At 43.2% G+C, this 62,246-nt stretch overlaps 2 protein-coding genes across 4 annotated transcripts in view; one reads left to right on the top strand and one right to left on the bottom strand.

Annotated features, from left to right (window-relative positions):
• Positions 1-20,227, top strand: part of TAOK3 (TAO kinase 3) — a 186,541-nt gene extending 166,314 nt beyond the window's left edge. For all 3 annotated transcript variants that reach the window (XM_049619876.1, XM_049619878.1, XM_049619877.1), the window contains exons 17-21: positions 2,660-2,863; positions 10,382-10,621; positions 12,089-12,301; positions 18,192-18,374; positions 19,420-20,227. In XM_049619876.1, coding sequence (XP_049475833.1) covers positions 2,660-2,863; positions 10,382-10,621; positions 12,089-12,301; positions 18,192-18,374; positions 19,420-19,581 — 1,002 coding nt within the window. In that variant the 3' untranslated portion in view covers positions 19,582-20,227. The remainder of the gene's footprint in view (positions 1-2,659; positions 2,864-10,381; positions 10,622-12,088; positions 12,302-18,191; positions 18,375-19,419) is intronic.
• Positions 20,228-32,330: 12,103 nt separating this feature from the next.
• Positions 32,331-37,319, bottom strand: PEBP1 (phosphatidylethanolamine binding protein 1). The gene is made up of 4 exons (XM_049619893.1): positions 37,055-37,319; positions 35,772-35,881; positions 34,994-35,094; positions 32,331-33,336 (listed from the first exon to the last, which is right to left on the bottom strand). Exons 1-4 carry the CDS (start codon positions 37,316-37,318, stop codon positions 33,119-33,121), a joined length of 693 nt encoding a protein of 230 aa, XP_049475850.1. The 5' UTR covers position 37,319; the 3' UTR covers positions 32,331-33,118.
• Between the last annotated feature and the right edge of the window lie 24,927 nt (positions 37,320-62,246).

Below are 62,246 nucleotides of genomic sequence, written 5' to 3' on the forward strand. Positions count from 1 at the left end.
CTTTCTGTGCAAGGCTAATCCCCCTTATGAAGTAAAGCTTAGTTCTATGTAAGGTGGCACGTATATTTAGATATTGATATATTAAAGGTATTGCCCTTGGAGTGACAGAACAATCTCCATTATCCTCACTGTTTGATAGATGACAGGGGTGTGAGCGATACAGGATGACAGATGGTCCAGAAATAATTTATTCTTTTTTTTTTTTGATAAACAATAACATTTTATAATAACAGTTTCTAGTATTTGTAAAATACTAGAAATTTGTAAACTTTTTATGTTGAGACAATTATAGATTCACATGCAGTTGCAAGAAACAATGCAGAGAGATCCAGTATACCGATTACCCAGTTTCCCCCGCTGTAATATCTTGCTCAAGTGTAATGCAATATCACAAACAAGACATTGACATTGATAGTCAAGACACAGAACATTTCCATCACCACAGGGATCCCTCATGTTGTATGTTAAAGCCACACTCACTTCCCTACAGAAAGAATTTATTCTTGATTTTAGAGTGAGGTTTGTTTGTTTTTGTTTTTTGTTTTTTTGTTTTGTTTTTGTTTTTGAAAGAGAGAGAGAGAGTGCTCGAGTGAGCAAAAAAGCAAGCCCAAGCGAGGGAGGGGCAGAGGGAGAGGGAGAGAATTCCAAGCTGGCTCCACACTCAGCACACAGACTGACGCAGGACTCAATCCCGCAGTTGTGACATGATGACCTGAGCCAAACTCAAGAGTCGGACGCCCAACCGACTGAGCCACGCAAGTGCCCCAGGAGTGTGTTTTCACGGTCACATTTGGATTTGGGTGTGCAATGTAGTGGTTAATGCCAAACCTAGTAGTGAAGTCATGGCATCAGGAGACGAGTCACCCAGCCTCGCTGATGTGATCCCAGTTTACTCCATGCTCCATGCAGCCTGCTCTCTTGTTGACTCTGCTGTTTCACTCAAGACTTCACTAGAACAGGAAAGTTGAAAATTGATTTACAAGGACTTCTTGTTTAAGGGCAAGCATACTGTAAATAGTGTTGATGTCCATATCACAAAACATCAGGTAAAATAGATATTAGCATTTGAAGGAGATTTTCGCTAAGCAGTCAGCCAAATCTTATAGATCAAGCTGTTGGTATGAACAATATGAACAAAAAAGAGTGCACTGTGCTTTCTCTAAAAATGGTCTTCTTGCTTCCTCCATAGAGTAAAGTAACATCTTAAGGGTTCCAATTCCCCACTTTCTTCTCTTTACCCTTATGGTCTAGAGTAGTTATGAATTTTGTCCTTTTGGAAATGGTTCATTTACCCACTCATACCAAGTAAAGGATACTTTTTTCCTGGGGCACCCGGGAGGCTCAGTCGGTTAAGCATCTGACTTTGGCTCAGATCATGATCTCACAGTTCGTGGGTTCAAGCCCTGCATTGGGCTCTGCGCTGACAGTGCAGAGCCTGCTTGGGATTCTCTCGCTCTCTTTCTCTCTGCCCCTCCCCCGTGCATGTGTGCATTCTCTCTCTTTCTCTCAAAATAAACAAACAAACAAACTTAACAAAAAAAGGAATGCTTTCTGAAATTCACACTAGAGACATTTGCAGAGTTACCTCCTGCCTGTGAAATCTGCCTGCTTCTCCCAGCCTTGTCTTCTTTACTCTTACTCCACATGGCAGCAGGTTATCTTTTAGAGATGCATCTCATCCTGTCACTCCCACATGTATAAAATCCTTTTCTCCTGTGCTACAGATCAGTGTCCTTAACTTGGCCTATGAGGCCTCTGAGGATCCTGCTTCATCTCATGTCACACTGCACCCACCACCCTGGGCCTTCTCTCCGCTCCTCAGTTGCACCATGTTTCAAATAACCCACCTGATTTAGCACATGCCGTTTCCTCTGCCCAGAGTTTTCTCCCTTCTCCTCTTTCATTGGTTAGCTCCTACAAGTTTTTCAAATTTCAGCTTAGTTTTTACCGAGATCCAATATATTCTTTAAAAAAAAAATCTTTTAATGTGTGTTCATTTTTTGAGAGACAGAGATGGAGACAGAGTGCGAGCAGAGGGAGAGGGAGACACAGAATCCCAAGCAGGCTCCAGACCCCGAGCTGTCAGCACAGAGCCCGACGCGGGTCTCGAACTCACAAACTGTGAGATCGTGACCTGAACCGAAGTCTGGCGCTTAGCCGACTGAGCCACGCAGGCGCCCCTCAAATAGGTTCTTTTAAATAAACATCCTTGTAGAACCAAGTCCTCCACCTGCACGGCAGCTGTGGCAGTAATTTTCGGTTCATTTCTCTGGTTCTTTGATTAATTACTGATTCCACATTGTGGCGCCCCACGATGGTGGTTATCGTGTTCTTTTGCTTACCGTTGCATCCTTGTGCCTTGCACAGTGCCTGTCACATGATGAGAACTCAGTAAGTGTACGTTGATTGAATGAGGGAGCCGGTTATTTCCGAGGCTGAGAAGCCAGAGACCTGGGAAGTAGCAGGCCTCCCTGGCACTTAAATAATCAGTAAACGCAAGTTGGGAGAGAAGGATTGCAGCACCAAGTATTCCTGTCCTTGTTCTCAGTTGCTTTCCCAGCAATTTCATCTACCATATTGTAAGAAACTATCAGTTCCTTTGCTCGATGAGACCAGCAAGTTTTTTGTTTTGTTTTGTTTTGTTCCTCTTATTGTGAAGGAGATGAATGAGGACCATAGCACACCCAAGAAAGAAAAGCAAGAGCGGATATCCAAGCATAAAGAGAACTTGCAGCACACGCAGGCTGAAGAGGAAGCCCACCTTCTCACCCAGCAGAGACTGTACTACGACAAAAACTGTCGTTTCTTCAAGCGGAAAATAATGATCAAGCGGCACGAGGTGGAGCAGCAGAACATTCGGGAGGTATTTATTACATTCATAACCGCCGTCCCTGACTTACGAGACAGTAGGCTTTGTGAGGATCGTCCCTGTCTGTTTGTCCGGCCTTATATCCTTCACGTTTATAGTCTTTTTTTTTTTTTTTTTTAATGTTTACTTATTTTTGAGAGACAGAAAAACAGAGTGCAAGCTGGGGAGGGGCGGAGAGAGAGAGGGAGACACGGAACCCGAAGCAGGTTCCAGGCTCCGAGCTGTCAGCACAAAGCCTGACATGGGGCTCGAACCCACAAACTGCGAGATCGTGACCTGAGCCGAAGTCGGACGCTCAACCGACTAAGCCACCCAGGCACCCCATGTTTATAGTCTTTATTGACACGCCTGACCCAAAGCAGGTATGCAAAAGTAGTCAGGGAATGAATTCACCACTGAGTAGAAGAAGAAAGCCCATTTACAGAACGAGGAATCAACATTTTCCAAATAAATGTCACAGTTTTATCGAACACCTATTATAAGCTATAGTATGCGGTGGAGAATCAAAGGAAGTAAAATAGAGAATTTCTGCCTTCAGCCTGCGTGTCAAACAGTTGTGTTTTTGTGGCTCCACGTGAAACACAAAGTGACGGTATGATGCTCTACAGTTAAGTCATTCAGGCATCCGGTGCCACCTTAGTGCCAGGCGTTGTGCTGGTGATGCCAGGACTGCGGACTTGTTGTGTATACATCCCGCCTTCCAGCAGCCTAAGTCTGAGGAGAAACAGACATGTGACAGGCTGGTTACAACGTAACAGGTCAGGTACAACAGTGGACCTATAAATGAAGCGTCCTGGGAATACAGTCATGAAAGGGCTGAGAGGGCTCAGGGCCTGATGAGCAGCTGAGTGTTTGGGGTGTACGAAGTGGAATGTCAGAACAAGGGGAGTCAGAAGCAGAATGCAGAGTGCCTTCCTTGTTAAGACATGTTATTTCCATTTTAGCCTGAAGGCAGTTGCATCACCATCCTAGGGGTTGCAGCAGGGGAGTGAAGAGAGTTTTCTTTGAAAGACCTAGTGCACCAGGGTGAGGCTAGGCTACAGCAGGAAGAAGCCAAGTACAGTGAGGTCAGCCAGGACGTTCTTTCTCTAGGTCCACCTGGAAGAGGCATGGGGGGAGATTGGATCTGAGCGACATTTCTGAAGCAGAACTGACAGTAATTCCAACCAAACGGCATAAGAATTTCAGGAGAGAGAGGGGTCAAAAATGGCTTCAAAGTTTCTAATTTGGGAAACTGGATGAATAAGACATTATTCACTGAGATGAGCACAGAATGTGACTCAGTCGCAGATACAAAGTTCAGTAAGAAATCGTTGTGACCTGGAGTAATCAGGGAAACCCTCACAAATGAGCTAGCATGGTAAAAATATCAAAGTCTGCGAAAAACCCAGTGTTCGTCTGCGCGAGGGAAAGAAGCACCAAAGGCTCGTTTATGGAATGAGCATCGGTACATTCTGAGCTCCTTGGGGGGCAGCATTCAACTGGGAGGGAAGAAGGATGGAGCAAACTAAAATTTATCAAATACATGCAATGAGCCAGGCCCAAGCCCTTTGTCTGTGTTGTCTTGTCTCATTGGAAGAGAGACAAACCGCTGCACATTTTTGAGCCAGGCAGTGAGTGATATGCTAATACTGTGCGTTAGAGAGATTAGCCCAGTTTGGTTGATGGCAGTTCACAGATGGATTCTAGCACGCATTCTCAGTGGGGGGGTGGTACTGCCCCCGGGGGAGTAAGCACAGGCTCTTGTGGGAGAGCGGTCTCAGATATTACAATGGCCACAGTACATACAGGGATATACAGTGTATCAGGTAGTGTTCATTCACCTTTTAGGGGAGGGGAAAACCTAGAAAGTTCCTGGTGATGAAAACATAAAAATGATGATAATGGAAAAAGAAAAAAAGAAAAGAAGAAGAAGGTTGAGAAACATTGGGTTGGGGGAAGAAACTACAAGCAAAGTGATCAGGTGGTAGGAAATAGGGCACAGACAAAGATGATGGTGGCACGTGTCCAACAGGCGGAATTGAAACGTATTTTGAATATAAAATAAACAGGATTTAGCACACCGTAGGATATGAGAGGAAAGATGAGGGTAGAATCAAAGTTATTTCTAGGGTTCAAGGCTTGGTTACATGTAAATTTGGTCAGAGACAGAGAAGCTTAGAGAGAGGTGTCAGTAAGAAACTGATTAATTCCATATTAGACATGTTGCCATATTTGTTAGAAGGCGAAAAAGCCCAAATGAAAAAGCCCAGTAGCCATTTGGAAATAAGATGTTTGGGATTCTTTTCATCTGGCAGTTATTTCTATTCTGATAGCACGTATTTGGAAGAAGTGTAAAGCCAAGGGAACGATCAGTGCCAATAAAAGCTGTAGAAGAAAATTATTCCTCAAAAGTTATAGAGAATGTTATTTGTGACTTCACTAGAATCAGGTTCTAATCAACTGAGTGAAGAATGACTCTTATAAGGGTACTTTTTTAAGAGTCTAAGTTTTTATGTACAAAAGTAATGCAAGAACATTAAAACAAAAGACAAACACAGAAAAATACATAGTTGAGTAGTGAAAGTTCTTGATAATCCCACGCCACCCAGTCTCTACCCTGACTACCATTAATTTGGCATCTGTATTTCCAGATTTCTTTTTCCTTGTATGTATGTACTCATACATTCAGCTTATATAAAACTTTAACTTTACAAAAATAAGGTTACATTAGTATCAGTGGGTTTATTTGATTTGCAAGCCATAGAAACAAATTCTGGCTGCATGAGCGTGGAAAGGAATTTATTGGAAGGATATGCGGTAGATAACAGCGGTGAAGAACCAAGCTGGAAAAGATGAAGAATCAAGCTGGAAAAGCAAACTCTGTGACCTAGAGAGCAAGAGCCTAATGGACATTCCTCAGAGCACTGCCATTTGGTTGTATTTCCTCCCACCATATTTAATCTTTGTATCATTTCAGCTTCAGATTCAAATTCCTAGGAGGGCTACTCTCTGATTACAGATAGGGTGGAGGAGTTTCTCAAGCAAAAAGAGGAGCCTGTTAACAAGAGAAGGGAAATGGATACTGAACCTACAAAAATGTCTAGTATACTGTTTTGTAACTCTTCTCTTTCTTTTTCTCATTTACTCTCTAGGACATACAGCCCTATGTGGTTCTTTTTAACCATTAATAGTAAACCCTGGGGGTATGGCTATAAAATTATTTATTTAATGACATACTTCTCAGTGGATATTTTGTTGACGTTTTATAATATTACTAACAGTGCCACAGGGAGCATCTTTGTACACAGATCTTTTTACATATATGCAAATATTTTGTAGGATATATCCTCAGAAGTGGAGTCTCTGGGTCACAGTGTATATATGTAAAATTTTAATAGATATTGCCAAACTGCCCTCTAGGGGTTTTACTCCCACCAAAAAGAGCACTTGTCTTTCTATTTCTTTGCCAAAACTGAGTATGAGCAATCCTTTTAATTAATGGAAACGTTTAAAAGGACCACCATAGACTGGGTTGAGCCTCTTCCTCTGTCATCACAGATGCTCGTATTTTCTAACCAGTTATGAAACCAAGAACTGAAACTAAGAAAGCGTTAAATGTCATAGGCTAACAACATCTCCATTAAAAGTCTGAACTCTAGTTCTTACTCAGCCTCATCAGGCATGAGGACAAAATGTTTTACTTGAGCGAGATCAACTCGCTTTAAAGAAGTCAGTAGCACTTGGATCGTGGCTGGGAAGGGTTTATTATGGGACACGGCCTGGATTCACAGCTTACACAGGACGTAGGGTCTTATATAGTATGGTGATGTGTTCAGGGGCCGTGGTGTATGAAAAGTACATGTGTTTTGACACTAAGCTCTCTCTCAGCTTGGGGAGATGCACACAGCGTGTGACGTGAGCCAAGGGAAAGGGGGCCCTCGTGTCTCTCAGCTTAAACCGCCTCCAGGGCATATAGGCGTGGAGTGCGTTGTGGGCAAAATCACTCGTACATTAAATCTGCTTTTGTTTTTGTTCAGCTCACTTTATTTAATTGGTATGAGCTAAAGGTGTGCACACGGCGCACAGTACATTGTGTCATTTGTACAGATGAAACAACCCCTGCATCGTGTCTAGCCAGAACAGAGGGATTCTTCAGAATATTGTGTCACAGGCTGAAAGACAGCGTAACACAGGAAAACGTAAACCATTCTCTGGGACATCTTTTAATGGGAACTGTTGAAAATCCCCAAACCTGAGCTTTAGCCTTAGTTCTGCTTTATGGAAATTGAATGATCTTATGTTAGTCTCTCAATTCCCAAATGTTTTACTGTCATAGGTAAAAGGGGTAAGTCCTTGCAATCTTAACACCTCATAGGGTTGCAGTGGGCATGGAATGAGATGCAAGAAATCACCTTTAAAAACTGAAAGCACATTACACGTTTTTATGTAGGCACAGCAATAGGCTCATAAAAAGTCAAAATAATAATAATAATAATAATAATAATAATGGCAGCTTATCAACTTATGTCTCAGCAACCCAGATGTATGAATTCATTATCGTGTTTCTCTCACTTTTTAAATCATTTATAAACACTAGATTTGAGATATTATATGCACATTTTCCCTTCTGAATACAGAAAAATAATAATGATACGTTAATATGTTCCAAAGCATGTTCTTATGATCTTTCATTTCTTCACAAAATCATAGTTCATGGTGTAGGTACTGTTATCCTCACTTTACACGTGAGGAAACTAAAACATATATTAAAAGGCTAGCCCAACATCATACATAATGACTGACTCATACACCCTGAATATTTTCCTGTCACTTCTCAAACTTTACAATACATCAGAATTAGCTGGGTGGCATGTTATTAAAACCAGTCACCTGTAGCCCTGGCATTTCGGATGCAGATATCCTGTGGCTAGCATCCTGAAACATCCCGTTAGACGTAAAGGAAACCGTTTGATTTCTTCTGAAAGTGTTGTTTGCTTTGTCTTATATTTTGTCCCCCCCATATGTTTCGGGGTTCTGGGCAGCCCAGACTCAGTTTGGACTTCTCAGTGTAGGAAAACATGTAATGAAATAAGTGTCCAGTATTGGGAGACCTGGTACTCAAAGGTTAAAAATGAAATAGTAATCTAGGAACAGGACCTCTACCAATTTAAAGGGCTTTCCTTGGCTTTTCTCTTGGTCACTGGCCTAGAATAGCTTTAGTCTCTGAGGCCTTGCCATCCTTTGGTGCCACCTAGGGGCCAGTTATTGGTTTTTAAAAGAAGACCATTTGATGGTCCAGGTAGAAGAAAAATAAAACGAGGGAAAGCAAAATGCAGGAGGGAATGGGGAGCAATGCTCTAGGAGATTATCTTTTTCCCTTAAAACAAATACAAATTGCATTTATACTTTAGATATTTCCCCACTAGCAAACATGCTCCCTGAGGGGATGTACTTGTTCATGGCTCTATCCCTAGTGCCTACAGCAGTGCCTGACACATAGGATGTGTGCAACAAATATTTGTTGAATAAACAAATGAGTGATTAGGGACTTTGCTCCAGTAATAGATGCTGTGCTGTTTAAAGGACTTCTCTTCAAATGCATACAAGGCCCAAGTATGCAAGATATTCTCACCAACACCAATATACAAATGTTATTGATATTGTATGAAAATAAATGACTTGCATTTTCTCCCATAGTGGATGCCATCAGAGAAGAGAGGCACTCTTGTTCTAACTGAAAGTCCAACTCACAAGCCTTCTTCTTTCCTTGACCTCCTTAACTAATAGTAATACCAACCTCTGCAGAAATCTTACAGCATAAAGTTTGCCTCTTTTATAGCACTTACCACTTTCAACATTGTTCTTTCTCTTTTTTTTAATTTATACATAAAACCTACTTCCTTGTGTTAATTAAGGTTCTTTTGTCTGTATGTTAGTAAAATTTATTTGAGCTCGTTTAAGCCAAAACCAGGGAATTCATTACAGAAATATAGAAATATTTTGTAAAACCCAATAGCAATAATACAGCTGGTGTACAGGACAGCTTACCAGTTAGGAATACGGGCATCAGCATATTCCCCGCATGTCTGTCTTCTTTTTCATTCTTTATGTTCTGAAGTCCAGCTTTCTCTAACCCTCAGCCCACATAGCAGTGGGTGGCCACCACATATGTAGTTTTTATATGCCCCTCAGTTCCAGCCACACTTAGAGGCTAACTGTCTCTGCATCCCAATTCCAAATTCCCAGGAGAGAAAACAGATTGATTCACTTGGCTGTGAGTTGAGCATATAGCACTTCAACAACTGTGTAGTACACTTCCCTACTAGAGTGTTAGCAAGTTGAGGACAGAATCATGGCTTAGTAAACATTTTTAAGTACCCAGAGCACAGGGTTCAGATCTTGGATATGGTGCCATTTAGGAAATATTCTTGAACTGGTGAGTGAAAAGATATCACCCGACTACCTCTCTCTTTTTTTTTTTTTTCTAGTTTTCTTTCTTTCTTTCCCCCCTTAAAGACAGAAAAACAAACATACAAGGCAGGACAAAAAGTAAAAGAAAAGAAAGACAGACATGAGTAGAACTGGAAAGAACAGAATGATTTGATCCAGAAATCATTAAACAGACTAATGGAAAAAATGGAAGACGAGAGATCTCATCTGTTTTTTCCCAGCCTGCCCTTCCTCTGAGATTTTTTTTTTTTTATGTTTACTTATTTTTGAGAGACAGAGGCAGAGCATGAGCAAGGAAGGGGCAGAGAGAGAGGGAGACACAGAATCCAAAGCAGGCTCCACACTCAGCACAGAGCCCAACATGGGACTCGAACTCACTAGCCGTGAGATCATGACCTGAGTCGAAGTTGGGTGTTTAACCACCTGAGTGACCCAGGCGCCCCTACTCTGAGATTTTAAAAAACAGATCATTGGCCTACTTCTAATACATGCAAAAATGGGGGTTTTTTTTCCAAGAAAACTAAGAGTATTGCAGACATTGCCAGTTTAAGTCTGTGATTTTCAAGTCTGACTACACGTTAGATTCACCTAGAGAACTCTTAAATATAGTGATGTCAGGGTCCCACCCCAGACAGTTATCAGAACTTCAGGTTGTAGGACTGAGGCATCTTAAACTTGCAAAGGTTCTTCACGTGATTTTAATGGGCAGCCCATATTGAGAACCAGTGGTGTAACTGAAGAAAAATGTACTTAGATCTCAGCAGGAGACCTCACCTGAGGAGGGTTCATGGCAGCTCTAGGAGATAAGAAGGGGTCAGGTGGAATTAATCCCACTTTACAGCTGGTGTAGTTGTGATGGCTGCGAAGTTGCCCATCTTGTAAAGTGATGGACCCACAAACAGAACCTAAACCTCCAGGGACAGTTAATCTAATCTCGCTGAGTCGTGCTGCCGAGCGCTAATGGGCTTAATTAAGAGACCGTTAGTAGTGCGATTCCTCGCCATCTCTCGCTTAGTGGTGCATTCCTTCTAATTCACCTCCAGTCACCTCTCGCCATGTATCTTTTGCTCCTGAATGCAGGAACTAAATAAAAAGAGGACCCAGAAGGAGATGGAACATGCCATGCTAATCCGACATGATGAGTCTACGCGAGAGCTGGAGTATAGGCAGCTGCACACGTTACAGAAGCTACGCATGGACCTGATCCGTCTACAGCACCAGACTGAACTGGAAAACCAGCTGGAGTACAATAAGAGGCGAGAAAGGGAACTGCACAGAAAGCATGTCATGGAACTTCGGCAACAGCCAAAAAACTTAAAGGTAAGAGGAAACGGAAGTGGTTCCCTATTTGTGCTCCAGGATACAGTTGTGCTGGATTACGTAGTCCCTGCGCCTGGAGGACTGTCGGATGTGCCTGGGCAACTCCTCAAAATTACGAATTTCTGGGCCCCACACCCACGGAATCAGAATCTCCAGAAGTGAAGCACAGAGGCCGTATATAACAAATGCCTGAGGAGATGCTGCTTTGAAACCATTGTACTGGATGATCTCTCCATGTTTCTTTGTATAATGGCCTGCAGTTTCTCTGACCCCTTCATGTCCTGCCCTCTTTAAAATGGTAAATTGCGGACAAACAGCAGCCCGTGGTTCTGATCCCAGGAGATGAGGAAGTTACCTAGCAGGTGTATGGCAGAGAGATTTCATCTGTCATGCTGGATTATTGGTAGTAACTACATTGAGTGCCTCTATATTGAGAAAGACTAAAGCTACATCCAAGCTTGGTAGGAAAGAGTATGATTGAGTAGTGACATCTGCATGGGAGTGAAGAGTGAATCGACATGTGCCAGACCCTGCACTAGAGATTTGGAATTCCTTTGGGCCTCACTGCCTGCAGATAATTTTAGCTGACTGCTGATTCACAGGCTCTGTGGACTAAGCCATTGCTGTATGTCAAGGGGGTCGCTGTCAGTGTTGACAGAGATACAAGGCCAGCCCCACAGTGGCCATGCTCCTGCCTAACCTGCCAAATCCTAACCTGTCTAATTAGTGATCTCTGTCATCGCAACTCTAAGTGTTCGTGATATGCACGTGTGACCATGAGGCAACCTGATGAACACCTTCGGGACTCAAGTAATACGGCCTACCTCCTCCTTGCCAAAATGCATATTTGATATTGCCACGTGAAAGTCTAACTTCTTCATGGGGGAAGAAATCTAAAATCACTTTTCCCTTTACACTTAGGCTGAAATCCAGTGGCATTGGATTATGATGTGAGGTATTACCCAGATGTTCTTTGTTGATTTGTCAAGGAAATGCAGAGCAGTGACAGCCAGCTTGTACATTGCCACCCCCTTTCTCACCTGGAAATGGGTTGGGTTGGGCGGGGGGAGATGACCAAAAATAATAGGGGGAGAAAACAACAAACAATAGAAGACACTGAAGATTTTGACGAGGAAGCCATTAAAATAATGAGCAGGCTTTCAACAAACTAAGCTTCGTAGTTTAGTTCAGTAGTTCTACAATCTGCTTAGAGTTGTGATCTCCTTGTAGTGGTTCATTTTTTTAAATCCGTTTGTAAATTCAAAATTACTTCTATGTATTTAATATAAGACAGAAAGTACTGGTAGTTAACTCTTATCTGTGTCTGTCATATGTATTATTTTCATCATTACTGACTAGCAATGTGGGTCCCTGCACCAAAAGACAACGGGTCCCAGCACCTGTATTGTATTGTTACAATGGAAGTTTTCTGTACTTACTAACGTATTTGCGTTTTTGTCTGCACAGGCCATGGAAATGCAAATCAAAAAACAGTTTCAGGACACTTGCAAAGTACAGACCAAACAGTATAAAGCACTCAAGAATCACCAGTTGGAAGTTACTCCAAAGAATGAGCACAAAACAATCTTAAAGACACTGAAAGATGAGCAGACACGAAAACTTGCCATTTTGGCAGAGCAGTATGAACAGAGTATAAATGAAATGATGGCTTCTCAAGCGGTAAGTGGTTAGGTTTGGTGCCACACCTTCAAGAGCTTTGGGAATCAAGAAAATTCAAGATCCAGCCTTTTGTTCCCAAGATGATTCTTGCACAAATTTAGGATATTGGCGTTTTTTCTGCCCAAAGAACCGAGGAAGTGACGACGCTGAATAAAGCCAAGCCAATGTGGATACTTGCTGGAGTGTGTCTTGTAAGACAGAGCTCAAGGAATAACATGCTAAATCAGACCCGTGGCACATAGGGACTTTGAGGGCAAGATGGGATAGATACTGCACATAATATCATTTTTTCACTCATCAAAGATTGTGCAACTAGTGTCAGACATGAATGAATAAGACACACTCACACAGACACATTCATTCAATACACTTTTACTAAGCATCTGTGTTCAGCACTCTGCTGGGCTCAGAAAGAGTCATAAGCAACAGTAGGTTGCTTGTCTTCACACTATTTGTTAGTCAAAAAGGTCAGATAATTAAGCGATAATAAAAAAGCATAATAAGTGCTTTACAGTGGGAGGTATGGGGAGCTATGGGAGGATGAGTAAGAACAACTAATGTGGTCTAGGGAAACCTTCCCAGCAAGAGCCAAGGAGCTTAAAGGAATGTACTGAAGGAAACAGGCACCATGGAAAGGGGCCTACGTGGGCAAAGACCCAAAAGATGGAAAGTGTGCATTTGGGGACTGAAAGAACTTCGGTTTGAATACAAAGTTCAAGGAGGATGGTGGGAGCCCAAACTGGAGAGGTCATAAAAGTCTTGGTAACCCAAGGATGGGAGCTTGCCTGTGATTCAGTGAAGTTTTCCCAATGAGATGAGTCTTAAAGAGTAATCGTTTGTCAAACAGGCGGAAAAGGAAAAAGTTATTCCCAGCAGAGGAAACAGTAAATGCAAAGATGCAAAGCCTCAAAGAGGACAGCACGTTTGAAGAACAATGAGTAGTTGTTATGGCAGGAGTATAAAGGGAAGCAGGTGAATAGTTGGGGATCAGACCCTCAAAAGTCAGAAGTTCGGACATCATTCTATTAACAGTGGAGAGCTGCTGAAGGCTATTTTAAGAAGGAAAGTGACAGGATCAGATTTATGGTCTAGAAACATACTGGCAATAATGTGGCAACTGTAGGTATAAAGAGACGGTTAGGAAACCATTATAACCCAGGAACAAAACTATTGAAAGCCTGAACTGAGAACATCCTCCTGGAGATGGTGAGGAGGCAGAAGGATTTGAGAAATATTTAGAAGTTAGAATAGATGGAGCTCAGTGACTAATTTGGGAGGTAGGTTTAATAACAGTGGAATGGGTCATGATTTTAGCAAGATAGAAAAATGGAAGGGTGAGTTTGGATGCTGGGCAGATAATTGACCAAGTTGTGGACGTGTTATCTGAGATAGATGGGTATCCAGGTAGAGAGGTACAGAGATAGAGATCTATAGTTCAAGAGAGTGTTAGTAGGCAAAACAAATAACTAGGCATCCGTGTTATGTTAGACGGGGAAGTTGCAGCTGTTGGGAATACCCTGTCCTTCTAGGGACAGGAGATTTTTATTAGGAAGAGGATCAAGGGAAGAGTTGTGGACACCACCATTTGAGAGCAGAGTAGAAGCAGACCAAAGAAGGTGAACAGTCATTGTGGGAGGGGAACTGGAGAGAGCATGTCATAGACACCAGAACAGAAGCTTCTAGCTGATCATTTCAAATGTGGCAGAGAGACCTAGCAGTGGATTTGTCCAGTGAGTGTCACAGACAATCAGTGGAGGGGTGGGAGTGAAAGACATTATAGTGCATTGAAGAACGTGATTATAAAGTGAGATAGAAACTTATAACGAATGAGATTACTTTTCCCAGCTGCTCATCAGTGAAGGACAGGAGACAGAACTGTAGCTAGAGGAAGAGACAGTTGAAAGAGGACTTCTGTTATTTGGGAAAGGCTTAAACGTGAGGTTGAGGGTAAGAGTCAGTGTATTCATTCATTCATCCATCCGTCCGTCCGTCCATCCATCCAGTAAGTGTTTATTGAGTGCCCTACCATGCCCTAGGCATCCTGGGGTACTGCAGTAAGACAGTCATCAATCATGTCTTCTTGGATTTATGGAGGAGTGAGGAAGCAGGTCGAAAGAGTCCTCTCTGTGTAACGGCAGAGTAAGTGCAATGTGCCAACAATGTAATCAGGAGCATAGGCTCGTCTGGAGAGTCAGGAAAGGCCTCACAGATACAATGAGTATTTAAACTGAGGTGTAGGGAGCACATCTAGGCAAAAGGAACTGTATTTGTAAAGATAGGGGCTTCTGAAGAGCTCAGAGTCCATTATGTTTGGAATATAGAGAACGAGTCAAAGACCAAATGAGAGTAAGACTGGAGGGGTAAATAGGGGCCAGATCACACAGGGGCCTGTAAGTTTTCTTAAGGATTTTGTTCTTTATTCTAAAAGCAATGGGAGGCCATAGAATAGCATTAAGTGGTGGGGGGAGGGAAGGGAGACTGACATCAGATTTGCATTTTTAAACAATCAGTCCAGTGACAGGCAGAGAATGGCCTGGAAGATGGTCAGATGGATCTCAGGGGATGGTGTATATGTAGTTGCTGCTTTTACCTGGGCAGGAGCAAGTGGTGGTTAGACCGGAAGGGGGGATGGGATGGAGAAAGTGATGAAATTTGAGAGAGAAGCAGGAGGTGGAAGTGAAAGCATTTAGTAACAGAGTGGACACAGAGAATGAAGTAGATTAAGGATGACTCCCAGTCTCTAGTTTGAACAAAACAGTAGATGGTGGTGCCACTTATCTCTGTGGTAAAGAGGGAAGTTGAGCAGCTTGGGGAAGAGGGAAGGGAATGATCATTAGCTAATATTAGTCATGCTGAGCTTGAGGGCCTGGGCACCATCCAGGTGAAGATGTCTCTAGCAGACCAGATAAGCTAGTCTGGGCCTCAGGAGAGAAGTCTGAAATAGAGGGGTAGAGGTGGGAGTCATCCACATATAGATGGTAATGTCAGCCTTGGGAATAGACGAGATTCCTTAGGAAGAGAGGTTAGAGGAAGACGTGAGCCCATGTATAATGGCTGGAAGGGAGGGAGTAGCTGGAAAGGAGAGGAGGGAGGGAAAAACCAAGAAGCTGTGGTATCTCAGAAGACAAGAGAGAGATTTCCAGAAGGAAAAGGCAATCCATGGTATTAAATGCTGCTGGGAGTCAGGTAAGATAAAGACCCCTTGCCATAGAAGTAAGGAGCAGGATGAGAAAGTACAGGGAGAGATTCAGGGGTAGGAGAGGGGAGAGAGAATTGCTAGGGACATAAAGGCCAATAGGATTTTCGTCTTGTTCATCTTTGTGTTATTAGCATCTGCAACAATTCCTGGTTGGCATACACCAAGTGCTTGATGAATGATTGTTACAGAGATGGACAGAATGGGCTCCAAGTATATAGGTTCACAGTTGCCCTTGAATAAAAGGAAGGAAATGCCCTTTCTTCTGAGGCAGGGAGGAGATACAAGTAGGCATGATAAATGCTGCTATCCTTTACTGACTCCTTACCATGTGCCAGCCACTATTTTGGATATTTTTAAGTGTTATTTCATTCCTGTGAAACCCCTTTCACCTTTGAAGTAGTTACTGTTTCAACCCCAATTTACCCGCAAGGAAACTGAGGTTTATTGAAGTAAAGCCACTTGCTTAGGGCAAGAGTTGGCAAACTGTTTCTGTAGAGGGGCAGGTAATAAATATTTTAGTCTTTGTGAACCACAGGGTCGCTGTCACAACTACTCAACTCTGCTGTTGTAGTGCAAAAGCAGTCCTGGATGGTACGTAAATGAATGAGGATGTCTGTGTTCCAATAAACCTTATTGACAAAAATAGGCAGCAAGTCAGATTTGGCCCTTGGGCTATAATGTGCCAGCTCCTGGCTTTGGGGCTCACACAGTGGTAGTTAGCTGAGTAGTGATGAAGCTGGGATTTGACCCCATTTCGGGAGGAGTTCGTAAGCCTGGCCATATTACGTTATGAAGCTGCCATCACCTCCTTTCATTCACATTAATCCACTTCAGGAAACAGACATGATATTTACCTACAATTCATTAAAACATTTTAATGGGTTTGATATGTGCAACTTTGGGATGATGAACAGCACATACTGGAATATCCTCTCTGATTTCTAGGCTGGCACTCTTACAGAGCAGAGCTGGTACAGAATAACATAGTTACGGGCATTAATAATAGAACGCCAGAAAGAAGAGAAGATGGAGACGTTCCAATGGTCTAAACTGCCCATAGGACGAACCTCTCACCCACTGGGCCAGGGCTCATAACAATTAACAGAAACAAGTAGAAAAGAACAGACTTTCATTCCCTTTATTGGTGAGGAAACTCCCATATTGAGAGGGAATTGATACATTTTATTGGGAGCCAGTAAACCCTTTGGCATTTATCTGTAAGGCTGCTCCTGCTGCAGACTGTCGTATCTTGTGTCTCTTCTCCTTTCACTTGGGAAAATAAGAAAAGAGGTTTCCTCTTCAGCGGATTTTAGTGAAAGCTGGGTAGGATTAATTACTAGAAAATACCATGGAGATATGATTGTTATTTATTTTATGTTCATGTAATATACTTCTCTAAAGTACTAAAGACGACACTGTGCAGATAACTTCCTAAAACTATTCTAATAACATACCAAAAGTTTCTTAAGATATTGAAATATATTGCTAATTGTCAAAAATTGCACCAATTAGGGAAGGGAGTGTAAAATGGAGAATAAGTGTCTTGGCGAAGTGATCTGTGTAGAAACATGTGGATAAATTCAGTGTTGACAGAACTACCTAATTCAAGGATTCTAATCTCTTAACTTCCCAGCTAAACTGAGAGCCTGATAGATTTAGACAAAACCAAGCCTAAGACAGGAGGATCATCAATCTCAAAACATAGTCCCACTAATAGCCCCAAACCTTCAGTTATGCTCATTGAAAGGTTGGCATTTGTGCTGGCTGACTTGGCCCATTCCCCATACAGGATCAGTAGCGTGGTATAATAATACAAAGTTCAGGAGCTAGAGGGAGCAAGGGGCACTCTATCGGCCTACTTTATAATCTGGGCTTTGCCGTTTCAAACCCAAATGTGCTCCTCGAGATCATCATGGCTATCTTCTGTGGGGAAGAGATTTTGAACCACTAGAGTTTTAGATTGGCTGGCCAGCAGGACAACTTGTATGGCCAGCAGTAGGGACCGCCATCACTTGCTAGGATCATAAGTGTACTGTGGGATAGGCCCCAAGTGTAATGGGGATTTGACTCCTTTTTTTAGAGCTAAGGATATCTCAATGTATGGTGGTTTGAGAGTTAAAGATACATAAGTATGAAAATGGTTAGTCAAAACCAAAATGATAACAGCTACTATTTACTAAGCGCTTGGTATGCATCTAGAACCATGCCTGGGATGTCGTGTGAATTCCTTCATTTAATGTTCATACCAATCTTAGACAGTAGGAACTATTACTGATATTTTCTTGAGAGGAACAAAATGGGACCCGGAGAGGTAACTTCTCAAGGTAACACACCCGAGCGAATCGTGGAGCTGGACCTCAAGCTCGGGAGTCTCCATCCAAAACCCACCGGCTTCATCACTGGGGCACGTAGCCCTCTGACTCCTGCTACTGTGGTTTTAAGAAAACCAGTTTTTCTTAAGAAAAGAATGTGTTTGTTTTCTTAAGAAAGAATGCTTTAGGAATGTGTTTGTAGAACTTTGTAGCCCATGGGGCAGAACGCACTATTTCTGATTTCTAACTCTGAATGTACCCGGGGCCTCTGGTGTTCTGAGGGGGTCTGTTCCACTCTACACAAGGAAGCATCTTCCGGCAGGCAGCAGGCACTGTGAGCCAGGGATGAATTACAGCGTGTGTCTTTTGTGCCCCACAGTTGCGGCTCGATGAGGCGCAAGAAGCTGAGTGCCAGGCCTTGAGGCTACAGCTACAGCAGGAGATGGAGCTGCTCAACGCCTACCAGAGCAAGATCAAGATGCAGACAGAGGCACAGCACGAGCGAGAGCTCCAGAAGCTGGAGCAGAGGGTGTCTCTGCGCAGGGCACATCTTGAGCAGAAGGTACGAAAGCACTACTCTGGGTCGGGCCCTGGCCCAGGGAGCTGCCCTTTGCGGAGCCCGGCCCCTGCACCTAAACCAGGCGCTGTTCACTCATTATCTGCTGTTACACTCCTAGGACCCCTGAGAGGTAGGCCTGATCTCCATCCCACAGGCAGGATACTAAGGCTCCAAATGCTGAAGTTACTCGCATAAGTCTGACCCCACAGCCTAAGTAAGCTCTTTCTATTACCCTGCTAGGAAACCCTCTGCCTTCACAGCCAGGAGAACAACATGGGTCACCCGGTAGTTGATAGGACACATGTGAAAGGCACAATGAGCGGATAGCATGGCTGCTGAATGGTACGAGGAAGCCAGATGCGGATTTGTTTTTTTATTTCCAGCTATTTCTAAACCGAAAGAAATCACCAGCAGGGCTCTTTAAAAGAAATTAAAAGGAAGAGAAGCTGATATTGCCCCGCATAATAAATGTTATCAGAAGTGAAATAGTCATTGCTATAAATATTGCTGAGGAACAGGAAGTAGAAAAGATTTCATAAAGCATCTAAAAGCTGTTAAGCATTTATTTGCTTAACCAGTTATCTGTACCTTCTTCTGATACTTCCCTGAGACCAACGTAAGAGACTATTTTCACAGCTCCTGTTCTAGAACTAAATTGCTAATGACCCAGGGGGCATTTGGCTCTCTACGGGAAAGCAGCACAGTCTAATTGTGCTTGAGTGTCTTTTAGCTTCTCCTGAGCCATCTCCTGCTGAGACAGGACACTGACCCGGATCAGCCAAGCTGCTTGGTCTGCTAGAATGATAGGGCTGGCTCGCCCCAGGCGGGCCCCAAACATTGTTACTCTTGTGAGCAGATTTTAAATATGATGGACTAGATACAAGACGTTTATCCCAGGATTCTCCCAGCCTTCCCCAGTCTAGTTTACGCTTAGTTCCTGGGTGTGCGTTCGTCACACGTGTGCATGTGTGTGGATGTGTGTGTTTGTGAGCGCCTGCAGGGAGACCCCTGCCACTAAGAGCGGCTCCTTGCTTGTGCTTTTTTTCAGATTGAAGAAGAGCTGGCTGCCCTTCAGAAGGAACGCAGCGAGAGAATAAAGTACCTATTGGAAAGGCAAGAGCGAGAGATTGAAACTTTTGACATGGAGAGCCTCAGAATGGGATTTGGGAATTTGGTTACATTAGATTTTCCTAAGGAGGACTATAGATGAGATTAAATTTTTTTGCCATTTACAAAAAAAAAAGAAAAAAAAAGAAAAAAAAAAGAAAACAGAAAAAAATTCAGACCCTGCAAAACCACATTCCCCATTTTAACGGGCGTTGCTCTCACTCTCTCTCTCTCTTACTCTTACTGACATCGTGTCGGACTAGTGCCTGTTTATTCTTACTCCATCAGGGGCCCCTTCCTCCCCCCGTGTCAACTTTCAGTGCTGGCCAAAACCTGGCCATCTCTTCTATTCATAGTACACGTCACAGTATTGATGTGATTCAAAATGTTTCAGTGAAAACTTTGGAGACAGTTCTAACAAAACAATAAACCAACAACAACAAAAAAGTGGGTATATATTGCTTTAAGCAATCACTCATTACCACCAATCTGTGAAAGTAAAGCAAAAAAATAAAAATAAAAATAATAATAATAATAATAAATGCCAAGGGGGAGAGAGACACAATATCCGCAGCCTTACACCTTAACTAGCTGCTGCATTATTTTATTTTATTTTATTTTTTTGGTATTTATTCATCAGGAATAAAAAAAAAACAAAGTTTTATTAAAGATTGAAAATTTGATACATTTTACAGAAACTAATTGTGATGTACATATCAGTGGTGACATATTATTACTTTTTTGGGGACGGGGGGGTGGGCGGGGTGAAGAGATCTTGTGATTTTTAAGAACCTGCTGGCAAGAGTTTAACTTGTCTTCAGCATATTCTGATTGTATCATAATCATTTTCTGCTGTTGCAGAGGATGTGAATACACTTAAGGAGCTCACAGAATCCCAGTAGCACAAATTGGGCTTTGGCAAATCGTGTATTTTGTGTATAGAAGGAATTTAAGGAGAGGTATTACTTATTTTCATATTGTATTTTAACTGTTTCTCTGATCAAATTTTTTTACTTCCTCCTCCTATTCCTCCCCACCTTCCTCCTTTTCCAATTCAGTATTTGGAGTTCAACACTGTCTCTCAATCAGATCATCTTGATCTTTTTCTTTATTTCCCTTCCCCTCCCTGAGTCCCATAACTTGGTCATAAATATTGCATTATTCACACTTTCAAACTGTGTATTTTCTTACAATAAAAAATGATGAAAAAAAAAAGGCTTTACTTCTTTTGCATGCACTTTAAAAAACAAAACAAAACATTTTTCAGGTTCCAAGGAAGAGCATGATAACTGTCAGAGCTTTTAATTATATTTGTAAATAAAAGTGTTCATCACATCGCCTTGCTGTGTTATTGTAGCAGGAAGTTTCCCTTCTAGGTTCACCAGTTTGTAATTCAGAGGGAGACCTGCCCTCCAGAAATCATTCTCTGTAGCCCTGGTTGCTTCTTGAAGAAGAGCCATCCAAGACTTTCAGGTAAAGCTGTATCTTCCAAGTTCTTCTACAGGGATGAAGATAATGTTGCACTGTTTGAAGTGGTCAATTGCTCCTTTTTGCCCTTTAGAAAAAGGCACGTGTGCATGCATGTGCACGCACACACACACACACACACACACACCAATGTGCCAGTCATACTTAGGCACATACACTGCAGAGAAAGAAGCAAGCTATTAAGGAGAGATTATGACCAAATATGTGAAATGATCCCACTGTAATAGTAGATCCCCTCAAATTCTGATTTCATTAGAATAATTTTATGTACATAACAATGAGGTGATAAAATATAGAACTTTTTTTGTAATGCTTATTTATTTTTTGAGAAAAAGAGAGAGACACAGGCAGGGAAGGGGCAGAGAGAGGGAGACACAGAATCCAAAGCAGGCTCCAGGTTCTGAGCTGTCAGCACAGAGCTTGATGTGGGATTTGAACCTACGGACCATGAGATCCTGACCTGAGCTGAAATCAGATGCTTAACCAACTGAGCCACCCAGGCGCCTCTAAAATATACAACTTCTAATATACAGTTTTGGGGTCAAGACATTTTCAGGAAAATCTCTTATTTTTATGGTCCTAAGTCCTGGACGTTGAAAATTTATCTTTAGCATGATGACCTAAAGATCATTCTTGTGTCCTATGGAATGTTCAGTCATCATTAACAAATGTGACCAGTCACGTTCACTCTGACAGACTAAAGCAGAGAAATATACTCAAAAAATTATAAAATAATTATCAACCATAAAACCTTTGATAATTATCACCCAGTTTCCTAGCAGCTTCATTCATTGAAGTTTCTATATTAGGCACCTCAGAAAATAACACTGGAAAGGGCTGGAAAGAATACTCATAATTGTCCATGAAAAACAGATAACCTGTATTGCATGCTTCTGCTTACTATTTGATGGGACACTACATTAAGCATTTTACAGATGAGGAAACAAGCTCAGACCAAGGGAAAGTGGTGGCCGTGGAGTATGAACTGAGACCTGTCTGATTCCAGAACCCACACTCCTAAGCATAGGTCACGCTGCCACTCAGAAGGACATATTATATCATTAGTAAGGCAGAAAAACTTCCCATGGTTTGTTTCATGTCCCTCAGAAGTGGAAAAAAAAAAAAAAAAAGCCATCTAGCTAGCCTGTGAAAGGGCTTATTTCCATGAGATTGTAAGTGCTGATCTTTATAATTATAAAGTTCCTCCTCGGGGCGCCTGGGTGGCTCAGTCGGTTGGGCGGCTGACTTCGGCTCAAGTCATGATCTCACGGTCCGTGGGTTTGAGCCCTGCGTCGGGCTCTGTGCTGAAAGCTCAGAGCCTGGAGCCTGTTTCAGATTCTGTGTCTCCCTCTCTCTGGCCCTCCCCCATTCATGCTCTGTCTCTCTCTGTCTCAAAAATAAATAAATGTCAAAAAAAAAATTTTTTTTTTAAATAAAAAATAAAAATAAAAAATAAAAAAAAGTTCCTCCTCCACAAGTTTGTCGGTGATGTGCCCCAAGGTAGAGTCACCAGAAAGAAGGAATGTGAGTCCCTGCTCCTAACACCTGGAATAGACGGAGTCTTCCACCTCCTAGGACCTACATGAGGAGGCAGTGAGAAGAGACAGGAAGCAGAACGGCAGCAAGAGAACAGGAACAAAAGTGGTGCTAGGGCAGCAGTGGAGAGCCTGGTCCTGTATTCTTCCAGCATATACTAATCTCCCTGGAAAGAAGAAGGTATTGCCGGTTCATCATATGTATGGTAAGGACTGCTTATGTTTGACTTGAAACTATTCATTCAATGAGTACCTTATAGGTCCGGTACAATGCCAGAAAACATAACATCATAGCATCAGTGTCTCTTAAAAAGGCAAAGATGCTTGCCCTCCTGGAGTTTACATTAAGGGGTAGGAGGAAAATGACAACACAATAATTATAATAAATTACCTTACACAGTCATAAGTGCCATAGATAAAGGAAAAGGGGAACGATAAGGGGGTACTAAAGTGCCAAGATCATATTTTGCTCATTCACTCAAGAAATAGTTATCGAACATCTGTGTGCCTGGAGGGTGTGGCAGTAAATAGGTCCCTACTCTGTAGGAGCTCATGGTTTAAATCTCCACTGAAACAAGTAAGTCGAGGGACTAGGTTAATCAATAGTGGACTAAGACAAGCCATGACAATTCAAGTGGTAGGTACCACCAGGAGTTGAACTGAAGCAATTACAGTCATAGGGAATACCAGACAACACTTACCAGTGATGTTGAATTGAGTAAAAAAAAAAAAAAAAAAAAAAAATTTCTTGAATTTGCCACCATCTGTAATTATGTATCTGTTGAAAAAGCATATTCCAGGGGTGCTTGGGTGGCTCAGTCAGTTAAGGGTCTGACTGTCTTGATTTCAGCTCAGGATCTCACAGTTTGTGAGTTGGAGCCATGCTTTGGGATCTATGCTGACAGTGCAGTACAGAGCCTGCTTGGGAATCTCTCTCCTCCCTCTCTCTGCTCCTCCCTGGCTTGCTTTCTCTTTCTCTTAAGAATAAATAAACTTTAAAAATCCTTGGAGTTAAAAAAACAAAAACATATTCTGGGGCAAGTGGAAACATGCCCATGTAAGAACACCACATCCCCCTCCAATTTTAATGGAGTAATGTATTTTGTCAAAGAAAGGATAAGGTATAAAAAATACATTTTTATTCTAGTTTGGCATAGTTTGGCATAGTCGCATGCAAGTCTTTTCCACTGATTACAACTAAAAACTAGACCAAACACAAAAGAAACTATCTGAGGACACTAGGGGGAAAAAAAAAAAGCGTGTGGATTGTGGAAGAGTCACCTAGACAGAGGAATGAAGGTAAAATAAAATCATCCTCAGATGAAGAAAAATTAAGAGAATTTATTGTCAGCAGGCCTACTCTACAAGAAATGCTAAAGGAAGTTCCTCATAGTGAAGGAAAATGATACCAGAAGGAAAAACTTGGATCTCTGGGAACGAAGGAAGAACAACAAATGATAAAAATCTAGATAAATAAAAGACTTTTTCCCATCCTACATTCTTTAAAATATATATATATATATATTTGAAAGCAAAAATTTTAACATCATCTATGGAGGGTTTTGATGTATGTAAATGCAATTCATGTGACAACTATAACAAAATTTGGGGGTCAAGGACCCATATGGTTGCCATGCTTCTACTTATTACATGAAGCTTCTACTTGTTACAAAATGAAGAATTTTGTATTCTTCTTCTAAGCAGATTATGAAAAATTAGATATGTATATTGTAATTCCTGGAGTAACTACCAAAAACAAAAAGAAAACCTAAAGAGGCATAACAGTCCAAATTCCAATAGGTAAAATATTCAAATAATCCAAAAGAAGGCAGGAAAGGGAAAACAGAGGTATAAAAAGAGGAGCAAACAGAAAACATAACAGGGTCAACCTAAATCCCACCATTAGCAGTAATTACATTAAATATTAGCAGTCTACAGGGTGCCTGGGTGGCTCAGTCGGTTAAGCAGCCATCTCTTGATCTCGGCTCAGGTCATGATCTCACGGTTCATGAGCTTGAGCCTCACATTAGGCTCTGCACTGATGGAGTGGAGCTTGCTTGGGATTCTCTATGTCTCCCTCTCTCTCTGTCCCTCCCCTGCTTGTGTGCTCTCTCTCAAAAGAAACTTAAAAATATATATATTAACGGTCTCTAAATAATCCAGTTAAAATTGACAGAGTGAATTTTTAAAAGGACTATATGCTATCTATAAGAGACAAACTAAATATTAAAGACACAGATAAGGTGAAAGTAAATGATTGGGCCCTGGGGTCTTGTTTTTTGGGAGATTTTTGATTACCAATTCGATTTCTTTACTGGTTATGGGTCTGTTCAACTTTTCTATTCTTGTTTCAGTTTTGGTAGTTTAAATGTTTCTAGGAATTTGCCCATTTCTTCCAGATTGTCATTTTATTGGCGTATAATTGCTCATAATATTCTCTTATTATTGTTTGTATTTCTGCTGTGTTGGTTGTGATCTTTCCTCTTTCATTCTTGATTTTATTTATTTGGTTCCTTTCCTTTTTCTTTTTGATCAAACTGGTGAGGGATTTATCAGTTTTGTTAATTCTTTCAAAGAACAAGCTCCTGGTTTCATTGATCTGTTCTACTGGTTTGTTGTTGTTGTTGTTGTTTGGTTGGTTGGTTTCGATTTCTGCTCTACTTTCTGCCTTTATGTTGGCTTTGTGTTTTATTTGCTATTATTTTTCCAGTTCTTTAAGGTGTAAGGTTAGGTTGTGTATCTGAGACCTTTCTTCCTTCTTTAGGAAGGCCTGGATTGCTATATACTTCTCTCTTATGACTGCCTTTGCTGTGTCCCAGAGGCGTTGGGCTGTGGTGTTATCATTTTCATGGGCTTCCATGTACTTTTTAATTTCCTCTAAAAACTGAGAGCTTTCCCCCTAAGCTCAAGAACATGACAGGGATGTTCACTCTCACCAGTTATTCAACATAGTCTTAGCCTCCAGTCAGACAACACAAAGGAATAAAAGGCATCCAAATTGGCAAGGAGGAAGTCAGACTTTCACTCTTTGCAGATGACATGATACTCTATATGGAAAACCCAAAAGATTCCACCAAAAAACTGCTAGAAATGATCCATGATTTCAACAAAGTCGCAGGATATAAAATCAATGCACAGAAATCAGTTGCATTCCTATATACCAATAATGAAGCCACAGAAAGAGAAATCAAGGAATCAATCCCATTTACAATTGCACCAAAAACCATAAAATACCTAGGAATAAACCTAACCAAAGAGATGAAAAATCTGTACACTGAAAACTATAGAAAGCTTATGAAAGAAATTGAAGAAGACACAAAAAAATGGAAAAAGATTCTCTGCTCCTGGACAGGAAGAACAAATACTGTTAAAATTACCCAAAGCAATCTACATATTCAATGCAATCCCTATCAAAATAACACCAGCATTCTTCACAGAGCTAGAACAAACAACCCTAAAATTTGTATGGAACCAGAAAAGACCCCAAATAATTAAAGCAATCCTGAAAAAGAAAAACAAAGCTAGAGGCATCACAATCCCGGACTTCAAGATGTATTACAAAGCTGTAATCATCAAGACAGTATGGTACTGGCACAAGAACAGACACTCAGATCAATGGAACAGAATAGAGAACCCAGAAATGGACCCACAAACATGGCCAACTAACCTTTGACAAAGCAGGAAAGACTATCCAATGGAATAAAGACAGTCTCTTCAGCAAGTGGTGCTGGGAAAACTGGACAGCGGCATGCAGAAGAATGAACCTGGACCACTTCCTTACACCATACACAAAAATAAACTCAAAATGGATGAAAGACCTAAAGGTAAGACAGGAGGCCATCAAAATCCTAGGGGAGAAAGCAGGCAAAAACCTCTTTGACCTCAGCCACAGCAATTTCTTACTCAGCACATCTCTGGAGGAAAGGGAAACAAAAGCAAAAATCAACTATTGGGACCTCATCAAAACAAAAATCTTCTGCACAGCGAAGGAAACAATCAGTGAAACTAAAAGGCAACGGATGGAATGGGACAAGATATTTGCAAATGACATATCAGATAAAGGGTTAGTATCCAAAATCTATAGAGAATTTATGAAACTCAACACCCAAAAAACAAATAATCCAGTGAAGAAATGGGCAAAAGACATGAATAGACAATTCTCCAAAGAAGACATCCAGATGGCTGACAGACACATTAAAAAATGCTCAACATCACTCATCATCAGGGAAATACAAATAAAACCACATGAGATACCACCTCACACCTGTCAGAATGGCTAACATTAACAATTCAGGCAATGACAGATGTTGGTGAGGATGCAGAGAAAGAGGATCTCTTTTGCATTGTTGGTGGGAATGCAAGCTGGTGCAGCCACTCTGGAAAACAGTATGGAGGTTCCTCAAAAAATTAAAAATAGACCTACCCGGGGCGCCTGGGTGGCTCAGTCGGTTAAGCAGCCGACTTCGGCTCAGGTCATGATCTCGCAGTCCATGAGTTCGAGCCCCGCGTCGGGCTCTGTGCTGACCGCTCAGAGCCTGGAGCCTGTTTCAGATTCTGTGTCTCCCTCTCTCTGACCCTCCCCTGTTCATGCTCTGTCTCTCTCTGTCTCAAAAAAATAAATAAACGTTAAAAATAAAAAATAAAAAAATAAAAATAGACCTACCCTATGACCCAGCAGTAGCACTGCTAGGAATTTACCCAAGGGATACAGGAGTACTGATGCATAGGGGCACTTGTACCCCAATGTTTATAGCAGTACTCTCAACAATAGCCAAATTATGGAAAGAGCCTAAATGTCCATCAACTGATGAATGGATAAAGAAATTATGATTTATATACACAATGGAGTACTACATGGCAATGAGAAAGAATGAAATATGGCCCTCCGTAACAACGTGGATGGAACTGGAGAGTGTGATGCTAAGTGAAATAAGCCATACAGAGAAAGACAGATACCGTATGTTTTCACTCTTATGTGGATCCTGAGAAACTTAACAGAAACCCATGGGGGAGGGGAAGGAAAAAAAAAAAAAAAGAGGTTAGAGTGGGAGAGAGACAAAGCATAAGAGACTCTTAAGAACTGAAAACAAACTGAGGGTTGATGGGGGGTGGAAGGGAGGAGAGGGTGAGTGATGGGTATTGAAGAGGGCATCTTTTGGGATGAGCACTGGGTGTTATATGGAAACCAATTTGACAATAAATTTCATATATTAAATAAAAAATAAATAAATAGAGGATAAACAACAAAGGAACCATCCAAGCCAAAAGCTTATTCTTTGAAAAGAGCAACCAAATTGACAAATTCCTGGCTAGACTTACCAAGAAAAAACAAATTGCCAGTATCAGGGGTGAATAGGGGAGTTCTCATCACACATCCTACAGATATGAAAAGGATAATGAGAGAAAACTATGAATAACTTCATAGCAACAAATTTGACAACCTGAATGAAATACACTTATTTCTTAAAAAACCAACTTAACCAAAATTGACACAAGTAGAAATAGAAACTTAATAGCCCTATATCTTTAAAATTTTTTAATTTGTCATAAAAAGTTTCTTCAAGAAAAAACTTCAATTCCAGACAGTTTCACTAGTGAATTCTATCAACATTCAAGGAAGAAGTAACACAAACCTTACACAATTTTTTTCAAGACATAAAGAAGACAGGATCACTACCCAACTTGTTGTGTGTATATGTAATATCAAAACCTGACAAAGAAGGGGAGAGGGACAGACAAAATAGGTGAAGGGGATTAAAAGGTACAAACTTCCAGTTATAAGTAAGTCATGGAGATGAAAAGTACAGCATAGGAAACACAACAGATGGTGACTACACTTGTGGTAAGCACTGAGTAATGTATAGAATCGTAGAATCACGTACACCTAAACCTAATATGACATTGTATATCAACTATACTTCAATAATAAAAAATCTGGAAAGACTTTATCAAAAAAAAAAGCAAAATATAAATGAATGTACCTTATAAATATGGATATAAGATTGCTTAATAAAATATTAGCAGATGGAAACTAGCAATATTTTAAAAGATTTGTATTACAGGACGCCTGGGTGGCTCAGTCAGTTGAGATTCTGACTCTTGGTTTCGGCTCAGGTCATGATCTCATGGTTCATGGGTTTGAACCCTGCGTAGGGCTCTGTGCTGACAGTGCAGAGCCTGCTTTGTATTCTCTCCCCCTCTCTCTGTCCCTCCCCCACTCACGTGCTCTCTCTTCCTCTCTCTCTCAAAAATAAACATTAAAAAAAAAGGTTGGTAGTACACAATGAACAAGAAAGGTTTATCTCACAAATACAAAGTTGATTTAACACTTGAAAATCAATGTAATCACTATATTAACAAAATAAGTGGGAAACTCATGAAATCATTTCAGTAGAAGCAGAAAAAGCATTTGGAAAAAGTTCTACATCCATTCATTAAAAAGATAAAAACCAAGAACTCCTAGCAAATTAAGAATAGCAGGAGGGGCGCCTGGGTGTCTCAGTCAGTTGAGTTTCCGACTTCAGCTCAGGTCATGCTCACTGGTCCATGATTTAGAGCCCCACATCAGGCTCTGTGCTGACAGCTCAGAGCCTGGAGTCTGCTTCAGAATCTGTGTCTCCCTCTCTCTCTGCCCCTCCCCTGCTCATGCTCTATCTCACTCTCTGTCTCTTTCAAAATAAATAAATATTAAAAACAGACTGAGGGAGGCTACCCCCTATTTCTAAGGTTATAATATCTTTTCCGATGTATTCTTTTCATGCGATCTTCTTGCGCATACACTTGACCTTCTTTGGTTGGGTTGTTGACCTTTTTCTGAATCATTTTTGAGTCTATACCTGTCCTAGACCAGGAAACTAACATACTACCATAATTCCTCATTGATTTTTCAGTCTCTATGAGTGAGAAAGTACTGTGGTTAGCAGAGAAGTCTCAAAGAAAACAGGAGTTTAGAGAGAAAAGAGTAAATTATTAAAACAAAATTTTTTAAACACTTATTTATTTTTGCGAGACTGAGAGAGACAGAGCATGAGCAGGGGAGGGGCCCAGAGAGAGGAAGACACAGAATGTGAAGCAGGCTCCAGGTTCCAAGCTGTCAGCTCAGAGTCTGACATGGGGCTTGAGCCCTCAAACCGTGAAATCATGACCTGATCCGAAGTCAGACGCTTAACAGACTGAGCCACCCAGGCTCCCCTCATCTTAAATACACATAAATACCAAATTATTAAAATGTTTAAAGTTTGAGAAAATCAGTTAAGGGCACGGGGAGAAAAAGGTACTTTCATGTACCATTGACGTTGAGTATAAGCATGACATTTTTGGAGGGTGGTTTGTCAGGATCAGGACTAAAAATGTATATACCCTTTGACCTGACTATTTCAATGATAGAAATTTACTAAATTACTTGCAAAAGCATTTATACATCTAGAAAAATGTTTGTGGACGCACCGTTTATAATAGCAAACTACCAGAAATAATCTAATCACAGTAGGGGAACTAGACTGGTTCTTTACGGAACTCCCATAACAATAGAATATTTGTTCAAAATATAGATGTGAATTGTAGGCACCTTTTAACTAAAGATATACTGCACAGGGGTGCATTAGTTGGGGAAGAAACAGTGCCTAATAATGTATGCTAACATGGGTAGAAAGACCCTAATTTTTAAAGAGGAGATATGTAGATATATGGCTGACCTGGAGATTTAGGTTTCTGAAGAAAGCACAAACTGCTAACTGCTCCTGAAGAACCAGGAAGGTGGAAGGCACTTCTTCCCACGCTATGTTCCTCGTCTAACCATGGGTGTGCGTTATTTTGCATATTTATTTTTAAGGTCAACAGGATAGTTGTTTTCTTTATAGGAATTTTTGTTTTGCAAATTATTTATTTATATATCTTTTAATTTTTTAAATGTTTATTTTTGAGAGAGAGTTTGGGAGCATGAGTGGGGGAGGGGCAGAGAGAGGGAGACACAAATCTGAAGCGGGCTCCAGGTTCTGAGCCATCAGCACAGAGACCAACCCAGGGCTCAAACCAATGAACCCTAAGATCATGACCTGAGTCTAAGTTGGATGCTTAACCGACAGCCACCCAGGTGCCCCTTATTTATTTATATATTTTTAAAAGCTTATTTATTTTGAGAGACGGGGGTTGTGGAAGGACAGAGAGAGAGGGAGACTGAGAATCTCAAGCAGGCTCCACACTATCAAGCGCAGAGACTGCTGCGGGGCTCGAACCTACGAACCGTGAGATCATGACCTGAGCCGAAACCAAGAGTTGGACACTTAATCGACTGAGCCACCCAGGTGCCCGTTTTGCAATTTAAAAATTGAATTTTAAAACCCTGAAGTTAGAAAATAATTACCCTCTTCCTTCCCCCACCCCTCCAGAGAGGACACAAAGCAGCGTTTCCAAGTTTTTTCAGAGAAGGAACTGCAGCAAAAGGTGGGGGCAAGACCCAGCCTCGCTTAGCACATGCCAGGCCCAATCACGACCCCTTCTCCATCACAAACCAGGTCAGTGATGTGGACCTTCAAATATCTCCTTTCCTTTCTTTTTGGTACATTAAGTGGTGTCCAAGTACAGGTGACCCTTGAACAAATGGGTTTCAAAACTGCATGGGTCCACTTACGTGTGGACTTTTTTCAAGATGGTATGGTACCGTAAATCTATTTTCTCTTCCTTATAATTTTCTTAAGGACATTCTTTTCTCTAGCTTCGTTCATTGTTTTTTTTGTTGTTGTTGTTTTTTTTTTTTTTTTTTTAATTTTTTTTTCAACGTTTTTTAATTTATTTTTGGGACAGAGAGAGACATAGCATGAACGGGGGAGGGGCAGAGAGAGAGGGAGACACAGAATCGGAAACAGGCTCCAGGCTCCGAGCCATCAGCCCAGAGCCTGACACGGGGCTCGAACTCACGGACCGTGAGATCGTGACCTGGCTGAAGTCGGACGCTTAACCGACTGCGCCACCCAGGCGCCCCTCTAGCTTCGTTCATTGTAAGAATATGGTATATAGTGCATAGAAGACACAAAATGTGTTAAGCAATTATTTATGTTATTGGTAAGGCTTCCAGTCAACAGCGGACTATTAATAGTTAAGGTTATGGAGACTGAAAAGTTATACACAGATTTTTAACGCACGGGGCGGGGAGGGGTGCCGCAAACCCTGAAGTTGTTCAAGGGTCAACTGTAACCTCCCCCCAACCCACCCTCCCACCTTTTGGGTACAGATTCCGTATGGATCACAAGTCAGAACAGTGAGAGGTGTAGCCTATTTTTTGGTCATTGTTCCTGTGCCCAACAATACCAAGGGAGAAGGTGTGCCACTGGTTTCACTCAGGTGGAGAGAAGCCCTTTTGAAAAACAAAGGTACTTTTTGGGCAACAGTTGGCCTAAAGCTTTGTGATTTATTTTTTTAAAAACCCTCAAGTTGGAATGGTTACTTTTTTTTTTTTAATGTTTATTTATTTTTGAGAGGAAGAGACAGTGTGAGCAGGGGAGGGGCAGAGAGAGGGGGAAGACACAGAATCCGAAGCAGGCTCCAGGCTCTGAGCTGTCAGCACAGAGCCCGATGTGGGGCTCGAACTCACAAACCATGAGATCATGACCTGAGCCAAAGTTCGACACTTAACCAACTGAGCCACCCAGGAGCCCATGCCCATGGAATGGTTACTTCTGCTGTCTGATGGCACATATACAAGCGTGGATTCTCTGTATGGTCCCTGAATCAAGTCCTGGTCATCAATGCTGGTCAGGGAAAGGGGCTGTCTCTTGACTTCCCACATTTATGAAACCCCATACCCAAAAGGGCAAAATATCTAGAGACCTGATTCATCCACACAATGTTTTTACTTTTATTCAACTATAAGCAAACAGCATAATTAACACAATAGTCCGCAACCCCAGATCGGCTTTTCTTACACAGACGAAGAGTGACCAGTTCAACAGGTAGACAACTTAGGGATTTTTGACAAACTCACTCAGCCCTGTAGTTCATCTAAATGGCAGTGCCTTAATCGCAAAGCAACTCTCCCTATTGCTTTTTCCAATACTGCTATTTCAAGGAGGCAGAGCAGGACACTTACTCCTAGTAAATAGTCTGAGATGTTGGGGGTTAGTGGACACACCAGCCTCTGGCTTTCTTGGTGAGAGACATGGCCGTGGAAACATGACCCAGAAGTGCCATCATGCACAATTCCAGACTCAGCTCACAAAGGCAGAGGCAACGAATCTTTTTTTTTTTTTTTAAACCTCCCTTCAAGAGTCTTTGATGCTCTGCTCTATTACTAGAAGACCTGGTCTTTTTACCTGAATTTTTTCTTTCTTAAATTCTGGGTTGCTACTCTCATATTAACAATGTGATGACCCCATCCTGGTACCAATATATCCATCACAAAGGAGTTAGGAGTTCAAATTTGATCAAAACATAAACTGGGATGTGACTCTCTGAAATTATAAAAGGACAGGCAGAAGGAAAAGTCACTCTAAACCACTATCTGATTGCTCAGGCCTCACCTGTGAGGATGGGACACGGGAAAGCAGAGAAATCTACATGCAACACTCAACTTGAGAACACTGCTCCAGACCTCCAGGATGCTTTCTGTCTCCTAGCATTTCCCTACTTCCCAGACAGCTGCTCATAGAGTTTGGGCACATAGTCATCCCATTCAGCTTGGTAACATGTACCGGCCACCGGGGGCCCAAGCTCGTACTTTTTGCGGAAAGATGCCACTTTGAATTTGCCACGGTTGTCTCCAGATCGGTTGCTGAGAATGGGCTCGTCACACTTCAGCGGCCCGTTCTGCTCGTAAACCAGCCAGACGTAGCGGTGAAGGCCTGGAGGGAACATGCATACACAGCTAGGCATCAAGGATGTAGAGGTCACCCATGTTCATGTTCAACGTGCCAAGTGGGAGGGACCCAGCCACCCCACTGACAAGAGGGACACTGAGGACCCGCAGAGGTAGGAGTCAGGACACTCACCTGCTGAAAACCCACTGCAATTGGCATGAAGTCCACAGCTGGCAGCAGGGCCTGGGCCTGGCCCTTGCTCACCCCTCCTACCACCTCTGCCCCCCATTCATCTCATTCTGGGCTCCCAGCCCATCTCCACTGGGACCCGATTGCAAGTCATCTTCCACCACCCCCATCTGAACACCCACTTCACTTCTGCCGTAGTAACACTCCTCTAAGAGTCTTACTTTTCAGTTTAGTCTCCTCACTAGAAAGCTCCATAAAGCTATGCTGTTTGTCTAGTTGACCGTCTTCACTGCAGGACCTACCCTAGTGCCTGGTAAAACTCACTGCAACCAACTAAGTAGCAAAGATGCTGAAAAACAACTTGTGTTCAAAGGTGCTTACGGGGTCACCTTCATCTGTCAGTCAATATTCATGGACTAAAACAACTATGGTCTAGGCATTTTTTACTATGCATGTTGTACTTTACTAAAAGAATATTTTTTAAAAAGCAAAAGGGAAAAAAAGTCAGTCACTGAAGCTTTTTTTGCTAATGAGAACACAGCTCCTACTCAAGAGAATTGCTTTATTCTCCAGTGTGTACTTCCCATAATTAAACTGCCTAATTATATAACTGCCCTAGAGAACTTAATCGATCCCTGGAAAAGATGTACCTTTACTTGCCTCTTACGAATACATGAGAGGGCCTGAAGCCATCTGAAGCTTCAGGGTCTACAGATAAAGCATGAGCCTATGGCCAACTGTTCTTGTCGGGAACCTTCCTGTACCTCTTCAGACTAACACAGCTGGACAGTGTTTCCAACCACCTGACTTCCTTATTCCAGCAAATGAAAGCACCCTGTAATGCACAACAGGTGTAACATCTGACTTGGGGAAGTTTCAGTATAGTATTCTCCCTCTCTTTGTAACACAGCACATGTAATCTGTAACATAACACCACACAACATGTGTGTGTATCTTTAGTATACTTCTTGCTTCCAAGTCTTTTCAAGAGGATACCACCCTACACTTGCAACAGAAAGGAGCTATAAAGAGATAAAGAAGCCAGTTCTTTATAACGAATTTGGAAACTATGATAACTTCTGAGGTCTTCCATGGGAACAGGCGAAGGCTGAATGTAGAACTCAGATGGGTTAACTGTGTTCCATCCACGTGCAGCAGCATGGCACTGCCACCCCCACCGCCCACCCCTGGAAACTGTTCCAAGCTTTCTGCAACACTGCTTCCTCGGAATGCTTTCACCGACTTCCCTGCATATGATGGCCTAGTGGCTGAGAGGCAATCATTAACAGAGGTGCCATCTGACCAGAACCCAAGGTTCTAGCCACCTGACATCACTGCAGGTCTCAATGTCTCTGGCAGGCAACTGCCTTGGAGGTTGAACTGCACTGCCTGAAAGCCCCACTAGGCTAAGGGATCTCTGAGAACCAAACTAAAACTTGCAGCCCTTTGGGCCACTCCTAATGTGCACCCACTACCCCCACCTGCCTCACCCCCCAAAGCAGCTTTTACTGACCTGTGCCCTTGGGAGGCCCAGAGCCGACATAATCAGAGAGGACTGTGCCGCTGCTAATGTCGTTGCCCTTCATGTTGACCACCAGAAAATGGTGCCATTCCCTATAATGAGGAACACAGGACAGTCAACACACAGGAAATTAGTACACTCACTGCACAGTCAGCAAGTGTGCACGAAGCACAGGCTCTGGGCCAGGATGCAGCGATGACACAGACAGTCCTGCTTTCTTGGCCAGCACAAACCTCACCACTCTGCAGAAGAGAGGGCCCAATACCTCCCTCTGAGATTTTCTAGGCAGTATCTGCAAACACTTTCTGGAAAGGGCCAGACAGTAAATGTTTTAGGCTTTGCCGTTCATACTGTCTCTGTCACTATCCAATTCTGTGGCGATAGTGTGAAAGCTGCCATTAACAAGACATAAATAAGTTATCGTGGCCGTGTCCCAACAAAACGTAATATATGAACACTGAAATTTGAATTTCTTGTAGCTTTCACATGCTACAAAGCATTATTCTTTCAATTTCAATCACTTAAAAATGTAAAAACCATTCTTGGCTCATGGGGCTATACAAAAATAGGTATCAGACAGATGTGGCTCTGGGCTAGTTTCTAGACTGCTGCACTAGGGACTGAGAGGTAGGAAATGCACACTCTGGCTTAAGCATGGGTGTGGACATCCCAAACTGGGTCTATTCTCCTGGCACAGCATGCCAGAAAGCACTAGGTCGTATTTGGATGACCTGGTGTTCCTGGTGTTCCCCGTCTTTCCCCAACTTGCCTGTATTTGGGGTCCTTCCTGCTGGGAGCATCTGGATCTGTCATGACCAAGGTGTAGAGTTTACCTGGATCAAGGCCATCCCATGCAATACTGGTGGGCCGATTTTTAACCTGTAGGAAGGAAGCAGTGTGGAGTTAAAAAGTCGGAAATGCAGAAGCCGAAACTCTTTGATTTCAGGTTCCTCAAAGGTAACACACAGTAGATTATTAATAAAAGCTAAAGTTTATTGACTCTGCTGAGAGCCAGGAGCTTACTAATATACATTATTTTTTTTAGTCCCAACCACACTACAGGGCTGTTACCCTAGCATGTTATTAACAGAAAGAGGTGGGGTCCGAATTTAAACCTTGCCACTGACTGAGTCCTCTAAACTGCAACCTCACATGGTCTGGAATTACAGGCCCTCTAGATTTTGTGACCAGGAGCTTAGCTGGGGCTTGCTAAAGTGCAATCTGAATTAACTGGACACTTAAAAGTGCACAGAAAATGAGAAAGTCCAGGTGGCCCAACTGCATAGTGAGTCTGGGAAAACGTGGGCTGCAGAGAGGCACTTTATTTAAAACAATAAGCTCTGTAAACATCCAACACAGTCCGCTGTCAAAACAGTTTATTCACACCATTGCCCCGGAGCTTCATGACCGATAACTAGCAAGTGTCTGGCACTCGTTTCTCCGCTTGCAGCAGCCAGGGCCTGGTCTGGTCTCAGGCCGGGGCGTTGGAGGCCAAACGGTAGAACACTGCAGGCTGTTGCCCTCGAGCATTGCAGATGCAGAACGAACTTAGAACTTACCTTCGGGTGGCTTCTTGCTCTTGCCCGCTAAGACAAACGGAGGAATCCGGGGGCGATACCGGTCACCGGTTACATAATGCGTCACATGGCCTCGGGTGGGGCCTCTGCCACCCAAACTGTGGCCTAAAATTCTGGGACCCGAGGGGAGGCTCTGGGGCAGCCGGGGCGACCTCGGCCATCACTTCCCGGGCACCGCCCCCTCCCCGCCCCTGCCCCCAAGGCCCAAGCAGTTTCTGGGCCTAGGCCCCGGCCAACGCCACGACGTAAGTCCCTGCAAAGTAGATCACTTTCTCCTACAGGCGGAGCCCCGCCCGCCACGTGCTGCGGTCCTGGTGCCCGCAGGTGTCTGCAGGCCTGCAGCGTGGGCACCGCGACCCCCTTCCCTCTGAGGATCCGGCGCACAGAGGCCGGAACATCCTTCCCATCTCCGCCGGGTCCCCTCCCCGGAGGCCTCCAGGCCTGGAGCAGAGACACGCCCGCCGCCCTCGGGTACCTGGGTGGGCGTCAGCACTTTGCCCAGCTCGTCGACCTCCGCCCCCGTGTATTTGACCTGCAGCGGATGCTGCGGCCGCTCGTCCACTTCCTGCAGGCTCAAAGGCCCGGACCACTTGCTGAGGTCGACCGGCATCGCTGAGCCGAGGTGGGCAGACAGCGGAGAAGAGTCGCGGGAGGTAAGGGCACAGGCCTGCAACAGCAACTCCCAGCAGTCGGCGAGCTGGCGGGAGGAGGCGCGGGACCAGCAGCCGTGGAGACGCATGCGCCGGAGCCACAGCCTTGCCCTTCCCCTATCCTCCAATCACAAGCGAGGCCCGGCCTACTCTGCTCTCTAATTGGTCAAAACCGGTAGCACGGGGCGTCTCGCGGTCCCAGGTCAATGCAGTAGGTTTTGCCTTTCTTTTTGCACTGAGGGTAGTTGCTAACCCGCTGCAGTAGCAGATTTCCAAGTTGCTGTGCCTCGATTTGCAAGACTGTCGTATCAAGAAATGCAATTAAACTAGCTTTTATATATATATTTATATATGTGTGTGTATATATATACATATGTATATATATATATATATATATATTTTTTTTTTACCATTTTGCATGATTCTTGCTCTATTTTTTAAATACAGAAATGATAAGGCCTTGCTTCTTTTCCCACTTCTTACAGCAAACCTGGTTGCCCTCACCGCCCTTACTTTTTGCGCATGCTCACGTTTTGGTGACTGCCAAGTGAGAGGGCCTGAGATCGAACTAATGTGCATTTTTCTAAACGGACAAATATATTTGCACATGTATTTGATTCCCCTGTACCCACTTGGTGCAAACAAGATTCCTGGGAAGTGATTTTCTTTTTTAACTTTTTAAACCATAATGATTCCTGTGTTGCTGACAATGGGCTCTGCCTCTGCCAGAACTGATTTCATGGTGGCCACCAAATGCTTTCTTTTTACTAAATATAATGGGCACTATTTAACAGTCCTTAACCAATTTGACCTTAGGACAGTTTTTGACATTGATTACCACCTCTCTCCTCGCCCCCAGGTAATTAAAAATTGTCTGTTGTTTTCTTAATGGTAAGAATACAAGTTTCATTGTAGAAAATTCAGAGGAAAAAAAAAACTAATGAATTAAATTAAAATCATTTCTATTACACTACATGGATATAAACATCAGTTAACAATAATTTCGTTCTGTTTATTCATTAATATAAAAATTGCATTAACCTCCAACATTATGGAATATATCAAAAAGGTATCAAAGTAGATATCAAAAATATCAAATCAAAAATAAATCATTATTTAATAGCTTATTCTGTTCTAGATGCACCATAATTTATTCAACAATCCTCTTGATGTTGGACATTTATGTTTTTTGTTGTTTTTTCCTTTTACAAACATCAAGGAAATGAACATCTTTATACACATATATTAATGAGGGGCGCCTGGGTGGCTTAGTTCGTTAAGCGTGGGACTTAGGCTCATGTCATGATCTCGCTGCTCGTGAGTTTGAGCCCCACATCGGTCTCTGTGCTGACAGCTCAGAGCCTGGAACCTGCTTTGGCTTCTGTGTACCCCTCTCTCTCTCTGCCCCTCCCCTGCTCAAACTCTGTGTGGCTCTCAAAAATAAACATTTAAAAAAAAAAAAAAACTTGGTAGGTAGTTTCAGGAAAATTTTATTAGGGATGTACTAGGCCAAAGAGTACTCCAATGAGGACTGTCATTTACTGACAGTTAGCACTACCCTATGCCAGGCCCTAACTGAAGGGAGGCCTTGAAACTCAGAGTCTCATTACATCATCACACCAACCCAACGTGGAAGGCACTGCTGTTACCCCATTCCATAGATAAATAAACTGAGGCTTGGAAAGGTGTAAGCCTGCCTGGCTACAAAAGCCAGACGCAAAGCCCTTAGGCACACCCTAGCTGGGAGTGCAAGGGCGAGGGGGGCGGGGGGTTGTAGAGGTGAGGCAGTCATGATCTGGCCTCCAGAAAGCTTCCTCTAGGAAAGGTGTCACCACAAAGAGCCCACTTGGCAACCATGAGAACGTGCCTCTTAGATCTGACTGCTAGGAGAGAATTTGGGTCCCAGCTGCTATGCTCTCTCTGCTTTTAAGCCAAGGCCATGCTTTGGCAGACTTCCCCCACTGGCAATGACTGAGCTCTGCAGAGATACTATAGCAGAGCCTGGAGACGGGCTCCTCTGTAGTCAGGATGGACTTGCCTGCTTTCTTTGAAACTGCACCTCAGGTAGACGCTTCCTGCACAGGTCAGACAGCTCTCCCAGCCTCTTCACTCCCTCCCACTTATTTGCACAGCCATTTCCCCTAGTAAGTTTTTTGCACAGCTTCTCAGATGACCAAGAGTGACACTCCCAAGTTTAAAAGACAGTATGAGGACAACCTGAAGTGGAAGTGAGCTTGGAGTGTTAGGTCTTGGAACAGTGGGCAGATGGATTTTGCTGGAATGGGGCATTTGGGTAGGGGCAGGTGGATGGCATAGCAATAAGGCTGAATAAGGCTGAAGAGACACAAAAAGGCATATCCTTTTATTTTTTAACCTAGGAAAAGTTTAAAATTTTCTTCAGTACACAAATACCCAGCCACATAGCATAATCTAAGAGCATGGGTATAGGAAACAGAATGAGTTCATATTCCAAATCACTCACCCAATACCTATGAAACCTTGGGCATGTGTGACAGGCAGAAAAATGGCCTGTCAAAGATGTCCACATCCTAACCTCAGAATCTGTGAATATTGCATGGCAAAGGGGAATTATGGTTGCAAATGGAATTAAGGTTGCTAATCAGATGCCCTTAAAATCAGGAGATTATCCTGGATTATCTGGGTGGGCCCAAGGTAATTTCAAAGGTCCTTAAATCGGAGGGGGAAGGCAGGATTGTCAAAACCAGAGTGATGCCATGTGAGAAAGACTCAACCAGCCATTGCTGGCCTTGAAGATGGAGGAAGGGACCATGAGACAAAGAGTGCCGGTAGCCTCTAGAAGCTAGAGAAGACAAGGAGACAGATTGTCCCCTAGAGCCTCCAGAGTGTACATAGCTGTGCTGACACTTTTGATTTTTAGCTCGGTGAGACTTCAGACTTCTAGCATCCAGAACTATAAGATAATACATCTGTGTTGTCTTAAGCCACTAAGTTTGTGGTCATTTGGTACAGTAGCAACAGGAAACTCATACAGCACGTGACTTATCCTCACGAGGCCTTAGTTTCTCCCTCTCTAAACTGGGTTTACCAACACCCCTGAAATGATCATTGTGAGGATTCCATGCAACTCATCTGATGTGCTTCACACACAGCCTGGCACCTCCAAGTAGGAAGCTATTACTTTATTAGACATTCATTGCATAAAACTCATATATAAAAATAAGCAAACATAAAGTTAATTAGTTAAGTAACGTCCCTTAGTAATCCTACCACCCAAGTCAATGAACATGTTGGTGTATTTCCTTCCAGACTTCTTTCTATGCATATAAATGTGAATATGCATATATGAAAATATGATTTCAATATGACATACATGCTGTTGTGTAATTTGCCTCTCTTTGGCTTTCTCCGGTCGTGTCTATAAATAAATACAGCCACACTTTTTTTAACTTGGCTTTTTATTATTTTATATTTTATTTTATTTTATTTTATTTTATTTTATTTTATTTTATTTTTTGAGAGAGACAGAGAGCATAAGTGAGCAAGGGGGAGAGAGAGAGAGAGAGAGAGAGAGAGAGAGAGAGAGAGACAAGTGAGGCTCACCCAGGGCTTTAGTGGGGCTTGAGCTCACCTGATGTGGGACTTGAACTCATGAACTCTGAGATCATGACCTGAGCTGAAGTCAGATGCTTAACGACTGAGCCACTCAGGTGCCCAGCAACATTTTCTTTAATGTTTATTTTATTTTTTAATTTTTTAAGTTTATTTAGTTTTGAGAGAGAGACAGAGAGAGCTAATGGGAAGGGGCAGAGAGAGAGAGAGAGAGAGAGAGAGAGAGAGAGAATCCCAAGCAGGCCCCTCACTGCCAGCATACAGCCTAATTTGGGGCTTGAACTCACAAACCAAGCAGAAACCAAGAGTCGGATGCTCAGCCAACTGAACTACCCAGGCGCCCCAAATGTTTATTTTTGAGAGAGAGAGAGAGAGAGCACCAGCAGGGTAGAGGCAGGAAGAGAAGGAGACAGAGGATCCAAGGCAGGCTTTGTGCTGACAGCAGAGTCTGATGTAGGGACTGGAACTCACAAACTGTAAGATCATGACCTGAGCCAAAGTCAGAGACTTAACCGACTGAGCCACCCAGGTGCCCCTACAGCAACATTTTTAATAGCTGCACAAGATTCCACTGTATGGATCGTCACTTGTTTATAAACACAAACCCCCCCTTTGGAAACATGGAAGGCATTCTCACTATTATGCTCTAGAAACATCTCTGCAATACTTATCCTTTTGCATGAGGCCCTTATTGGGTTGGTTGTTTTCTCTTGAGGATAAAAAAAATCCTAAAAGTGGGTCAAAGAAAATTTACATTTTAAGTTTGAGATACTATGTTCCAGATTGGGTTGGGCCTCTGTGGTCAATTTTTAAGTGAAAAGGGTACCTAACGCTTTTATTACCCTGTCATTTATTTCAAATGTTTCAACCTCCACGAAGTTCTATATTCGTGCTTTTAACAATATATGCAGAGTATGTGATCCACATAAGAATACATACATAATTCTGCATTAGCCCTCTTTTAATATTTTATTTTGAACATTTCCTGATGTTAAATACATTTCCAAAAATGTTTTCTTTAAAATGGCTGACACAGGGGCGCCTGGGTGGCTCAGTCAGTTGGGCGTCAGACTTCGGCTCAGGTCATGATCTCGCGGTCCATGAGTTTGAGCCCCGCGTCGGGCTCTGTGCTGACAGCTCAGAGCCTGGAGCCTGTTTCGGATTCTGTGTCTCCCTCTCTCTCTCTGACCCTCCCCCATTCATGTTCTGTCTCTCTCTGTCTCAAAAATAAATGTTAAAAAAATTTTTTTAATAAAATAAAATAAAATAAAATAAAATAAAATAAAATGGCTAACACAATGGGGTCAATACTTAATCATGCAATCATGGCTTTTCATTTTCTCCCTTGTTAGACAACTGAGGAAAGTGGAAGTTCAGAAATTTCAGGGACTTGCTGAAGGCTGACAGCCAGCTGAGAAGAAAGCCACTTGGTCTGTGCTGAGTGGTCTGCAGAGTCCAAAGCAGGTCTGGGCAGAGAGGCAGTTCTGCCAGCCAGAGTGGAAGGAGCCAAGCACTCCTGCAAATGTCCACAGTAAGTGTTTGTTTTCATCAAGAAACCAAGAAGTGCCCCAGAAATCCAGGTTAAAACCCCAGCCCTGGAGAACTACGGAGGCTCCTGGCATACAGCAGAGGTGCTCAATATTTACTGATTACTCAGAGCACTATTCACGTATTAAAGGAGGTGGGGAAAGCAATTTTTAAAAAGGAAGAAAAGAAAAACAAATGTTATATTTATTGACACACATCCTCTATATACTTGCCTTTCTGGATTGTAATGTGTGTGTGTGTCTGTCTGTGTGTCTGTGTGTGTGTGTCTGTGTGTGTGTGTGTCTGTGTGTGTGTGTCTGTGTGTGTGTGTCTAGGCAGGGAGCTTCCGTAGGTGCTGTCCTTGGGTAGCCTCAAATGAATGAGTCTGAGAAACCGCAGGTTGTTTTTGTTTGTTGAGTGAGGGGAGGAAATTCACTGATGTGGTTATTTGGTGGAGTGGCTTCATTCCAGTTTACTCATTGTGTTTCTGCTAGAGAAAGAGTTTCACCAGGCAGGCCTAAGGCAAAAAAAAAAAAAAAAACAAAAACAACCCTCTGTCCTGTGGCCGTGATTCAGAAACTGTTGTTGAGGCCATGCTTGATTTGGGATTGTGACATCAGAGGATCCAGGCACAGGCTGTTGGCCATGGAAGCTGGGCTGAGACATTGTTCTGGAAGTTGACCGAGATCTTGGTCTCCAGCATGCCACTTGTTAGGTTTTTTATGCTGAGATTTTTGCTTTTCTGCTATGAGAATTTCAAAGCATTTTATTTTATTTTTAAAGATTTTATTTTGAAGTAATCTCTACACCCAACATGGAGCTCGAACTTAAAACCCTGAGATCAAGAGTCAAGTCGCCTGCTTTACCAACTGAGCCAGCCAGGTGTCTCAAAGCATTTTAAGATACTCTTTACATTCACGCTGTCATCTTCTACATAAAATATCTTTAGGAAAAAATTAGACAGAAAATTAATTTTAAAAACGAGCAAGTCTTGGGGCTCATGGGTGGCTCAGTCAGTTAAGCATCTGACCAGCTCAGGTCATGATCTCACGGTTTGTGAGTTCGAGCCCCGCATCGGGCTCTCTGCTGACAGCTCGGAGCCTGGAGCCTGCTTCAGATTCTGTGTCTCCCTCTCTCTGCCCCTCCCCTGCTCATACTTTGTCTCTCTCTGTCTCAAACATAAATAAAAACATTTAAAAACTTTTTTTAAAAATAAAAAAAAGCAAGTCTATTTCCTCTAAAAATTGAAAGTAGGCTTACTATATGACCCAGCAATCCTACTTTTGAGTCTATATCCAAAAGAACTGAAAGCAGGATATTGAAGAGATATTTGCACATCATTTTCACAGCAGCATTATTCACAGTAGCCAAGAGGTGGAAACAACCCCAAATGTGCACTCATGAATGAATGGATAAGCAAAATGTGATCTATCCCTACCTGCAATATTATTCAGCCTTTAAAAAGGAGGAAGCCTTTGGTGCCTGAGTGGCTCAGTCGGTTGAGCATCTAAGTTCAGCTCAGGTCATGATCTCATGGTTTATGAGTTCAAGCCCTATGTAGGGCTCTGTGCTGACAGCTCAGAGCCTGGAGCCTGCTTCACATTCTGTGTCTCCCTCTCTCTCTGCCCCTCCCCTGATCAAGCTCTGTCTCTCTTTCTCAAAAATAAACATTTAAAAAAATTTTTTTAGTTAAAAAAAAAGAAGGAAACCCTGTCACAAGCTATAACATGGATGATCTCAAGGACATCATGCCAAATGAAATAAGTCAGTCTCAAAAGGACAACTACTGTATGATGCCATTTACATGAAGTATCTAAAGTAGTCAAATTCCTAGAGACAGGAAGTAGAATGGTGCTGCCAGGGCCAGGGGAGGGGGCAGGGGAGAGAATGAGGAAAGTTCTAGAGATGGATGATGGCAATGGTTACCCAACAGTGCAAATGTATTTAACGCCACATAGCTGTGCTTAAAAACAGTTAAGATGGTGAATTTTATGTGATGTGTGTTTTACCACAATTAAGCATAAAAAAATAAGATAAAATAAGAACCAAGCAAATTCTGGATATACACACAATGGAATATTATTCAGCCCATAAAAAGGAGTGAAGCACCCATACTTTGCTACAATGTAGATGAACCTTGAAAACATTATGCTCAGGGCATTGGGTGTGTGTCAGTCGGTTAAGCATCCAACTCTCGATTTCAGCTCAGGTCATGATCTCGTGGTTTGTGAGATCAAGCCCTGCGTCAGGCTCTGTGCTGACAGCACGGACCTTGCTTAGGATTCTCTCTCTCCTTCTCTCTGCCTCTCTCAAAATAAATAAAAAACATTATTAAAAAAAAAATCTTTGAAAACATTATGCTAAGTGAAAGAAGCCACACACCAAACAAAGGCCATATATTTTATGACACCATTTATACGAAACACCCAGAATAGGTAGACACAGAATGCAGACTGGTGGTCACCAGGAGTGCAAGGAGGAACGACTGAGGAGCAACTGTTTAATGGGCATGGGGCTTTATTTTGAGAGGATGAAAAATGTTCTGGGACTAGACAGAGGTGGTAGTTGCACACTGAGTGCCACCGCTTTGTTGACTCTAAAATGGTAAATTTTAGGTTATGTGAAGCTCACTTCAATTAAAAAAAAAAGAAAAAAAGAAAGAGCAAATTCTAGAAGTCACCTGCAAACATGTTGGTAGGCTCAGAGGATGTTAGCAGGATCCGTCCACAAACAACACACGCTTTTAGAGACTGGGAGGCAGAAACGGACAGGTTAGCAGGTGTAGACACTAGTGTTGTTTTTGCTAGCATTCATTTCTCTTTCAAGTACTACTAACAGCCCACTCCTCTGTCACTCTCATTGCTTACGGTTTAGGTGGCAGGCACGGGAATGGTCATGTGACCAGAGACTGGCCAATCAAAGCATTGCATCCCTCTCCTCTAGCCATTGGTTCTGGGATGCACAGGTGACCAAGCCAGGCCAATGAGACTCTATTTGGGAACCTTGGGTAGGACCACCGGGAAGAAGGAATCTCTCTTCCAGCCAGTGCTGCCAAGGAGAGAGGTTGTCGGCCTGGGGCTGCAGGGGATCATCTTGTCCCCAAGACAAAAGAGGCTGCTTGAGAATGAGCCAACACAGAGGAAGGTAGCTCCTAGAGAGAGAGAGAGAGAGAGAGAGAGAGAGAGAGAGAGAGAGACATCATGACATGATGACATTGACACTGTTTGACCTCTGGATGGCACGAAGCCTGAAGCAAGAACTACCCTTGGACTTTGCAGATACATGAGCCAGCAAATTCCATGTTGGATCTGTGCCTGTTTAAATTGGATGTTGTTCGTTTGCAACAGAAAGAGTCCTTAGTTAATGCAGATAATCTCCTTATTAAAAAGGAGCAGGAATAGAAACCAGTTCTCCCAAATCATGCTAAAACTCAGTGAAGCCTCATTCATTCAGGTTTTAGTGCTATCAAATTAGAGATTGTTCAAACTGGAATCTCGACCATCTTCATGAAAAACAGCTTGCTTTGTGTCTTTGTGCCTGCCGTGCCCACAGCTCTTAGGAAGCCCCAGGAGTCCAACCCAACCCACCTGACCACCAGTCCACAAACTTGTCAAACAAATCACCTATGGAACAGACTTGCTCCACAGGATGACCTGGACCAATCAGATTTGACCTCTTGAATCTGCACTGGTATATAAGGAGAAACAGGCAGGTGTAAATGGCAGGAGCTAATGCAGAAAGAAGCTGTACAGGGGGTGTAAAGGGGCCATTGAGAGTCTTGCACAGGCTGAAAATCAGAGGCAGCAGGGAGTTTGGGTAAAAACATACAGAGAATAGAGGAGAAATGGCTCCTCACCAGTGCAAAAACAACAGATTCACTGAGAGAAAGAGGCACCTAGAGAGACAGAGACCTCTGAGCTCCAAAACTGACCTACTCCACAACAGGGCTCCAGGTGGGTGCCAGACCACCAGCATCCCTTCAGCAAACACTTTGTCCTTGACGTGACCTCAGCACATCTCTATCCCAAGACACCCAAAGAATTTGGCCAACTTATTTTTATGTTAATCAGGAAAACATAAAACTGAAAAGTCTTTTCAAGTCTCAAGACTCAAGCGACTAAAACTGGAATCAAGTGCAAACTGGAATCTTTAGGGGCGCCTGGGTGGCTCAGTCGGTTAAGCGTCAGACGCGGCTCAGGTCATGACCTCATAGTTGGTGAATTCGAGCCCCACATCGGGCTCTCTGCTGTCAGCACAGAGCCCACTGCAGATCCTCTGTCCCCCTCGCCAATAGGTGCTTGGCTTCGGAAGTGTCTGGATCCAGGGGCTTAAGTGGTGCCATAAGTACCTGTCTCCCTCCTATTTCTCAGCTTTGTTTGCCTCTGGGCTTGTTTCAATCTCAAGTAGACTCTCCCTTTATGTTGCCAGAAAGCCATTGTGATGGCAGCTTCTAAGAAGGCCCTGGAAATTCCCACCTCCTGGCATTCATGGCCTTGTATAGTCCCTTCCCCTTGAGTAACCCAAGCTTAACCAATAGCATACAGCAATGTTAATGGAATGGCACTTCTGTGATCAGGTTACATGAGATTGTGACTAACGGCTTGCTAGCACACTTTCTATATTGCCTTCTCAGCTTGCAGGCTTTCATGAAATAAACTGCCACGTGGAAAGGCATATGGCATGGAACTGAAGGCAGCCTCTGGCCAACAGCCAGCGAGGAGCTGAGGTCCTCTGTCCAACCGCCCGCAAGGAACTGACTCCTACCAACAACCACCAAGAGAGATTGGATGCCAATGATTCTCCAGTCAAGGCTTCTGATGAATAGGGTGTCCAGCTCCTGGTTAAAAGTCTACGTGTGACTTCTCAGGCCTGCCCAGAGGCAGTGACAAAGGCTTCACCTGGCAGGTCTCACAGGGGACAGCTGCCCTCCCCACACCAGCCCTGGTGCACGGCAGGCACACGGCAGTCTCTGAAGGGAGACGCATCAAGGACCACACCCCTCTGGCCAGTCATGCTCTTGCACATGTCTGCAGTCATTCCTAGGCCTGGTGCCTTCATTCCTAGGTCTCTTCATCTGAGTTCTTGGGCAGAGGTCCTTTTCAGATACCTGTGCCAAGACCTCCTTCTGGAGGGAGGACAGGACCTTGCAGACACTTCCTCCGCCGTGAGTCAGTACCAGTCATTTTCCACCTCCAGCCCTGCTCTCTCACCCTCTGCACTCCCACCTCCCAATCTCTAAGATCCATAAAACAACTGGAGCCTTTCATTCAGGTTCTTTCAACAGCAAGATGACCCCCACGTCTGTGCTGATCCCCCTGTGGCATTCCATGGGGGAAAATGCAACAGGGAGACAAGGTACTTTCGCCAGTTTCAGCCTCTTGCTTACACCATCACGCCAAGAGTAGAGGCTTGATGCTTTCATTTTTGGCCTGACACTTCAGCGCTTGACTGAGCTCCTGAAAACGAGACCCAGCCTTGTCTGACACCTTGAGACACCCTGATTCACAGTTCCCAGCTCAGTCACACCCAAGTCCCTAATCCACAGAAATTGTGAGATAATAAATGTACGTTGTTTTATTTATTTTTCTTTTTTAAATGTGTATTTATTTGGGGAGGGAAGGGGCAGAGAGAGAGGGAGACGCAGAATCCGAAACAGGTTCCAGGCTCCGAGCTGTCAGCACAGAGCCTGATGCGGGGCTTGAACTCATGAACCATGAGGTCATGACCTGAGCTAAAGCCAGACAGTTAACCGACTGAGCCACCCAGGCGCCCCTATGTATACTGTTGTATGCCACAAAGTTAGTGGCCATTTGTTCTGCAGGAATGGATAACCAGTAATAGCCACCAACAGCTTCAGGCTCACACTGACTCGGGTTAGCAATCCCAGCAGAAAGGAGGCTTCCATTGCTCAGCACCTCTAGCAACATCCAGGGACTGCTTCTCACCAATCCAGACAAGGTTGTGCACCCAGCCCTCATCAACTCAACTCCCACTGTGCCTGGGTTCTCACCCATCCCCATAGCTTGATCCCAATCGTGCTTTCTTAGGTTTGGGGCTGCTCTCCAAAGGAAAACAATTGTGCTGATACCAGCAAGAAGAGAAATAGAGACAAGAAAAGCAAAAGCAAGAGACATCCTCTATGAGGAGCAAATGAGTATTGTTCACACCTGCACAGAGATTCTGGCCACCAGGTCAACAGAGCCACAGGAGGCCCTGTGTTGGCAAGTGCCTTGCATGAATACACATCTAATACTAATTTACATATAATTTTGGTCACTTTAGTCGGCTCCATCCCTACTTACTGACATTTTATGAGCTTACTACAACTTTCTGCCTGCTCCAGAAATGAATACATTTATTATCACACACGAGCCTAGAATTTATTTTGACTTCCTCAACCCATTTGAATTAGTTTTTGCTGTCTAGAGGTCCAAGGAAAGTGAACAGAGAGAATAGATAACAAAAGGGTCCTAAACCACTTCCCTGTGGTTGAGTCAAAGTCCCAGAAGGGCAAATGTCGCATGCATAGAAATGTATGTGTGTATCTATCTTTCATCGTCATCTGTTTTACCAATAGATGAATCCAGTCAGGGATACTAGCTGCTTTGAACACTAGGGTGTTGATGATTTGGGAGTTTATTTGCACTTTTTGTGGTGGGAGGGGGTTAGTGTGAGAAATGGAAGACATTTCAGTGAAATATAGCATCTTACTTGCCTTTGTAGTGACTTAAGATATAAATTCACAGTTAAGGGGGGCGCCTGGGTGGCTCAGTCAGTTAAGCGTCCAACTTTGGCTCGGGTCAGGATCTCAAGGTTCATGAGTTCAAGCCCCATGTCGGGCTCTGTGCTGATAGCTCGGAGCCTGGTGCCTGCTTCTGGTTTTGTCTCTCCCTCTCTCTGCTCCTCCCCCACTCGCACGTGCATTCTCTCACTCTCTCTCTCAAAAATAAATAAACATTTAAAAAATTAAGTAAAAGCACAGTCACGGAATCTCATGGGCATCTGAGAACAGTGCACCATATCTTACATAGAAGTTAGGATCCAATGTCAGTGCATAAGGCCAATAGCAGGTGGAGCTCCCCTAACCTGTTTAAATTGTAGTAAATGTACATTTGAAAAGCACATTTCTGTTTAAGTAAACTTAAATTTCTCTCTCTTTTCTAAGTGAATATAGTGGAATTCACCTAAGTTATATATGTAGATGATGTATCTCTATTGCACAGTAAACAATACCCAAAATAGGGGCACCTGGCTGGCTCAGTCGGCAGAGCGTGTGACTTTTGATCTCGGGGGTTGTGAGTTCAAGCCCCATGATGGGTGTGGAGATTACTTAAAAATAATAACAAATCTTTAAAAACTATCGAAAATAAACTGCAGATGGGATAGGGTTGGCATATGGAACATTTCTCAGGCAAAGAAAGCTCTCTCTAGTTTCAAAACTCAGAGGGGCACCTGGGTGGCTCAGCTGGTTAAGCAGCTGACTCTTGATTTCAGCTTAGGTCATGATCTCACGGTTCGTGGGTTTGAGCCCCACATCGGGCTCTGCACTCACAGCGTGGAGCCTGCTTCAGATCCTCTGTCTCCCTCTCTTCACCTCTCCTCTGCATACTGTCTCTCAAAAATAAATAAAAAACATTAAAAAATAAAAATAAAACTCAGATATCTCAGATATTAAAAATCCAATTTAGAATCATATCAGTCACATGGGCATACTGAACTAATGCAGGCCTTCTCCTGCTTCAAACACATAGAAATAGTAAAAAATTAATTAATTAATCAATTAACAGAAAATAATTAAATTAACTGTGGTAAAAAACATATAACACCATTTTAACTGTTTCAACTGTACCGTTCAGGAGTGTTAAGTATATTCACATTGTGGGTGCCTGGCTGGCTCAGTCAAAGGAGCATGCAGCCCTTGATCTTGGGGTTGTAAGTTCAAGACCCATGTTGGGTGTAGAGATTACTAAAAACACAAATAAATAAAAACTTTCAAAAATGTATATTCCCATTGTTCAACCAATCTCTGGAACTTTTTCATTCTTGCAGAACTAAAACTCTATACCCATTAAACACTAACTCCCGTCTCGCTCTCCCTGCAGCCCCTGGTGACCACCACCATTCTACATTCTGTTCCTGTGAGTTTGACTACTTTATTTTATTTTATTTAAAAAAAATTTTTTTAACATTTATTTATTATTGAGAGACAGAGCATGAGCATGAGAGGGGCAGGGCAGAGAGAGGAGGAGACACAGAATCGGAAGCAGACTCCTGGCTTGGAGCTGTCAGCACAGAGCGCGACAGGGGGCTCGAACTCACAAACCACGAGATCATGACCTGAGCCAGTCAGATGTTTAACTGACTGAGCCACGCAGGCGCTCCGAGTTTGACTACTTTAGATACTTCTTGGAAGTGGAAGCATACAGTATTCGTCTTTTTATGACTAGCATATTTTACTTAGCATAATTTCCTCAAGGCTCACTCATGTGGTAGCATGTGACAGAATTTCCTTCCTTTCTAAGGCTGAATACTAGTCCACTGTATGTATATACTGCATTGTCAGTGGACATTTGGGGGGATTTCCCACCTCTTGGCTACTGTGAATAACCCTTCTATGGACATAAGTGTGCAAATATCGAGACCATGCTTTCAATTATTGTGGATATATACCCAGAAGTAGGGTCACTGGTTCACATGGTAGTTCTACTATTTTTTTTTTAAGTAGGCTCCATGCCCAACATGGGGCTTGAACACATGACCCTGGGATCAAGGGTCTGATGCTCTACCAGCTGAGCCAGCCAGGATCCCCAATAGTTCTACTATTTTTAATTGCTGGATGAACTGCCAAATTGTTTTTCATAGCAATGGCATCCTTATACAGTTCCAGCAACACTGTATGGGGGTTCCAATTTCTCCACATCATCACCACTACTTGGCTATTTTTGGTGGTGGGGGGAGGGGTTTGGAATAGCCATCCTAATGGGCGAGGTGATACCGCATTGTGATTTTGATTTGCATTTCCCTGATGATTTGTGATGGTAAGCTTCTTTTAGTGTGCATGACAATGTGAATATGCCTAACTACTACTGAACCATGCACTTAAAAAACAGTTAAAATGGTAAATTTTATATGTTTTTTACTACAATTAAAAAAAATTTTAGGGGCGCCTGGGTGGCCCAGGCAGTTGAGTGTGTGACTTTGACTCAGGTCATGATCTCACAGCTCATGGGTTCGAGCCCCACATCAGGCTCTGTGCCGACAGCTCAGAGCCTGGAGCCTGCTTCAGACTCTGTGTCTCCCTGTCTCTCTGTCCCTCCCCCGCTCACACTCTGTTTCTCTCTCTCTCTCAAAAATAAATAGACATTAAATAAATTTTTAAAATATTTTTACATGAACAACAAAAAAAGGAATGAGGTACTGATACATGCTACGATGTGGATGAATCTTGAAAATGTTAAGGGAAAGAAGCCAGATGCAAAAGGCCAATGTTGTATGATTCCACGTATATGACACGTCCCGAAGAGGCAGATCCATAGAGACAGGAAATGGTTGCCAGGGGTTGGGGTGTATGAGGAGGGGAATTGGGAGGTGACTATCAATGGGTATGGGGTTCTTCTTGAGGGGATAAAAATAATCTGGAATTGGCTAGTGGTGATGAGTGCACAATATACCAAAACCCTCTGTGAATATACCAAAACCCACTGAACTGTACACTTTATGCAAAAGCGTTTTTTAAGCAAGTAACTTAAAAATATATAGTGTTAAAAATACATAGCTTTTTTAAAGTTGTATCTTTATATGCCATCTATAATGCATACGTATGTAAATGCATATCTGAAAGGATAAACAACAAATGGTTTACTGTGGTTTTCTTTAGGGAGGAATACAGAATTTAAGAAGACTTGTTACAGGGACTTTCACTTCCCACAAATGGACTCAATTGTTTTAAATTATATTTTCACAAATATTCCTTTCAAAACAATGAACTTAACTTCTTCTAACTTGACTAGCAGAAAGGGTTTTAAAAGGTAGGAGACTAGGGGCACCTGGTGGCTCAGTTGGTTAAGCATCTCACTCTTGCTCAGGTCATGATCTCATGGTTGTGAGACCGAGCCTGGTATCAGGCTCCTCACAGAATATGGAGACTGCTTGGCATCCTCTCTCTCTCTCTCTTTCTTTCTGTCTGCCCCTTCTTCATTCACACACACTCTCTCTCTCAAAATAAATAACAATAAAAGCTAGGAGACTAAAGTAAGCCAGATAATTAGCATGGCTAATTGATTATTTGATACATCAAGTGTAGAGAAATTATAATTTTTATAATTATAATCATAAAAGACTATACATTATAACGAGCTATAATATAATTTATATAATATAATTAGTACATTATATTGTATTAATATATTTTCATATGATTATAATATAATAAATCATAAAATAAAATAATATGGATACATATTCTGCATTCCCAGATGGCATGATGGTATTTATCCGGTTTTCTTCTTTGCCAGCTTCCGTGCTAAGAGGTAAGGGCAACAGTTATTCCCATTTAAAAATGCAGGAAACAGGCTCAGAGAGATCTTGTAGCTTAGAAGCAGTGGGCTAGCTATAAATCCAAGTGCGTTTGATACGAGAAACCAGGGCTTTCTCCTGTAGTCAGTCAGAAAAGAGTGGAATGTGGTATGAGAAACAGAGAGCATGAGAAAATGAAGAAGTCACTAAGGAGGTAGATGTTGAGGACAAGAGCAGTGAAATTGGTGACTTGATATATACTTAGGTGAAGATGCCCAGGAAAGATGGCCGCTGGGGCGCCTGGGTGGCTGGCTCAGTTGGTTAAGCTTTCGACTTTGGCTCAGGTCATGGTCTCTCACTGTTCATGAGTTCGAGCCCCATGACGGGCTCTGTGCTAACAGCTCAGAGCCTGGAGCCCGCTTCGGATTCTGTGTCTCCCTCTCTCTCTGCCCCTCTCCCAGTTGCACTCTCTCTCTCTCTCTTTCTCTCCAAAATAAATAAACATTAAAAAAAGATGGCTCCCAAAAGACAGAGTGTACCCTGAAGTAGAGAAGATAAGCAACTGAAGGGAGACCAGATGCCCCCTGGAAAGAGAAAGTAAGTTGATTACCAAGAAGATAGTTTCTGTCAAATAAGAACCATCTGCAAGATTCGAGAGTTGTTTTGTTTTTTTACATTTATTTATTTTTGAGAGACAAAGTGAGACAGAGCACGAGTGGAAGAGGGGCAGAGAGAGAAGGAGACACAGAATCTGAGACAAGCTCCAGGCTCTGAGCAAGCATTCAGCACAGAGCCAGATGTGGGGCTCAAACCCATGAACCGTGAGATCATGACCTGAGCTGAAGCCAGTCACTTAGCTGAATGAGCCACCCAGGTGCCCCAAGATTCGAGAGTTTTGTGAGCAAGAGTTGCCAGAATAAATCCTCTCCCAGTACTACATTCAGTGTCTGCTTGGGCTGGGGCTAGCTTTCAATTTGTTCACTTGCCATTTACTGACCATCTATTATGTGCCAAGTCTTATGCTAGATTCTGGGGACGCAGGAATAGATGAGACACTGTCCATACCTTCAAGGAGGCCTCAGGCTGGAGCAGGAAGACAGACATGGAAAGCAATGATTACAATTCAGATATAAATTTCTGCAGGGTGCTAGGGGAATGCAGGGGAACGGCACCTGCCCCTCCTGTATACACCATGGAACACTTCCAGGAAGAGGTGACCCCGTGAGCTTGAAGAATTGCTGGTAACTATCCAGATGAAGAAGGGAGCAAAGGGCATCCCTTGTAGTGGATAGAGCAAGAACAAGGTCGGGGGCTAGGGAGATGAGAGAAAACTTGGTTTGGTTGAAACAGCTGTTGTCTGATGTGGCTGGAGTTTGGGGATAAGGAGGAGCTCCGCGAGACAGAGGCCATGCTGTGTTTGTTCCCCAGTATCCAGCACAGTGCCTGGTATCCGGTCAAGGTCAGAATTCCAGTAAAGAGTTATTTTTTACAGTTTTTAAAAAGTTTTTTTAAAGTTTTTTTAAAGAGTTATTTTTTAAAGTTTATTTTCAGAGATAGAGAGAGGTGGGGAGAGCTGGGGAAGGTTAGAAAGAGAAGGAGAGAGAGAGAATCCCAAGCAGGCTCTGCACTGTCAGCAGAGAGCCCCATGAGGGGATGGAACTCACAAACCATGAAATCATGACCTGAGTTGAAACCAAGAGTCAGGAGCTTAAACGACTGAGCCACCCAGGCACCCCGGAGGTTTCATATTTGTAAAAATACAATGTCACTACTATTTTACCCTTGGAATGGGCAGGAATACATGTTGAAAAGAAAAAGGGGATCTAGGGATATTGAACCTCAGGGCAACTTACTTTTCCAAGAGTCTAATGTTCCATCTCCCTTCTGTTTCCACAAATGCCCTCTATCCTTTGAAAGCACCCAGCTGGCACCCTGCCTCTCCAGAACCCAGCTGAGAGCCGGGACTGCCAAGTCACAGAACCACTGTCCCAGAGCCCATGAAGGGATGGGCACTTTTCTCTTTCAGTGCCTATGTGTTCTGGTTTTACAGAGTGTTGTAACAAACTTAGTCATCTGGGTTCCAAGGAAGATTGTACATAAGTAGCAATTAAAGTAGCATATTGACTGGAGAAAGAAGCACCATCATATTAATAGTTACCAATAATCGGATATCTACTACATGCTGGGGGCTTTATTGGCACATGCCTCATGAAATCCGCCCAGTAACTTCCGGAAACTGAGGCTCAGAAAGGAGAGGATAGGGACACATAGAAACATCAGCAAATCTGATGCATCGGAGGACTGAAATCTGTATTCAGTGCCTCACCCACAAGCAGCATAAACAGAGAAACAGCAGTCTGGTGGGGTGCATTGGGTGGCTCAGTCAGTTAAACGTCCGGCTCTTGATTACGGCTCAGGTCATTATCTCACAGTTTGTGAGTTCGAGCTCCGAGTGGGGCTCTGTGCTGACAGCACAGAGCCTGCTTGGGATTTTTTCTCTCTCTCTCCGCCCCTCCCCTGCTCGCATGCTCTCTCTCAAAATAAATAAATACACATTAAAAAAAAAAAAAAAAAAGCAAGCAATCTGGGGCCATTTTGTGTGGGTGATAAGTCCCTCTAGTTTTTACAGATAGCACAGGACAGGACCCAGTGTTCAGAATGTCCACACACACAAAAGCTCATTGCTTGAACCGTCATGAGAAAATACTGCATTGTGTCCACTGGGCCCTGTTCAGAGTAAGGGAACTATGTGATACATTTTAGAAATATGTGAACTTGGATAAGTGGGTGAGTCCTGGCTTTGTCCATGAGCTGTGACCTTGAGCAAGCTCCTTGACAACGCTGGGCCTCCTCTCCTCCTCTAGATGGTGAGGGTTATTGTTGGAACCAATAATCTCTGAAATTCTTTGAGTTCCACACAGCTTGGACCAACTCTTATCTTTTAGAAGACCTTGGCTGTGGGACCCAAAGTCCATTCAGGGCTGAGAGCGCCACCTGGTGATTCAAGTTCCTAAGTGAGATTTTCCCCTTCCTCCTGGGCCCAGCCAACAATTCCAGGTTAAAACTAAGAGATAGTCTGTTTTGCTCTTTTCCTAACCCCTTGCATTTGCTTTTAAATGTTGGAAACATGTGCATTTTCCTAGGAAGAAGGTACAAAGTTTTCACCACAAGGTTCTTTTTGTTCTTTTTTAAAAAAGATTTTATTTTTGGGGCACCTGGGTGGCTCAGTCGTTTGAACGTCCGACTTCGGCTCAGGTCATGATCTCGTGGTCCATGAGTTCGAGCCTGGCGTCGGGATCTGAGCTGTCAGAGCCTGTTTCAGATTCTGTGTCTCCCTCTCTCTCTGACCCTCCCCCATTCATGTTCTGTCTCTCTCTGTCTCAAATATAAATAAATGTTAAACAAAAAATTAAAAAAAAAGATTTTATTTTTAAGTAATCTCTACACCCAGTGTGGGGCTTGAACTCACAACCCCAATGTCAAGAGTTGCATGCTTTTCTGACTGAGCCAGCCAGGCACCCCTCATCACAAATTTCTTAATCCTTGAAGCATTCCCCCGCACCCAATCCAAGTTTTTACTACTCTGAGTAAATGTGAGGCCCAGAACAGAAGTGATTCATTTTATAAATATGGGCATGAGGCCGTGACTTTATTTGGAAAGTTATTTCACCTCTCCGAGCCTTAGCTTGCTCACTAGTAAAATGTAGGTAAGAATAGTACCCACTTCAGAAGTCTGTGCAGAGGATGGAAGGAGACATTCCAATGAAGATTGGGCATGGCAGGAGCAAATAGTATATATTATGAGGGAACTTTCTGGAAATCTGACAGGAAGTCAGCCATCCACTGGGAAAGAAAGGATGTGAGAGGTGACCATGTATTTACCAGTTTAGCAAGACTTAGTTCTCCTGGACATGGAATGCAAGAATCTTAAGGTTGAATTAAGGTTAACACATTTGGTGTCGAGAAATGGGATGGAACATTTGCAGGTTGGGGAGACAGAACTGACACAAACAATACTCAGATGCTGGAACCCTAAAAAGTTGGGAATTTCTGCTTCTATACCCCCAAAGGAGTTTGACTGAAATCTTAAGGCAAAGGAAAAATAATGGCATGAAATTCTGCCTGATCGAATTTGCATTCAGGTGCCTTGGCAAATACAGAGACCAAACTAAGTAAAGAGACACAGGCTTTTGTAAAGGCCAGTCTGCTCATAGTAGAGCAGTGAGGGAAGGAAGAACATTTTCTTTCCAGAAGACATACATGGAGTGATGGATAAGTAAGATAGAGAAGAAACTAGGAAAGAGGTGCCCTGAGTTCTCTGAGTCACTTAGTAGCTTAAATGTTTATTGAATTTATTGTTATTATCTCCACACTTCTCACGGGAAGCAGACTGGGAATGGGGGAAGGTGGGCCGAAGACTTACTCTTAAGATACAATTTCACTATAAAATTGTTTGGATTTTTTGGGTAATTCACAAATAACCAATGAAATATCTCTGTTCTCTATCCCATGTGTATATTATTTTTTTCTCATCGTTCTCCCACTTTCCCATTTTTTCCTGCATTAATTTTTTTTATGTTTGTTTATTGAGAGACAGAGAGAGAGAGAGAGAGCAAGCAGGGGTGGGGCAGACAGAGAGGGAGACAGGATCTGAAGGGGGCTCTGAGTTGTCAGCGCAGAGCCTGATGCTGGGCTTGAACTCATGAATTACGAGATCATGACCTGAGCTGAAGTCAGATGCTTAACTGACTGAGCCACCCCTGCATTTAAACATTTTTAAAATTGTGGTACAATATACATAACATAAAACTTACCATCTTAACCTATTTAAGTATGCAGTTCACTGGCACTAAGTACATTCACCCTGTCAGTCAACCATCACCACATTCTGTCTCCAGAACGCTTTTCATCTTGCAAAACTGAAACCCATACCCAGTGAACACTAACCCCCACTTCCTTCCCCAGCCTCTGGCAACCACCTTTCTAACTCTTTCTTAGGAATGTGAGTGCACTAGGCACCTCAGGTAAGTGGAAACAGTATTTGTTTTTTTGTGACTGGCTTATTTCATTTAGCACAATGTCAGCAAGGTTCGTTTGAATTTTCTTTTTTGTACCATTAATGTTTTATTACTTTTCCGGTTAAAAAGACTAGTAATTACTTGTCAAAAAAAATCACAATGTTGACTTATAAGACTAAAGGAAAAAGCAGAAATCAAAACTTAGTGTAAAATGTCATCACAGCTTTGTGGGGAAAAAAAATCACACACGTTGGAACTCAGCAGAAACAACTGGAAGTTTCTAGTGACGTTAGTGACTATTTATAGATGGGTCATAGTTACATTTTATTTCCTATTTTTCTGTTTTTCATTGTTCCATGATGAGACCGACAGGCTTATAATCAGGAAAAAGCAAATGCCATCTAAGAAACAGGTATGTCAACTTTGGAAAAATGTTTCATCCAAGTTTCCTTTGGAAACCCTGAGTTTACTAAGTTCTTCTATTGCCACAAATTAAATATACTTGCAGCCATGAATCTACATGCCCCAATTGGAAGTTAGGAACATCACATTTATTTTGGCCAACAAATGGCATTCAATCGGTGAGTGTGAGATCAAAGAACAAGAGACCGATCAAAGAGTCTTTTCTACCTGAGTCATCTGTTTTGCTCCTGGGAAATCCAGCCAGAAGTTTGAAGTTGTGTCACTGGGGGAAAGTGGTGTCTTCCAGGGGTACTGGCTCTCGGGAGAGCTGATTGTAGATACAGTGTAGTGACGTCACAGTGACAGCCTGGAACTGGTTACGGCCGAGGTATTTACACCATGGAAATTGGCAAACACTACAAGTCAACCCTCGCCCCTGCCCTGGCCTCCCCTCACTACCAGCTAGAGAATCTGTGGTGAAATATTTGCCAGGTACTGCTAGGTGCAAACACACCTGACTCAGGTGGGTGAGCCATTCCCCTTCCCTTCAGTCCCTGGCTGCTTGTTTCTCAGGGCACCAGATGGCCATTTCCTTGATCCGTCTGTTAGCACCATTTTGCTTTCTGTGTTTGGATCAGGCTTCCACATTCTGTGGTTCTTTGCCTCTCAGAGACACCAAACTTCACCCTCCTGTCTCGAGTCCAGAGAGGAGAGGCTGGGCTCCGTCAAAAATGGGCGCCAGGGGGCTCGGTCGGTTAAGCGTCCGACTTCGGGTCGGGTCAGGATTGCACAGTTCATGGGTTCGTGCCCCGCGTCGGGCTCTGTGCTGACAGCTCAGAGCCTGGAGCCTGCTCTGCTTTGGATTCTGTGTCTCCCTCTCTCTCTGCCCCTCCCTGACTCACACTCTGTCTCTCTCTTTCTGTCTCTGTCTCTCTCAAAAATAAACATTAAAAAAAAAATAGTAGACTCATCAGGGTGCTTGGGTGGCTCAGTCAGTTAAGGGGCCAACTCTTGATTTCAGCTCAGGTCATGATGTCACAGTTTGTGAGTTCGAGCCCCGTGTCGGGCTCCACAATGACAGTGCAGAGTCAGCTTGGGATTCTCTCTCTCTCTCTCTCTCTCTCCCTTTCTCTCTGCCCCTCCCCTACTCATGCTCTTTCTCCCTCTCTCTCTCAAAATAAATAAGCTGGAAAAAAAAAAAAAAACCCATAGTAGACTCATTTGACGGCTCTCCATGTTTCCATTTGCTCATTTCATCCTGCCAGCCTCTTCTTAGAACTTCTCCAGGTTTCAGGAACTTTCTTGCTACAGGCTCTGTGTTCCGGTTCTTTTCTTCTGGGCAGAAGGCAGGAGGGGAAATGGGAGGAGGGAGTGTCTGGGGAAGGTTCATCAGGCTTTCTTTCCCGGAGAACAAGCCCGGTTGCTTTTGTTGTTCCTTTTCCCCTGAGGTACCAGCCTGTGGGTCCCAGGCCCATCCAAGTGGGTGTGGGTGGGATTCTGTCATCCACCTGTTTATACCTGTTGAAGTGAGGGGTGCCCAGCTGACTGAAGGGCCAGGCTGCTACCTGAGCTGCTCCCTCCCGACTGGCCTGCCCTCTCTGAAGCCCCCAGGAGAATATCTCGAGGTGGAACAGAGAAGCAGATTGTTGCTAAGAAACCTTTCAGCATTGCCTCCAGGGAGAGGACAGAGGAGGAGTAGTGAGGCAGAAATAATAGGTAACCTGATGGCTTCAGAGACCCAGGCTGCAGGAGGGCTGGCTATGGAGTCAGGCATCCTGTCTCTCCCTCAGACACCAAACAAGACAACTGTGCCTCAGACCTGGGTTCAAATCAGCCCCCCTCCATTCATTTGTTAGGCTACCTGGCCTCGCTGAGCCTTCTGTGTAAATCCTGAGTGAGAATGCCTACCTCTCAGGGTTGTGCTAAGGAGTCAATGAATTAATGTAAGTAAAGCGCTTAGCCACAGTAACTTTTCAATTCACAGGAGGTGAAAAGGAAACAAAACAAAACCAGCCATGTGTAGCAGCCTGAGCAGAGAGGTGTTTGAGTCTCATGTTTAATATGTGATTGTGGGATTTAGGATTAACATGTGACTGTGGATGGGGGTCGATGCCTTAACGACACCTCATTGAGTCCCTTCCTACAAGTCGACTCTATCTTTCCAATGACCCACGAGGTGCAGATCATAAAACTAAGGCTCTGAAAGGTCCCTACCTTGTTAAGGACCCCACAGTGAACCCCCACGTCACTGGTCACTGTTCTAGACAGGGAGCTTTCTCCTGTCCAGAGCCACCTGAGATGCTATGGGACACCAGGGCAGGGCATTTCCTGACAGCTCCTGTCTCAGGGTTGGCCACAACCTGTACCCAGACCAGGGAGGGTGGGTGGTTTTCCTGGGCTACAGAGCTGTCTTGAGACCCGTTCAGGGACGTGCCCATGTCGGCTGGCCCAGTAACACCCAAAGCATCTGGACCATGGCAGCTCATGCATAAGTGACAAAATTGAATTTTGCTTGGCAGGACTTGGTGTGGGACAAAGATGGGCTCCAGTCCTGGCTTTGCCACCAACCAGCTTTGTGACTTGGAGCTTACCCTCCTGGATCTCTAGGTATCTCATCTATTAAGTGGGATTGCTTGCACAAGGGTTGTAGGGAGGGCCCAATGAGATTAAGTTTCTAAAGTGGCTTTGGAAAAAGTCCCCAGCCATGCAAACTACTCAGCATTGTCAACCATCCTGAAGGAAGTTGATCCTTGTGGGGGTGGAGAACTAACTGGTCAGGAGAACCTCACCTTTGACTCAGCAAATATATCAGGAGGGCCGGCTCTGTGCAATTCCTCTCTTGAGGTACCACCAGGGTCACAGAAAATTCCAGAGCCTCAGCTGGAAACTTGCCAGCTATTTATTTTACCTCTATCTTGTTAGCTTCAGGTCGGGAATGTGAGGTCAGGAGTTTGTCAGAAAAGCCTGCAGAGCTCCAAGACCAAAACCAATGAACCTCTCCTTTGTTTATTTAACAAATACATAGTGGGTAGTTAAGAGGTGCCAGGCACTGAGGAAACAGGAAGAGGTCAATGAGGATGAAATTTACTTTCCATCACAAGGTAGAAGATGAACCAACAAAACTGAAGGGAAAGGAAGAAAACTGTCAGGAGCTGGCTGAAGAGTTAAATCACTGCGGGAAAGAGGGGAAAGGGAAGAGCCGTACAACTTTATGGCTCAGTTCATCAGGCAAAGCACACGTTTCATTAGTTTCAAGAGGATTTCATCATGGAAGAAGTATTTCAGTAAGGGGCCTTTGGGCAACAGAACAAATGATTTTTATCAATAGGAACTCGTGGGTTTTGTCCCAATATTTTATGATGAACATTTTCAAACACAGAAAAGTTGCAGGAAGGCAGGCACCCATATACCCCCCTCCTAGAGTCTAGAGTAATATTTTACTGTACTAATTGCAATTTAAAAAAAAAATTGTGTTTACTTAGAAAGAGCGAGAGCAAGCCAGGGAGGGGCAGAGAAAGAGGGGGAGAGAAATCCCATGTAGGCTCAGCGCTGTCAGTGCAGAGCCCCAGGCGGGGCTGGAACTCACCAACCGTGAGATCATGACCTGAGCCAGAAGCAAGAGTCCACGCTTAACCCATTGAGCCACCCAGGCACCCCACAATTTTTTTTTTAAAGGGGCTTCCTCCTAGGGCAGTTTCAAGTGTCAGCTCTTCCTGAGGATATAGAAACCTTGGTTTTCCTAGGACGGGATGGGGTGAGGATGTGGCAGGGAAGAGGGATTTCAGCTCTCTGGGAATCACACTGGATGCGGTTGAGCGTGGTGGGGGGCGGAGGGGGGGCGCAGAAAGCTTCCGAGAACAAGTTCTGCTGATCCCAGCTCTCGCTGTGTGGTCTCAGCTAGTTAACAGGAGAACAGGAGTCTCGTGGCCGCTTTTGGCTGGAGGTCTAAGGGATCATCTTTCTC

This window comes from Panthera uncia, assembly GCF_023721935.1.
Source record: "Panthera uncia isolate 11264 chromosome D3 unlocalized genomic scaffold, Puncia_PCG_1.0 HiC_scaffold_8, whole genome shotgun sequence".
NCBI lineage: Eukaryota > Metazoa > Chordata > Mammalia > Carnivora > Felidae > Panthera > Panthera uncia.

Bases quoted from the DNA above. Each gene is read 5' to 3' on its own strand.
- PEBP1 (XM_049619893.1), bottom strand. From the start codon at position 37,318: ATGCGTCTCCACGGCTGCTGGTCCCGCGCCTCCTCCCGCCAGCTCGCC. The intron at 35,882-37,054 runs GTACCCGAGGGC...TCCTTCCTACAG, and splicing joins AAGTGCTGACGCCCACCCAG to GTTAAAAATCGGCCCACCAG. The intron at 35,095-35,771 runs GCAAGTTGGGGA...TCCTCATTATAG, and splicing joins AGGAAGGACCCCAAATACAG to GGAATGGCACCATTTTCTGG.